The sequence below is a fragment of the Lucilia cuprina genome, chromosome 4 (genome assembly GCF_022045245.1).
Source record: "Lucilia cuprina isolate Lc7/37 chromosome 4, ASM2204524v1, whole genome shotgun sequence".
Classification (NCBI taxonomy): Eukaryota; Metazoa; Arthropoda; class Insecta; order Diptera; family Calliphoridae; genus Lucilia; species Lucilia cuprina.
The window spans coordinates 14,107,621-14,179,709 of NC_060952.1; the positions used below are offsets into that span (position 1 = coordinate 14,107,621).

At 25.7% G+C, this 72,089-nt stretch overlaps 1 protein-coding gene across 2 annotated transcripts; it reads left to right on the forward strand.

Moving 5' to 3' along the window:
- Positions 1-5,427: 5,427 nt before the first annotated feature.
- On the forward strand, positions 5,428-34,372 carry LOC111681557 (protein obstructor-E). 2 transcript variants are annotated; one of them, XM_023443404.2, is made up of 5 exons: positions 5,428-5,623; positions 22,468-22,677; positions 22,744-22,932; positions 22,998-23,208; positions 34,054-34,372. In XM_023443404.2, the coding sequence occupies exons 1-5, from the start codon at positions 5,581-5,583 to the stop codon at positions 34,106-34,108; spliced, it is 708 nt and encodes a 235-aa protein (XP_023299172.1). In that variant the 5' UTR covers positions 5,428-5,580; the 3' UTR covers positions 34,109-34,372. The 2 variants fall into 2 exon arrangements, with proteins under 2 accessions (XP_023299172.1, XP_023299171.1); XM_023443403.2 differs by lacking the exon at positions 34,054-34,372 and adding an exon at positions 23,535-23,744 and having other exon boundaries at positions 5,430-5,623.
- Positions 34,373-72,089: the final 37,717 nt, after the last annotated feature.

The window sequence follows — 72,089 nt, forward strand, 5'->3', positions numbered from 1 at the left end:
AAAAAAAAACTAAGTGTCATACTCGTTGTTGTAGTAATCTCCAACAACTACGCTCTTGTACAAGCAGCCTCAAATTATAAACCAAAATATACACTCAAAACGAATGAACGTCCGAGAAACTGAAAGTCATTCAGATATCATACAGACACACCAGTATACATGCCAAACAAACAGTACTATGCACCAAACAAACAATGAATACAATTTTGTTGCAAGACCCACAGACAAATGAATAAAAAAGGAGTAAAAATACAACAGCATTTTGAGTGAAAAATAAAAGCTGAAAACTACAACGTTAAGAGTATAAGAAGAAAAAATCGTAATTTACCATCACCCAGTAAAAATTCCAAGCCAAAACGATAACAACTGAGAATGAACAAAAAAAAAACATTTTTTTAATAAAATAATAATAACAATAAGACTAGTACGAGTACCAACCATGCCACAATTTCTGTCTACATATATACAGCAAAATAATAAATAAACAATAGCGACAGCCATATGTACATACTTATGCCCCATACAACGATTTTCTGACCATACAAAAGAAAAAAATGGTCAACATTGGGTTGGGTATTTAAAGACAAAATTACTTATTCTAAAATAAAACTGAACAAAAAACACTCTGAACTAAACTCAACACATCATGCTGGCATAATAATACTGGTCAATAACAATTTTTGTCTACCGAACTGCTTGTTAACGATTCATATTATTGAACACAAAAACAAACTCATAGATATTTGTACTAACATATACTCGATATACATATGCACAACGATTGTGTGTCTGTTGATTTTAAATACAAAACAATAAGAAGAAAATTAAAAAAAAATAAATCACTAGCTCCCATATAATCTGTAAAACTTTAAAAATATTTATGTATACTGGAATTCAATACTCTTCCTGCATTCCGAAACCTTGAATCATATTTAATATAAAACTGGCTATTTTCTTGCTACCCTCTACAAGCAGCAAACTACATGTATAACACAGCAGCAGCCACTGCAACAATCAACAAACAAGAACTACAAAAACAACGAACGTAATTTAATCAGTATGATTTTGCACCTTTTTCGCCCATGTTATTGTTTTTGTTGTTGTATTTTGTTTTTCGTGTTCCAGATTATATTTCAATTTAAACAAAAAGTACAAATAAAAGAAAAAAACAAATTCATGTTGCAATTACTTACCTGTAACATAAGAACTCCTTTATTTTCGATTAACAAACAATAACAACAAGAACTGTAATGGCTACAACATCATCAAGTAATAATAAAAACATCGACAGCCGTAAAACTGACCTTTATAGTAGGTCGATTATAAAAACAATTTACTAAAGGTTGTACTTGAAATAATTTGCATAAGTTGCACGACATTTTATGGTTTAGATCAAAGTTGCTATGTTGTTAGTATTCGTTATGCTTCGGTACTAAATTTCTAACGATTTCATATTTTTGAGACTTAATATCCCAGCAAAAACGTTTGTTACCAGGTAAGTGTTTAAAATGCTAAAATTTACTTACACAATAGCTTTTTAATCATTATTTTAACACGATGATGCAAATGAACATCGTGTTAAAAAACGTATATAGGTGACTAATGGAAGTTAGAAAGTATTTATTAAAGTACTTCTTTGTAATCAGAACGAAATATAGTAGATATTGAAAAGTATATGGGATTAAGCGAAATATTAAGCCTTTGTTTTAGATATGTTGTACTTATGCTAAGTTGAATTCTAATTTAAGACACTAAGAAACATAATTATACTAACCAGATTTGGAGATATAATGGAAATTAGTTAATATGTTCAATGAAGCGTTCAAGAATATTTCCTGATGAGTGAAAAATGTATTTGATACCATATATACATACATGTATATAAAACACGTGTATGTTAAACTCTAGATTTTATTTCAGTTACCCAACAAAAACTTACATTGAAACATAATTAAATTACTTTTAAGTATTTGTACATTAGCATTTTAACTCATTATTTTAAAACGATGATGGTATTGGCGACAAGTAGTTAAAACGGTTGCTTACAAAAAAGAACATTGAATACTGTCATAATACAAAAATTATTCGTTTGCATATGAAAAATTTAAAAAAAAATAAATTGGAAAAAACTTTAATTTTGGATTATACCAGTTCCGTAGTAAATGAGCTGTGACCAGCAAACACTTACATTGATATGTAAGGGTTTTAAACTTAAAATTTGCATACACAATAGTATAGTTTAGTCAAGTACTTATCACACTCGCTTACAAATAAGAAGTAAGGAAAACATTTTCTTTGATTGCCTGCAAAGTTTTCGTTGTCTATACATTTTGACATAAAAAAAAATTGTTTTCCATGTTTAAAAAAATTCGAAAGCATTATTCAAGGCTAAAAAATTTGTATTTACCTAAAATATTATTTATAAGTCATTACTAGATTATTTCAAAGTAATACAGACTGTCATTGAAAAGTTGCTAAGTTCGGGTTCTCATAAATAGGACCTTAAAACGTATATTTTTTTAAAGCACAAAATAAATTTGTCTCCTTACCATCTAACCTAACATTTTATTATTGGACTAATCATAAAATCAACTGGTAAATGAACTTTAATATATTAAAAAACAAAACTGTTAACACCATATTTTGCACTTCAGGTTTTCTACATTATTACCATTTAGAAAAACTACTTGAAGGACACACTTTATGTTGCATATTGTGACAATTGGTTTGATCTTTTAAAAAAAGGTTAAATAAAAATACATACATGGACACGAAATATATGTACATAGACGTACATATGTAGGTATGTATATGTTTAAATTTTTTATTTTTTAACTTACATTCTGTAAATATGCAAAACAATCAGCAGCATCATGTTAAAAAGAGAACTGACAACAACTATATCAAGTCATTTATCTTTGCTTCAACTTTTATCTTGTTAACCATCACTTTGAGTAGTAGTCATTGACTTGTTCCTCTCGTTTATTTGCCTCACTTGCAACAAATATACGGAACTTGTTATATTATCGACTTAAGTCTTTATAAGTTTCAAACATTGAAATATCATTAATTTTGCAACTGTCATTTGAAGTATTATACATTCCACATTTTTTGTTATTGTTATTTTCTCATCATTCTTCTGGGCCAGCCAATAGTCATTCATTGTGCAATTATGAAATGTTTATGATGCCCCATCCATGGTTGTAATTACTTTATTGTTATTTATTATTGCCGATCATTACTCTTATCATGGTCAATATTATTATTGTTTAATTGTTATTATTTCTTTTTATTTCAAATTATTTTTCCATAAGTTATAATTTATAAAAGAAAATTAATTACATTGGCACGCAATTATCACAAATATGAGCATTACTAAATACTAAGGGTACTCATTTAAACGAAAAAAAATATATATAAAAATTTCTATGAATATTCCAATTTGCAGACAAACTTTCCATTCTGTGTATGCAAGAAAAATGATTTAATTAAGCATTAAAAATTTTAAAAAATTCCAAAGCAATATTTTTACAAAAATATGCACAATAAATCGTTTGCAAGTTCTTTAAATACTGAATTTATCGTTTATTTTAGGGTTATTAAGACTATTTTCCAAACAAAGTCATCAACAACTATGTATGTTAAGTATTTATGATTATGGGGTAATACTAAGTAGAAGCACATAATAGAAAATTAATTTACTCTTTATATTCATATTATTTAAAATTTTATTATTATTTGTGGCCAAACTAGATAGCCTCATAAATCTTTAAACATCACAATGCAGTTATGAATGTTTGTCTCAATGCATCAAAATGAAAAATATAAAACTAATATACCAAAAAAATTACCTCCAAACAGAAATCAATTTCTACCCCCACCTCAAAATAACAAGAAAATATAAATAAATAATTTAGTAAATACCGCTAATATTAGCAAACAAAATACATACATATACTAGATACAATATTTATTATATTCATTTGTATTTCTACTACATAACTATTTTGAGTATTTGTGTTTGTGGGTATAAATGTGTATTGAAATGAGCCGACAAAACAGAGCAGAGAATAATAGTAGTAGAAATGGTAGACAACGTTAACTGAAAAGTTTATGACGCATGCGCAACTTGCATACAAAATTATTATATGTGCTCGTATACAAGAAACAACCAGAAACTTGGCATTTTTTCGTTGTTGTAGTTTTTTTTTTTAATTTTCGTTAAATACATTAAACTCTAATACAAACAGTTGAAAAAAAAATAAATTGTTTTTTTTATTTTTAATTACAAAAACAAAATAAAAGAAACGAAAAATTTAAAGAAACAACAACTATAAATACTGTTGCTACTGCTCTACAACTAACTTCTACTTAACATCAACTACGATGACTGACTTAACAAAACGACAAACAGCTTTAAAAACATTAAGTTTAAAATATCTATAGATACTACCTATATGGCAGTGGTTCTCAAATATGTTGCAGAGTCTTAGGAACTTTTTAACGTGTATGTTACAGAATATACTAAATTTTGAAAACCAATTAGAGTGATAGATTCGGTTATCCAGAATTTTAAATACCCCTACATTATACGGGAGAATTTGACCTATTATAAAACGATTATCAGAGTTGTTATGGTAATGGAATATGTTCGTTTACGATGGTCACGGAATTGGGTCTTGTAAGATCTATTTTGAGAAAACAACTCAAGAATTTGAAAAAATATATCTGAATATCTTACACATAACTTTTAACGTTGTGAACGGACCCAAAATATGTTTACTTTTGTGGATCTATGACCAAATTTTTAATGTGTTACAAACGGAATGACAAAATCAGTATACCACCCATCTCTTTTGGTGGTGGGTATAAAAACTTTTCAGGACAATGATAAAGTTCATTTGTCTTTTGTTTGTGAAACCCTGCTTTATACTAATAATAAATATATACATGCATATGTATATAAGTATTTAAACTTTTGATTTTTGAGTAAAGCTGACAAAAGTTGGTTTTAACCATAATCTCACATTGAGTTTATGCAAAGTCTTTTTAACTTTATTTCTCACTTTCCTGAGTTCATTTTCATTTTGGAGTGTTGTTCGTTTTTCTTCGATTTCTTTTGTTTTTCTTCTAAAGCTACATTAACTAAATTTTAAATTTGAGGGTATTTTCATTGCGTTTTTTTCTTAACTTTTTTTTATAGTTTCATTACTATTTTCTTTTGACTATTTTTCTGCAGTAGCTAAGATTGTTTTTACAGCAAAAGTAATAACAACAACAACAATGAGCAGCACTAAAAGGTAACGAAGAAAAAAAATAAATAAAAAAGCACACAAAAATAATCACAATTCAACGCGAGCGACATTTTTTACAGCTCATGCACGCGTGCGCACATTCGCAGCGGTATAAAAAGCGAATGTAAGACCGCCAACCACACACAGTCGGTACAAGTATTTCGTTGTCGCAAGTAATTTTCAGGCGATCTTTAATACTTTTTTTTAGTTAATAATAAAAAACACACGAATAATATTTTATTTGGATTATAAAAAATATAAACATTTTTATTAAAAATCACACAAAATGAAGAAGTTTATGATTGTATTTGTTGCACTTTTTGGAGCCGGTATGTATTGAAAAATGAAAAAAACACTATATGGAGAAAAAACTAATGTTAAATCACATGCAAGTGTCAAGAATAAAGTGTTTACTAGAATAAAGGATTTAAAAACTTTTAAGACAATTTTATAAAAAAAACAAAATGGCCTAAAAAGGCTTTAAAATTCAAAATTACTATACAAAGTGTTGAAAATAAAATCAAAAAACTGTGAATATTTAAAGAAAAAAATTAAAAATTCTTTCTCACAGGATACTAAAATATTTTATAAACAATATTTAAAAATCAAAATATGTTGTGAAGTTTTGAAAAACTTAAATAACTTTTTCTAAGAATCAAAGACTGAAACAAAAACTAATTTCAATTTCCAAGAATTTGACAATTTAGTGGTTTTATTGCAAAGGAATTTATTAACTTTGTGAAATAAAAAAACAAAATGTGCTTAACTGATTTTATTTTAATAACTAAAAAAGGATTTGCATAAGAGTTTAAAATATATTTATGGGTTTAAAAAATTAATTTTAACTGAAAAATATGTGTTTAAAATCATAAACAAAAGTGAAGTTATTTACACATAAATGAAGTAAAAATAAACTCAAAATATAAGATAACAAATTATGATTTTGAAAGTAATTTGTTAAAGTTTATTTAAAAATAACTTAAAATAAATCAACTCGAGTGCAGATATACTTTTTTTTAAGTTACAAAATGTTAAGTCCTTTTAGAGCATAATTTTGTGAAATATTTCATAAAATCAAAGTAAATTTCAATTTATATGCAATATCAAAGACTATTTAAAAAAAATTATTATTGAGTTACATTCATTTACCAACTATGGCAAGCCCAAATTTCTCACATCAAACTAGTTTGAACTTTCAAATGTCATTCACATTATTCCACTCAAATCAGACATGCATGAATAATAAGTAATATTTTTAACAACTTATTACTTTTAAATAATTTTCAATGCACATTATTAGAAAAAATAAATATTAATTTGAAAGTATAACTAGTATATTTAACCTAAAAATGTTCTACTTCAAAAACTTGATTTTAATCAATTTTATTCCATTCCACCTCTCTCTCTCTCTGAGAGTTTAAAATTGCAACTAACTGTACGTTTGTGACAACTTTCAATAAAATTTGTATTGAATTTTTTTTTAATAAATAATTATTAAATTCTAGTTGACATACATTTACGTTTAAATATTCTGATTTTTTCTTTCAATCCAAACCAACTTGTTTTAACAGTTAAAGATAAAAGTAATTGTACTTCTTAATATATTTATCTTACAATCACAACAGTTATTTGAAGGAATTACTTTTTGTTTACATTAACATTTATATGATTAGATTTTTAAACACTTTACAAATTATATTTTACTATTATAAAAATATTTTAAAAGTTTTTTTTTAAAATAAGTAGAAAAAGAGAATAGTTTTTTTTAATTTATAGTTTTTACATTAATTTGTAGTGTTTCCATTATACTTATTCCCTACAAATTGTAATGAATAAAAATTAAGTTGTTTAGAAGTTGTTGTGAGAATAAATCTATGGAGAATATATTTAGGTTTAAAATTTGTTACTTGACAATCGAATTTAAAATGTAATTATTTATAGAGATTACTTTTTGTCTTTTTTTTACCACACAAATAAGTACAACTTAAAGTGCACTTCTTCCACACTTATTTTGTATGTAAACATTAAGTATGAAATACTAGTTTTTTATAAACATTGCAATCATCTCTTAGCAACATGTTTCTAAGTAAAAGTGGTTAAAGGAAATTTTGTTTTTTATACGATTCCTGTTAAAAATATCAAATCAATACACTTTTAAACAGAAACATGTTTTTCGAGCAACAAAATATAAATATGTTGCTAGCAACATATTATTTTTATTTGATATAATGTTTATAAATATTGGTCTCAAAATTTGTGTAACAAAAGAATTGTTTAAAATTCTTGCGGGACAGAGATTTTTTAAATTCCGAAATTGGGAAAAATTTTCTATGTTATTTTAAATAAAACATAATTTTAAAAAATGTTGCCAGCAACAATGTTGCTGAGTAATTTTAAATATTAAATTTAAAGTGGAGTAAAAATAAAACTAAGTTAAAATTTTCTTAGTTTAAAGCACTTTTATGATTATAAATTAAAATCAACTTTATCAACATTGAATTCTTAGCAACATGTTGGGAAACAAATATCATGGCGCAAATTTCGTTCTAACACTCACGTGTGAACAATTAAAGCTTTTCTAAAGCTTTCAAAATCAAATGTATGGTACAATTAATGCGGCGTAAACCTACAAGTTTTAATTTTGTTTACTTGTCACTAAAAGTATTTTTTTTTATAAAAATGTTGTTACTTCATCAAAGAAAAACTTAAAAGAGTTAGATTTAAACCAAAAGAGTGAATGAGATATGAAAGAAAAACAAACACAAACTAGTGCAGTTAGATTGCGAAAAAAAGTTAAAAGCAAAACTAATGTTATAAGTAATTTTATGTTACACGCCTTAAAATAAAAGTTTATCTTAAAAAGTTGATATTTTGCAATGAATATTTTTAATACAATTTCATGCTTGTCGTTTTTTCTTTTATAAACAATCCAAAAATAATGTTTTGCCAAAAGATAATAATAATAATGAAACTTAGTAGTTTAAAAATTTACAAACGTATTCATAAAGATATTAATGGTTTATTAAATACTTATCAATAAAAAATTCTATATAAACAATTATTAAACTTGTTAGATGTTTATGAATACTAAGGTTAGTTTTTTAAGTAGTATGTAAAATGATATTTAGTAAAAGTTTGTTAATTTTGTTGAAATTTTAAGTAATTTGTTGCTGAAAAAGAGCTGTTGCTTTTTTTGTTATTACATGTTGCTTATTGCCTTTTGAAATGAATCAAATATGGTAATGTTACTTATAACACACATATAACTAAACTAAAAGTTATCTAATATTTAAAAAAATAATTTTGCAAGTAATGCAAAATTATTTTATTTTTGTTGTAAAGAAATAAGTAGTTTTTCTTTCAGTGTTTTAATAATATTAATTATCCATTAGCAATTTGTTATGGCTTTATTTGTTTTAATTCCGATTAATTTGCAATAAGAACTTCAATATTCACCTACTTTAAGCGTGGGTTGCTTGACAAGTTTTCTTGTCACACTTTAGTAGGTGCTATTGTATATCAATTTTGTGGTGTAAAGAACATACAGATATTTTGTGTTATTTATGTCTAAATCGTGACAGTAAATTGGCTGTCAGGGTCATATTTAAAATGGTAATATTGGGCTGTCAATGTCAAATATTATAATCAAATGAAACCTTAAAAATGTAACACTATAAACAAGCAAAAAATTCATTAATAATTACTTTTGATATGATTACAAGAAATACTCATAGAGTATACATATAATAATACCTCTTTAAGAATTATCTTTTTTTTAATATTTTTAATATTTGTTTAATTATTTTGCTAACCATTTTTATTTTATACATACATATAATTTCTACTCTTAACTTACAATTAACCTAAATAACAAATTATAGTCAATATGAAAATATATATATAATTTTTTTAAACTTCAATTAAACCAATTTCAATCAGCGATTGCAAATCATATGAAAAAATATTTCCAATTTTTGAAAAGGGTTTTAAAAATTCTGTAATTTTGTACTTATTGTGGAAAAATTACTGTAAATTTTGCTTAGAACGCGAGATAAAATCTTTTGAAAGGGGCCTTAGTTCTTAACATCGATTGAAATGAAAAAATTTCTGGTGTTTACTAGAAAATTAATGTTAAAGTTTCACAGGCATATTATTTTTGCCGAAATATGTGTCAACATTATTGTAATTTTTAGCTTATTTTAGAATTTACATATGTATATGCCACCTATACTTCACTATAGTGTCGTTCTGTGAACAAGAAATACCATAAAAGGAATTTTTGAGACACATTTCGAAAACAAAAAAATCGGTCCATGGGACACCCTAATGTATATATGAATAATAGAGAAAAATTTACATAACAATAAATTTCAAATCCAAAAATGTAACATTTGAAAAAAAAACATGATAATAATCTAAAGTTCATTGAAAATTTTATGGTCAATGTTGCCATAAAATGATATTTGAAAAAATAACATTAAATAAAAAAAATTAACACATAAAGACTAATTAAGACTCAATAATGATTTGCTGTAATTAAATTGTTCATTAAAACTAAAAAAAACTAGAAAAGATTAAAAAAATTAAGTCTTACTTAAGCGAAGCTAGAAAAAAATATAATTTTTTTTTTCTCGAGTATATTTTTTATATTTAATTAAAGTTTAATTATTATAAAATGAAAGTTAATAAATAAATAAATATAAAAAAATTATGTTTAAAACATATGTTTAAAGTCCAATGACTCTTGACATTATAAATACATATAAAAATTTATGTTTAACATTTATCTACTCATACTCAAAAAAAAAGAAAAAACGTTAAAAAAATATATTAATTTTAAATGAAAGTATTGTAATGCATATTAAATTAATTTTCAATTAAATGAACAATTTCCACTTATGAATGAATGAATGTTTATTTGTATTTATATGGTTGTCTGTGAATGTGTAAAACAATACAAATAACAACATGTATACATATATATACAATTTCAGCACTTTCATATGTTATAATATATAAAATACCACTATGTTTGAAACCCATTATACAGGGATTTTTGCTAGGGAACTAAAACACTGCTACATGTATTATAATCATATTTTTTTTAGTTCTGCAAACAGTTTGATCAAACTCATTTCTTTTGAAATAAATAAAAAGTTTTAACTTCAGTTTTTTTAGATATTTACCTTAAATTTGTTTATTGGGTAGTTAGTTGTAAAAAAATGTGGCAACACATTTAAATACATTTACATTTATATACAATACTTACTATTCAAGCATGTTATATTTGTATGATATTAAATCAAGCATAACAAATGTTATAAACAATATTAATTTAACTCAATTAATTGCATGTAAATTATAAATATACAATAAAACAAATAATAATAAATGCCTTATAATTTGTTTTAATAAAGTAAAAACTATTATTGTGTATACATTCATTAAACAAATATGTAAATATAAATAAATAGCAATACATACACACATGAAATGTGTAAAACATAATATATGGTAATACTAGTTTAAAACAATTAACTTTTATTTATAATTTACGAGCCTGTATACACAATGTGAAGTAAATGTACTCATTTTCTAAATTAATTAATTTTTATTTAATATGAAAACTACATACCTTTACACAACTGTTTTTTTTTTTTTTTGTATATATTAACACTTTTCTTTTTTTATTTGTTTTAATTACATTTATAGCATTATTTGTTACTTTTTGTAATTCATAGACAATTACTTAAACAAGTGGTCTCTTAGTATTTGTTTAATTTAATACCAATGCATTTTATAACAATGGTTTAAAACCATACAATCTTGCCGGTTTTTTACATTTTATTGTAAATTTTTTATTATTGAAAACCAGTTGACATTGAATACGTGCTAATAGTATTTGCAATTGTTGAATAAAAAAAATCAAAGACTACTCTGTAACAGTCACATTATTTGCTGTGGCAAGCCTTTGCGGTATGTCATCTTGGCATTTAGCTTTAGGTTGTTTTAATACTGGTAACAATTTCCTGTTTTACCAAAGTTTTTTTTTAAATAAAACTGAGTTAATTATAACCTAGTATTAATAGTAGTTGTGGTTTTAGTTATTATTACGTTTTTCTTTTTTGTCTAATTAAAGAAAATTCAATTAAAAAACATAAGTATTAATAGATTTGTTTAGTTATTTAGTTTGAAAGGAGGATGTATTTGCATCAAATCTGATTAAATACACCTAGACCTCTATCAGGTCTGTAGTGCGATCCTTACCAATACCTCACGTGGGAATAGAACCCACCAAGTCTACCAAGGTAATGAACTGAGGAAGTGTTGAGTACATTAATGTGTGTCGATTTAGAGGTATTCCTACATAAAATTCTTAGAACTGTTGTTCTTCGCCACATTTTTTTGAACATTTATATATATTCGAAAAAAATATATAAAGCAAAACATGAACATGATTACTCAAAGTGAAAAATTAAAAAAAAAAAATAGCAAATCAAAAACTACCTAAAAAGACATTATATAAAGAATTTTTTTACAAATTTCTTCTTAATGTAATAACATTTTACACCACTGTAATTTCCTATTATTTATATAATTTTACATAAATCCAATTTTAATAGTTCTAAAGTTTTATTTCAATACAATATTAAAGTTTTTCTTTTGATATCAGATTAAAATATTACAATTTTAAACTTTTAATTACATATAAAGCAATTTTGTAATTAAGTAATATTTTTACAATAAACAATGTTTAAACAAACCACATTTATTAATATGCATTCGAAAAATATTAATTAATTTTATATTATTCAAAAACTTGTGTACACACCTTCAAACTATAAACAAGAAATGTATAATTTTAATTAAAAATTATTTATTAATTTTAAAAGATTCCTAAACTATAATGTTTAAAAGTGATAAATACAATAATAACTATTGTATCATTATTATATATTTTGATATTTGCAACAACAAATATGTATGTACATAGGTATTTCCCCATTTCGTGGTATAACTGCAAATCTATTGTTATATGCTTTATATCAATATCAATAGCTGACTACAGTAAAGTAACTATAAAATATCATTTTTACCTTGCAACTAGTTTGCTTTGCAACATCTTGTATTAAAATCCAATAAAAATTTTGCAAATAATTGTATGTTTACTGACATTTTAACGCTTATTTTTTTTGCATTGCTACAATGAGTACGAGCACTATTGTATATATTTACTACACTTTATAATATCGTATTTTTATTTTTGTGGTTTTGAGTCTTGAAATTTCTATAAGTATGTGTGTATGTCTGACAAATGTTATTTAAATATTTGTAAAACTCTTCAAAATGTCACAAATGTATACTTTAGTTTTATGTTATTTATTTTTCAGTACTGTTTGTTATTTTTTCCTTAATACTATTATATGTCAAATATTTTTTTTTAATTTTCACTTATTTCATGGAAATTGTAAAGAAAAATCACAGCTTTTATTATTTTTTAATAATAAACTACATATATATATATATACTTATTGGTAAAGTGTTATGTAAAATGCTTTTCCTGGCTTTTTATATGACAAGAAAATGAAAATTTATGACAATTTCACAATATGAACACCTGAGTAAAACCTTTAAGTAAGGTTTGAAAACTCGCTAAAAAATGTTGAATAGGTGGCATGTTAAAACTTTACAATTTTAAATACACTTATACATTGTTTTAATTCTTTTTGGATTAGCCATTTTGTTTTAATTGTTTACTTCTAAAACGATATAAAAATTCTTTATTATAAAGCAAATAATTCCATAAATGTATGTTAATGCGATTTAAGGCTTACTGATGAGTTGCTTAGACCAGTTTTAATATTAAGTTTTGTAACTTTAATTTACGTTTTATTAAATTATGGAAAAATAATTTTCAATTTCAAGTTATTGGTGCGAAGCCTTTTTAATTTAATTTATATTGAAATTTGACTAAACAAAGTATATACACATTGACAGCAAAAACGTGTTCTACAAACAGGACAGCAATACAAATGTTAAAAAATTTTACAAATCTGTAAAAATTATTGGTTTATTTGTCTTCATCTAGATAAACAAGTAACACTTGTTAATGTTTTGATCAGCGTCCATATTCTTGTCAATTTTATATTAATTTTTTTGTCATAAACAAAAACTAGTTTATTTAAATGTCATTTAAATGACTTTTATGGTTAGAAAAAAAAAAAACACGCAAATATTTGAAACCATATTATTTAAGAAAATATTGGTCAATATAAATGATGACGTTTTGTTTTTTGAGACGTTTTGGAAATAGTTCTTTTTTGTTTGGCAAGTTTATAAAACTTGTTTTAAATATTTCCGTATAATGATTTCTTATTATATTTCTATGAAACTTTAGTTTCCTTTGAAGTTTCTTTTATCAACTGGACAAGCAGGGAAATTGATATTGTGAAATTTTAAATACAAAAAAATTTAGTTGAATTAGCATTTAAATGTGTATTTTTGGAATAATATAATTTTATTGATATTTTATTTAAGCAGAAAAATCGTATTTTAATTAACTAATTAGCAGTATTAATCAAACATGTTTTAAAACAAGATTCTCAGAAAACAAATTCACTGTCCATAGAAGTACTAATGGAATAAGTAATATGGTTTATATTAATATTGAAAATTGTTGTATTCTTAGAAACACAATTGGAGTCGCAATGTAAATATATGTAATTGTATTTAGAATTTGTAAACTTATGTAATTTTTACTATTTAAATATTTCCAGCAAGAAATTATGACCTTAAAATACGAAAAAGACCATTACAAGATAAAACTTGGGACAACTATAAGAAAGATAAATTAGATTTAACAACATAGGGCCAATTATCAACATTTAAATACCCAATCCATCATTGTGTACAATTTAGAAATTACCCAATAACTCTATTAATTTCTCAATGTAATTGTATAATAATTTACCACATACATACATAAATATGTTACTTCATATAAGTAAAAACTACACAAATATTTGCCAAAAAAGGGAAACAAAAACAACAAATTAAATAAAATTATACAATTTGCCACATAAATCATATGTACATATCTGCATGGAAACTAAGGCATATGTATAAACAGCTTGTATAAATGTTTAATGAATTGCACGTATAATTGAATTATTTTTTTTTAATAAATTTGAGAAACAGCTAGATTTACAAAAAGAAAAGATAGATAAGTAAAAATGTTCAAAACGAAAACAAGTTTAAAAACAATTTTTTGCCAAGTCAAGTGTAGATAGAGGAGACTTGAAGCCACAAAATAATGGTAATTAATCCAATGATTTGTTTACACTTCAAAAAAAAGAAAAATAACAGTATGAGAAATGAGAACAAAAATTAACACCCATTAAGAGTAAGCGAAGTAAAAAAAAATCAAAGTTAATGACATAATATTTAAAAAAAAGCATATTAAATCTTATAAATAGCTAAAAGAGAGCAAGTGCTTACTTTTATTTCTCTCTTTTCTATGCTGTAAACAGCAGTCTTAGCCACAAATAATAATAATTTATCATGTGTCATTTAAAAATAAAACATGCGTTTACACACTACATGCTTGCATTACCCGGCTACATACACTTTGGCTTAAACTCAGACTCAGTCCACTATGGTTCACCGCATGTCTGAATACCACAACAATGTCCATTAAAAAATGTGTATGTAACTACTATTTCTCTTTCTATCTTTCTTCTTTTCTTCATGTTGTTGTACATGCATGCATGCATACATACATATGAATATTTTAGTATAAAGGTGTCGTGATGTTTTTGACCATTTTCTAGGTTAGTAAGCCGTAATGTTAACGAACTGGTTTGTCTGTGTTTTGATTATTTTTGTGGATTTCAGCTCGTGTGTATTTTCTTTTAAGTTTTACTCTGCAAACCGTTCAAATGTCTTGTTTACATTTATAATTATTATTTATCTCAGTTGATTTTTTTTTATAATTTTGAAAGCTTTCGTTTTCATTAGAATAAATATTAAGTAAATTCAAAATATAAATATATTAACAAATAAATAAACCTAAAAGAAAATTATGCAATGTCTGCAAAGTAACACAATTTTATAATATTTACTCCATGCTAATGAAAAAACATGACTGAAACCCAGCCAAGTTTTTGCTACCACACCCATATTGAAATTTCATTCAGCCGTTTATATCTTTTGCACCTTTTTTTTGCCTTTTTAATTTTTTATTTTTTTAATTTCTCCATTTTCTTCATCACTTTGCTTGTTGTCAGCTTCTTCTTTAGGTGCAACGTATTTACTGTGGCTTTTAGCTTCTTATTTTCTTTTTGCTGCCATATGCTGTCTGGTCAACGACTGTTGGCTGCTTGGCAAAATAGCAACAAATTGTGTATTTAAGTTTAATCTCTACAAATAAATTATTTAAGTTGTGGTAAAGTTATTTGAGGAGTTATACTTAGATGGATAAAATTTCAAATTTAAATGAACTTAGTTAGGTTCATGATTGATATACAACAATTTGTAATATTTTTACTCATAAGTCTACCTTTTGGCCTCTATACTATGGTCCGTTTCTGTATTGAATACAGCATTTTTGAAACTGAAACTGGTTTCCGAGTCGCTACTTTAAGATTGCATCTAAATATATAAAAATGATAAAGAAAAGTTTGCATACTGTATAATACATCCATAAACGCACAAAATGTCAAAGGTTTTTTCATTTCTAATCGTTAAACTTCAACAGAAAATCTTCTTCAATTTTAATAACCAGTTACCAAAACAATATTGTTTAATTATTTTTAACTAAATGTTAAACAAAATAAAAATTTTCTTACAAAAAGAAAACGTTTAAATTAAAACCTAAATTTAAAAATACAACTGCAACATATTCCTTTTTGTTGCACTAACATAAACACAGTTATTTACTTAGTTGTTTATTTAAACCAGTATTTGCTTAATTTGACCTAAAAAACAAAGCCAAAGATATTATGTAACAACCACATACCACATTATTTAAAGATGAAACTGGTACTACAAAGATGAAACTGAAAAAACAAAACTTGCAACATAAAGATTCAACTCCTTTTTTGTTTAAAAACTGCAACAAAGACCAAGAGAAAAAAAACTGTAAATGAAGCTTGTGATATGTGACACACTTTAAACACTACAGCAAGGTAGAGTGTATAGTAAGGTAGTAACAACAACAACACCACATATGTGTAGTTTTTTTGGGGCATGTTGTATGCCATTCAAATGTACAAGTATTGCGTGTAATTACTACATGCCAATTTGCATGAATTTTTTTTCTTTTTTTTTTTGTAAAAAATTGGAAAAAATTACAGAAATTTTATTTAAAAATTCAAATAACCTTGAGTATATTGAAGCATCTTCTTTTCACCTTTTTCTGTACTATTTTTTACTGACTCTGGTTTTGAAAGGATGAATATGTACCTGTTATTTCAGATGAAATAACATGAAAAATAATGTATTTTTTAATATGTTTCTGTCTTCTTTTTACCCTTTTACTTTTTGTCTTTTTCATAAAACTTAATTGTTATTTGATTGTGAGTACATAATGAAAAATGAAAGGAGTTAAGTTGACCCTGAGCTTTTTTTAACATGACATGATGACGTTGTTATATGCATATACATGTGTATGTACGTAGGTACATTTGCTTTAGTGTTATAACGTTTTCTAATAATTAACAACAATTACCATCACTTTTTCCATTTGTTTAATAAATTGTTCATATATATGCTGCTTCACGTTTTTATTGCATGTACACAGTTTTCAAAAAATGTTTATTTCAAGAAAATTCGTAACATCATGTTAAAGTTTATTTTGTTGTGTTTAATAGTTTATATGGGTACTTTGTCGTGTTTGTAACACTTTCTAGGAAATGTCATACCTTTAGTATGATTTTTACAGGAAATTTATGTTTTTGGAACTAAATCTTTTAAGGCTTTTTATATTAAAAAAATAATAGAATTGATATTGATGCAATTACCAAATCGATAATTTCTCTAAACAAATTAGAAAAAATAGAACCGATGCTTCTTTATAAACCCTAGAAGTGTGTTTAAAAGTCTTTGAGATCCATTAGTTTATAATAACCTTTGTTATTTAATTGCTTTTTAATAAGTTCTTGATACTTTTATATATGTATGTATAAGATTTATTACTACTTTTAATAATGAATACATACATCTTCACTCGCTCTGATATAAAACTTTTCAAATAATTAAGAGAAACTGTCATGACAATCCTCGCAAAAAAATCACAATTTGCCATTAATATGAATAAATATTGACATCTTGTTGGATTTTATGTATGTATGAATAAACTTAAATAAAGTTAATTAAAATGTCCTATTAAAAAAAAATTTATAGTTAATAACGAAGAGGCAATTATTAACGCTCATAATCATTTTCAAGTGTCAATATTGACTCAACCCAGCAAACACAAAGAGTTTATTTAAAATTAAGAATAATTTTTAATGAAGATCTTTCTTACATTGGTCAACTGATATTGAATGAAAATGGCTAATTCAAAACATTATTTCATAAAATATCGAAATATAATATCAAACAAAAATATAAAAACTTTTTAAACGAAAGAGTTTGTGTTAGTTGGGTTAAATATTTTTCAACTAATACATTCTCACGACTTAGGTTTTTGACAGCAGACTTAGGTTATGTCATACTCAGTTTCAGTTCTATGTATACCTTTTCTATGCCTTTACCTTTAGGCAATTTTTTTACTTTAATCTATTACGTTTAATTATAATGTGACATTTATTTTTGTATGTCTACTTAAGTTATTATCATTGAAGTTTACCAAAAAAAAGTGAACAAAAATGTTTAAATAATATCAAAAATTGTATCATTTCATCAATAGCAGCAATTGACTTTCACTTTTGTTATTTGTTGCTGCTATTTTAGCAGTTTGTTGTTTTGTATGATTTTAAATGTTGTAAGTGGAGCACGTTTAAATAGATTGCAATTGCTGTCGTATTTTCAATTATTGCCACACATACAACTATTATTCACAACATCAGTTTAACTACAGTGTCATTTACATAATATTGAAATATACCTTAACAATAAAATGTATACATGTATGTGTGAGGATGTTTGTATCGATGTGTGTATTTGATGTTAGATACAAAAGAAAATAAATTGAAATTGTACAAAATGTTTGAGATAAGATTGATAAATTTATTTTTTTATTTAAAACGTTCACTTTTGGGAAATGCAAATATTCAGAAGATTTGTTATACCCTGAGGTTTAAGAAATATTTAAATTGAAATTTCATATTGATAATTAAGATTTTATCGGTTAAGAATTTTATTTGTTTTTTTTTTTCTTAATTTCTAATAAATCAAATTCTGAATCACTGAAATAGCAACCATAAACATTATGTTATTTTTGAAAGTATTTAGTTTGGGAATATCATTTGTAATTTGAAAGTGAAGGTAGCCTTAATGGTTTAGGCAAACAATCAAACTGTTTGTCTTAATCATTTAGAGCGGATTTTTTTCTAATTGTTTACATCAAAATGTGTAATGACTTTTAAAATTAAATAAACAATTTTATAAACTTAAACAGTTGATATACTATTAGGCTGTCCATCAGTTTTGTTTAGAAAGGTTTTGCTTTAAAAATAAGATTTTCAAAAGAGTAATTGCAAACAATAATTTATGATGCCATCTCAAATTTTATTTTAAATGGAAATAATAATTTATTGCTAAAATATTAAAAAAGTATATAAAAAATTAAATTGAAAATATTATTTAACTTACTTTGATTTTATTTACAAATTATTTCAAATATTTGAAATATTTACAGTATTTTTAACTACTCAACTTCATGGCTAGTTAGACGCCTTTAACAGTTTTAAAGTTTTATTGCCCTGAAAATATACTTAAAATACAACTTTAATTTTTTTAACAATTTCATGGTTCACCTAACAACAACAGACAGCTGTGTTGCTATTGCAAACAAAACAAATTTCTCTAAACTTAAAATGTAATAAAATCTTATTTATTTACTTTCAAATTGCTATAATTAAAACGTTTAACAAAGTCATTAAACAATTTTGTAGTTATTAAAATTTAAAAAAACATACTTTTTTCTAATTAATATTTAATTTAAAATATACATATAACTAAACAATAAACTTTTAAAAGAAAACGAAATTAAACAAAAAACATTTTGCTGCAGTTAATAGACGTCTACATGTTCAATGTCTTTTTTAACATTATTGCTAAGCTTTAAATCAATTTATTTTTGTTTTCTTTTGTTTAACTAAGACTCATTTGTATAACATTGGCCGTTTATAATTATAAAAATAACGGTCATTGGCATTTGCACTTGCCACATTATGGTATTTAGTGCAGCAGATATATATCTACAAATAAATACATATATGTATGCATGTATATGTATGCATGTAATAACACGTAAACTACTTGAACTCGTTTAGACTAGTGTTTGGTATTACAATATTTAAAAATTTTATTTATAGTGCCAATGTTGTTTATCGCAAAAAAAAAACACTCAACTGTGTACAATTTTGAAAAACTATCAATTTTTCATAGATCAGTTTTTGTTGTTTTATTTTCAATTTGCTATAAGTTTTAGCTAATTTGCATTTATTTTTACACAACACATTTTAGTAATTATTTGTGATTTTTGTTGCTGTTGTTGTTTTATTTTAATTCCAGCAATGAGTGTAACAACAACAAATTTAGCATAATTCATTTTTCATGATGTAATTTTCAAATTGTTTTCAAATAAATTTTATTAAAGGTGTAACTAAATTGATTTAATTTGTTTGTGGTTGTTTGCTGTTTTATTTATTGCAGAAAAAAAATATTGTAAAACAAAATGTAATTGCAAAAAATGAGAGCATTTATCAAGGACTTTAACAAACTGTATTTACAATTTAAGTATGTTTTAGTAACTGTTTTGTTTTTGTTGATTTTTGTTTTTATTTAGCACTAACAAAATTGAAAAATTTCCCATTAAGGAGATTTGTTTGTACTACAGTGTTTACCTCATTTTTGTGGTTGTGCAATTAGATTATCACACAGTTTTTTCCAAAAATTTTATTCAATGTTTTTTGTTAGATATTTTTCACTAAAATTATACAGTTAAGCATAAAAACGAAAGTTCTTTTTTATATAACAAAATAGATAAACTTTAAAGAGTTAAAAGCTAAAAATAACTAAAAACTTTTAAACTTAAGCTCAAAAATTTTCTTTTTCATTCCTTTTGTTCTCATTAAGTTTATAATATTTTGCTCTTACTTTATTTTAATGTTGTTCTACTCCGTTTATTAAGTTTTGGCATAAAGTGTTTAAAATTTAAAGCATATTTTAAGCTGTTATTTAATTCATCTATTTTTATATGCATATGATGCACATGCAAGTGTTGACAACACCAAAGTATTTTTTAGTTTGCTTTATATTGAACTACATATAGTTTATATAGTTTCCAAATTTTGTGGTTTATTGTAGTTGCTGCTACCTTTACTTGGGTTTTTTATGATTTGTTTATACTAAAAGTTATTAAATATTATACAAACGATTTTTTTGTTTGACTTGTGCTAGTACTTTTTTGTGGTTTATTTGAAAGAGTTTTTGCTGTTTTTGTTTATTTTTATAAATATTTTTCTATATATACAATTTATTAAATATATCTGCTACAGCAAAACCATTTTTTATATATATATATATATATATATTTTTGTTTTAATTTTTAATAGCTTTTTTAAAATTTTTTGAAACAAACTAAATTCTGTAATTATTTTCTTTTGACTTCAATGCATATTTTTTTGTTTAATTATTTTATATATCCATATAAGTATGTTATGTTTTATTTAATATAGCATAATTTTAGGTATACATTTGTTCATTGTTAAGAAGTCCTTTTTACAAATTTTAAATTAATAATAATAAATTTTAGTATATTATATTTTAATAAAATATTTATATAAAAAAGTAAAAATATAAATATTTCTAAATTTTTTCATATAAAATTAATATCAAAAAATTCCAACAAATATTCACTATTTCCAGCAATATGTAAAATTCTGTAATATCATAACTACAAAATTTTACACATTTTTAATTTTAATAATTTACCATAAAATGTACTTACACACATACATTCGTACATATGTCAAATCAAGCTACAGTTTAATTAATTTAATTCATTATATCAAAATCAGAGACAATATTATAAAATACCAAAACTAAATGACTTTTTTAAAGAATATTGGCACTTATAAGCATAGCAATATTTTATTAAAACAGTTATGGAAAATTTAAATATGTATAACGAATACATATAGAAGTATAAAATATGAGTCTCTTTTATAATCATTATTAGCTGTTAGATTTGTTTGGTATTGTATTTGTAGAATTTTTGTCATGATACGTAACGTGATATTTTATATTGTAAATGTTGGCTACTTAAATACCCAGTGCCACAATGTTGTTGATAAAACATCAATATCGCCAATTTAAAATGTACATACATTCATAAATATGTATGTAATTATGCATTATATATTTATTGAATACAGTGTTTTATTCATTTGTAAATATTTTGTCTATATATTGCTGTTAGAGTTGACAGTTACTATTGGTTTCTATCCTTCCTTTAACATGTTCATATTAATGTTATATATATTGTAAAGTGTTATTGAAAGAGTAAGAGTATTAAATAGGTACAACTATTTGTTACACAAACAAGTAATTAGTTGAGATTTAATACAGATAAAATAGAATTTAAAATTGTTAAACATAACATAAAGGATAATTATGCCCGCTATTATGAAAAATATTGCCTGTATTTAGGCTTTTATAATACGTATTTATTTCTAACACATGTAGTGTTTTAATATTTTTGTGTTTGCCGTTTTAGTAGTTAGTTATACATAATATTTTTTATTATATGCCTGTTTTATTACTGTGAGCTGTTAATTAATTGTATGCTGTTTTCACATTTTATATTATAATTTTTAATTAGTTTTGACACATGTGTTGGTTTTAACAGTTTTTTTTCTCTTTTTGCTTTATGATTTAATTTGTTGTTATTTATTTGTTCGCAATTAATATTTATTAATAATTATTATTTTTTTAAATTTTTTAGCTGTTGCCCAGGACTCATTCAAATGTCCCGATGATTTTGGTTTCTATCCACATGATATATCCTGTGATAAATACTGGAAATGTGACAACAATGTTGCTGAATTAAAGACCTGCGGTAATGGTTTGGCTTTCGATGCTTCTGATCCAAAATATTTAACTGAAAACTGTGACTACTTGCACAATGTTGATTGTGGCGAACGTACACAATTGGGTAAGTTAAAGGAAAAAATATATTATTTGTAAAATTATTAATTTTTCTTTTATTTTGTCACTTTAGAACCTCCAATTTCCACACCCCACTGCTCTCGTTTGTATGGTATTTTCCCCGATGAGAACAAATGTGATGTCTTCTGGAACTGTTGGAACGGTGAACCCTCTAGATATCAATGCTCTCCCGGTTTAGCTTACGATCGTGATGCTCGTGTCTGTATGTGGGCCGATCAAGTACCCGAATGTAAAAACGAAGGTAATTTCAAACTACTAAAATATTTAAAAGCCATAGCTAAAATTTTACTGTTACTAAACTTACAGAAGTTGCCAATGGTTTCTCTTGTCCCGCTGCCGGTGAATTGGCCAATGCTGGTTCTTTCTCCAGACATGCCCACCCTGAAGATTGCCGTAAATACTACATTTGCTTGGAAGGTGTTGCCCGTGAATATGGTTGCCCCATTGGTACTGTATTCAAGATTGGTGATAGTGATGGTACTGGTAACTGTGAAGATCCCGAAGATGTTCCCGGCTGGTAAGTTTTATCCCATAATTTTCTTCTCATATTTATTATGGTGTTGGTAGCTTTAAAGCAAGTTTTATAATTTAGGCATATAGTCACAAACTTTTCCAGCAATTTTAAGTTTCTATACATATACATATGTACATGCATATATCAGCTGCTTGTTATTTTTTTATTTTCCAAATGCTTGTGTTATTGAATACCTAAACCCACCTTGTTTGCCTTTTTATGTTAAGAAATCACCTTTGAACTAAAAACTAAAAATAAGCAAAAGATAGAAAATATATCCTTACATATCCTTAACCGCTCACATATATAAAAATCCCTTTACATTACAGCGAAGACTACTACGGCGATTTGGATTTGAAGAGCATCCGTAAAAGTGAACTTTTAGCTGGTCTGAATAGTGAAGGTCGCAACAAGAGCAAAGCCAAAGCTGTCCCCTCCTCCTCATAAACTCATTCATCATAACTCTACTACATAAACAAACAAACAAAACAAACCAATACAAAAACACAACAACATATACATACAAACATCCACAATACTTTCTCTCAATGTACACGTACCACCAACACACTACTCTCAATACAAATTTACAAATTTACGTGTATTTTTTAAAGTAACCATCAAAAACTTTATACACTTTTGTACTAAAACAAAAACAACTACAAAAAAAAATACTCTCCTTATAAAATACTCCAGTAAAACAAAAATATTGAAATTTTTCCAAAAGAAAATCAAAAATGTTTGTGTAGGTTCTTCTAATTGAAGAAAAATAATATTTTATTTAAAAATTTTGTTGTTTTACTTCTCTGTATGAGCGTTATTTTTGTTTAATTTATATAATTTTTTTTGTTTTGTTTTTTTTAATATTTCAAAATTCTATATTATTTTGTTTGTTTATCTAAAGTTAAGCCATCAGAGAGAAAACTAAAAAAAAACTATATATTTTTTTTTTTATATTCAATCAGTTGAGTGAAGAACAATTGAGTAAATTTATCAAAATTTTTTTATATTAAAATGTCGTAAATACTTACTTTTAGACATTTCTTTAAATTTAAGTGATTTTTGATTTTAAGTTTATAATTTTATTAAAGAAAAAAAAAATAAAAAATAATTACGAAAAAAATATAAAAAATAATTTAAAAAATACAAAAAAAATAGTTTGATTTTTTTCTACTCTAACCCTTTACTAATTTTCAGATATTTCGATACAATTAATAAAAACATTAAAGACTTTCATTATACATTGATCATATAATAACATACATACAAACATATCCTTAACATCCTTTTTGATTGCTGATTAAGGATTTGAGGTTTAGGTGAGGTTCAATAATTATGATAATTTGGTGTTCCACATTTTAAATTATTTAATAATATTATTCTGACAATATTATTAATTAAATGAATAAATTCTTCCCTCTGCTGAAAAAAATATTCTTGTGTTAAAATAATTTTCTACTGTATCGTGTTTTAAATCGTAAGCTATGTGATATTTGTGGTAATTGTTATATGTATAGACCACTGTTAAGTGAAATTTTTGTTTTTAATTTCATACATACTTGGTTATTTCAGTATGTATTCTGAATCTTTATAAAATTTAAAACAATCTATACATACCAGATCGTCGGCATGTGTGTCTGTTTATCTATCTGTCATTAACCCTAAATAGCCAAAATATTTCCAACATCTTACCAAGATTGGTTTGTAAATTAACATATCATATACAAAATGTTTAATGAACGCTGAAAATAATTTTAAATTATTTGTTAGTAAATTATACAGAATTCGGTCTATAAATGACCCCACCAAAGGCTGTTTATCATGGTTCAGTTAATATCAAATAAATAAAAAGTCGTGGTTATAAGTTCAAAAGCTCATTTAAATTTAAGCAAATATTTTTACCAACTTTATTTTGTTATAACTGTTTGAGTAAAGAACTTCAGGGTTATATATATTTAATAATATTTACATAAATATACATATATACATACATACATACATACATATGCATATGTATACAAAATGAAACTATGCCACTAAAGATCTCTCTAAAATACATATAAATAAAAACAAACTGAAGTAACTCTTTAAGAACTCAAGAATTTTCTTATGTAAAGCAAAAGTTTATTTCTTATGAAATGCGGGTCCTTGGTGGTTTCAAGTTAATAGTTTCACAGTGACTCTTGTATTTATATTATAAAACACAACTACAATTATATAAACATACATACAACAGTATACTTTTTCTCTTTTTTATTTTTTTGTAAGTACACGAATACATAGAAATAAATACCCGTACTTTAGTTGTCATTAAAATGATGACTTTTTTCTTACTTTCCTTATTTATAACTGTAAGGATGTCTGGGTATATGTGTTGATGTATTTTTGTATGGCATTGACTATGTATATGTTTTATTTGTGTAAATGTATTTGTCTATTGCTGTGAGTAAAGAAGTATTATACAACAAGGAAATGGAATAAAATAAGCTTATCCAATTAAAACTTGTTTGAATTAAATAAACACATCTTTAGAGATCTTAACATGAAAAAGATGGAAAAAAAAGAATATATAAAGTTTTATTTTATATTTATATATTATTTTATAAAACTAAACAACTTCGCATTTTATATTCTCTACTTTTATTCTTTCATATTTAATTATAGAACAAAAAAATATGAAAAACAAATTATAAATCTTGAAATTAACCCATTAAGGAGTATGGAATTATGCCTCAGTAATAACTTTATTATTAGTGCTTAAGAAACTTATTTAATGAGGACAATTAATAACAATTTTTAAAGGGTCTGTAAGTAATCCTTGAACAGTAATTATAATGGCAGAGCAGTAGTACTTACTAATGGGAATATGCCATAAATTTTCTCTAATACATATGTTCTTATCGAAATATTGATGGCAAATCTACAAACAATTTCAGCGTATTTTACAAATTGTTGAAGAATTTTTTATATTTTAAATATGCTTGTACTGTTATAATGTCTGTTTAGTAATGATGTACAAGTCAGTATATGATATGTAGTCTAACTAAAGAAAGTAACAGCCATTACTGAATGAAACATTTTCTGAGGGTTAAAATACATTTCAGCTTCATAAAATAAACTCAAATAAAAGTAATTAATAAATATATATATTTAACCGCTTAATATAATAAGACTATGACAAATATACCAGTTGTAGTGTTTTGGAAATAATATCCTTAACTAAACACTATAAATAGAAATACATACATATATCCCAAGCTTAGTAAATATTTGTTTAATACCCAGCAGTTTGGCAAATTCTATCCATGTATCCTATATAACCTCGAAATGAAACTTTTTTGGGCATTTAACTATTATGTATTTGATACAATGCAAAAAGTTAAGTGAAATCATCTCAAATTACATGGATTTAATGATTTTTGTGTGTCTTAGAGTGTTCCCAGAAACAGTCTTTTTTGAGTTGATTATGGGAAAAATATTTTAGCGTCTACAAAATTACATTTGATGGATTTGAGAGAAATTTTGTTATCAGTTTTTATTGAAATAGGTGTTCAATTTTTTCTTAATTTGTAGCTTATGCAGAAAAAAACTGAAAGAATGTTTGGGTATGTGTTTTGATCATAGACCAAATTCGTCCGTCTGTCTATCTGTTGAAAGCACGATAAGGTAGAAAGGAAAGGGTTCAAATTTCACAATAATATTCCCTTTATGTAAGGTTTGGTTGTTATTGGAAATGGACAATATCGGTATACATTTTCGCACAGCCTTCGTATAAGTGACCGTAAAACCCAAGATGTTTCTACCACATTTTTTGAAAATCGATACAAAATATATTTTCTAAATTTTATGAGGATCGGCCTTTTATTTTAATTGGCCTGGAACGTTAAATTTTTGCATTATTCATAAAGAAAATGCTAAAAAAGGTATTGTAAAGATTATGAGGAATAAATTAAGTATTTAGAATTGTAGCTAATTTAAATGTAAAAAATTCCTATCAAAAACTTACGTTTATCCCTCATATTTTCAAGATTTTTTTCGTAGAATGTATAAATAGAAATGAAAAATATTAACTATGAGGGATAAACACAAGTTCACGAATAAAATGTCAATAATATTTTCGAATTTTATTGTTTTTTATAGTTTTTAATTCGAAAGAGACCGTTTAAGCTATTAAAAGCAAAATTTTAAACACACTATGAATACCAGATATTAATATTGTGAACTGAGGTTCTTTTATATACTTTTTTAAAAAAATTATGTGGATCGTTTATAAGGTATTCCTACAAAAAATTAGTACAAGGGACATCCTATTATATACAAGTTTACATCAGTTTTATAATTGTATTGTTAGATAGCTATGGAAAACAAAATATTTTTATGTAACAAGATGACGGTTCACAGTTTTATCTTAATTATTTTCCAACAAATCCTACATACTCACAAATATAGCCAAAACATAAATAAACATGGGTGTCCTTTTTTCTACATACACATTCACCTCGATTTACAGCATACTGATATAAACTATTCCGTTATAACATGATTTGAATAGTAGACGAATGATTAATAGAAATTTCGAGCGATAGTAACAAACTGAGGAAACTTTTAAAAAATTTGTTTTGAGACTTATGCCTATATTAAATTCACAAAAAAAAAGTTATTCCCCAGGACAAACAAATCTGATTTCGATGTATTTATGGTAATAAAATTTATCAATTGAGGTTTTGTTAGTTGAGGGTTAGGTGCATTTGGTTCTTCTTGTGTTTTTTCTTTTACAACATCTTATTAATTTGTTTTGCAGCACCTAAGCCACAAAAATATAATCCTTTTTGCTATTTTGACTTTAATTAATTTTAATGACGATAAGCGCTAAAAGAATTAAAAGACATTATTATATAAAAACATATGCAACGTATTAAGCCAGCCCATATACAAACAAAAATTATAAAAAAAAAACACTTTCTTATTTGTTATATTAAAAAACTAGAAAATAAAACAATTGTTCCTAATTCGTTAGGCTTGTGTTAAACTATTGTATAATATTACTATTACAAAATGAATTTATTTCTAAAGCCCGCCTAATACAGATTATTTATGCCCATATGTGTGTATGTGTTTGTTTACACAATAAAAAGAAAGACTTAATAAACCAACAAAAACAATAAAAATAAAATACGAATGAAAAGAAACAAACTTAAGTACTTACATATAATAATATGAAGCATTAAAAAGTATATAATAAGATTACTAAACAAAACAAAAATTAAAAGAAAATAGAATTTCATTTATATAAGAAATAAGCTTAGGACATAGTCTGACAACTTGCAACCACAAGCGTAAGAACACACATCAACACAAAACTACTAACAAGGTAAATTGTTTACATTAAAAATTAAAACAATTGATGCAGGTGTGTGTGTGTGAATAAATATTTAAGGAGTTCCAGATATAGGCTTAAAATTTTTTTTAAATTAATTTCATAGAATGACTTAATTGGGTTAAATAAGTTAACTGTTTAAATAATCATTACATGATATTCCATAATTTTATGATCACGAATACAACTTCGGTCTGATACTGTGGTGTAAATAGTTCCACTACGATATTTTAAGAAATCATGCAATCTTACATTGAACAAAAGATTTACAACCCATGTACAGAAGACAAATAACGGTTTTAATTTATACACGCTTGATACCAAGTTGGCACCAAAACGTTCATAATTTGTCAATATCATCCTTTTTTTAATGCAAATACAGATAGTTAACAAATCATCAACAAAAAAAAACACAACGTTTTATTAAATTGAAAAATGTATAGAAATAAAACATGACGTTGTCAAATCATCTACGCAGTTTCCATCTACGACTGGTAGCGGCTAATTACGAAAATTATTTTTATTTTATAAGATTTATTAATCATTTTAACAACACAACTTTCTATTTGACAACGTTGCCTGTTACTTCGATAACAAATCGTTTTAACTTCAAAAATAAAACAAATAAAATTAATATTGGTTTTATTTTTTGAGTTAAAACGATTTGTTATCGATGTAACAAGCAACGTTATCAAATAGAAAGTTGTGTTGTTGAAATAACACAAGGCATAATCATGCGTTATCAAAATAACAACGGTGGTTATTGTCTAAATTGTTTAAATGCTAACAAACGTGGTAAGCTCTTTTTTGACAACGAATTTCTGTCTTTTGGATCACCCTAATATATGCAAACAAATTATAAATATAATTTTATTTAATTCTAATAATATTATTGATATGGAGATTAAATCTATGTCATAGGAAAAATGACCTTGGTGAAATGAAATATTTCTCATACACCATGTATAAATACATACATGTGTATAATAGCCAGAGGTAATATATATGATAATAAATCAAAAAACGAGCTTTAAATAACATATAACATTTTGTGAAAAAGTGGAAGTAAAGTTAGTAACACCCAAAAGTAATAGTCCTACGCCCACATAAAAGTCCTATGCCTAAATCGGCTCAGAATTACTTTTTGAGTCGAACTAGTTATTAAATTTAGCACATTCTCTTCTTTTCATTCAAGGGCGAAGCCTTTTTAAAATGGTTGAAATATGTTCATTATTTCACATAGATCCCATACTACTTATGGTATGGATTAAAAAAAGTTCATGATGAATGCGATTATAATTTGACTTTAGTATCTTTTTTCGGAAATCAGCTTATTCAAATAATTTTACAAAGTATCTGTCCATATTGAACTACGTTATTAGTCTTATGCCCGAAAATTTAATAAATAGGTAGGCCCCGTTATCTTATTATGTAAGCTAATATATATTCGAAATCAGTAGCTATGGATTAAAACTACCAAATATTTTGACACCAAAAGCAACTATGCATTGATATTATCAATTTAACAAATAAATATTTATCAATTTGATAGATACTTATAAAAATCAATTTGATAGATATTATTTGGTACAATTATTGAAATATGTTTTGCTAGAGGTGTGTGACATTAACATCTTTGTTTGCTATTTATTATCTAAATATTTTTCTAAAACAACATAATCAAAAGCAAATTGAAGTGATATGCATAAGTGGTCTTTTGAGTTATACATACATATATATGTAATGTTTAATTCTGTAGTTTTCTTTTTTCAAATAATAAAGACATAATGGAAAGTACTAATTGAAAGCTAAAATTAAATTAGTTCATTCTTACCACAATAAAATAAGATGAATTAAATTTAACAATGTTGTATAACAAAATAAAATATGACACAAGGCTAAGACATACAATTGTATCTTTCTATACACATGAGTTTATATACATAAATATTTATTTGTATACATACATATAATGTGTACACATTAGAGTGTCCCGAGAAACAGTCTTTTTAAGAATTTTATGTATATCTCTTAATCGATGCGCATTAATGTTGTAAAGATGAGAAAAAAAAATATTTTTGTTTTCGAATGGTTCTCAGCTCTACATTTCTACAAAAAAAGTGGTCTACAAGACATCCTAATGTACATACAATACATATCTACGTATCTAAACATGGAATGCAAAATACAAAGATTATTAACTGTAATATTAAAAGACAGGATTGTCGAAGTTAGTCATAATGTAAATGAAATGGGAATATCTTCAAAGTAACATTAAATATAAAATATGTTTAAATTAAAAGAAAATTTCAGAACACCAGACTCAATAATAATGTTTACGATTTTGTATAAATGAATTTTATATATTTGACATTTGTTACAAAATCTTTTTAAACACACAATATTAAATTTTGCTTACAATTTTGAAATTTTTATAAGCCTGGTCTATTCTATAAAATTTATTGGGAATAATAAACTTAATTATTTGGCAATAACAAAGAACATATTTTTAACTGAAACCCTTAGAGTATACTATAGAAAACAAACCCATACAAGACAATACAAAAGACTGCAAGAACAAATCAACACAAAGGACCAGAACAATAAAAGCAACAGGAGATAATAAACACTTTTTTTAACATTTTTATATATTTTTTTAAATGTGTTAAAAAATAAAAATAGAATATGTTGCTAAATAATAAAGGATATAAAAAAGAACTAAAATACTTCAAAATAACAACATATAAATTGTGTAGAAAAAAATTAAATCAAATAAAAACCACAAATAAAGATGGTCAGACATATTCATCTATGTAGCAACCTACACCAGTTGGCGAAAAATTTAAAATGATTTTTGGTAAGTGTATATATACATACATATGAAGCATGGATGCGAATTAGGGCGTAAAGACCACCTTTTCAAAATCGCGTTTTTTCGCATAATTATATTAAACTAACCTTTTTACATCTATTCATAAAAAAATAAATTGAAAAATATAAATTTTTCGCTAAAACAGATAGTTTTAAAAGCACAATTTTTAAATACTATTTATTTTTTTGGGTAAAAATATTAGTAATTTAATGTATTTTTCTGTAAAAAAATCGTATAAATTTTAATTCTAATTGCACCAAATTTGCAGAATGGTTGGAAAACATTTCAAATTTATTAATTTTTTAATTATATTGCAAAAAAAGATTATTATTGAATGAATTATTTAAGTATAAAAGTGTGGACAAGAAGAAGGGCGTATATACATAACTATAGTTATATTTTAAAAAATTATTATATCTTGTTATTATTTTAATTAAAGAGGTCCTATCCAATTTGGTAATGAACTAAGATAATAATGTGGTTCGCTGATTTTGACAATAACGCAATAATGTGCGATTTAAAGATTTTTCTAAGAAAGATTTTTCTAAGTATGTATAAAAATACTAAGAAATATATTTTTTTGGTCTTTGTTTTAATTACTTATAAGGATAATGAAGGATGTCCTTGAAACTTTAGCAAATAATGCTCTAGACTGTTATGTTGAGGCTGTCCAAGTTTTATATAATAAAATAATTAAGAAGTATATAAAAATAACATTTATTTATATATACTTTCAACTAAAATATATGGATATATGCCCTTATTCCATTTTAGCAAAATTTCAAGTATTAATTTTGGGAAGTTGTGACTCGAATTTTTTACTGAGTTTTAGCACAGGGATAGACGTGAGTTATATTTATGCATATATGTGAAAAAAGTAGGAAAAAATGCCGATTTTAAAGTTTTACGATGTTTTTATCGTCTCCTGTAAAATTTCCCAAATGGTTTATACGCCCTTATTCGGCTCCGTGCTTAATATGAAAAGTCTTGTGTTAATATGTAAAATTTTTTTTTTGGTTTTTGGAATAGAAATTTATTTATGCCAAATTGGACTATAATTTATAACTAAAGCTTTAATTTGTACTTCAGAACATGTCATATAATGAAAAAAGGGTTAAGAATTTTATTTAACTTGAAAGCCGATACTCTAAAGAACTTCATATATCTCAGTGCTTTATCGGCTAGGAGCAAATATTATAAAAAGCAGAACAAATCTATAATACTCTTGTTCAGTGATGTTGTAGGGTATAATTTTTAAGCAAAAGAAAACATGTTTATTATGACAACAAATTACAGTAAACAATACTTTTATGAAGCACTTGTTTCCAACAATAAAATATATTATAACTCTTTGAGGGCACACACTAAAAAGCTATATTATTTCTACAAGCGTGTAGAATAAATTTATTGTTCCTGACACGAATCTTCAATTTAATTAACTTAAACAATACAAAATAGGGATGTGAAATCTGGTTAATTGGAAAGTTACCTTAAAATGTGTGTATGCTGGCAACCTTCGCTTTTAAATGTTTGTAAAAAGTTTTCAAAAGAAAAATTAACCTTAACTATTAATTTTATAATTTTAAATAAATAAAAATTAACTTAAATTAAAAACTAATTCTACCTATTCTATTGTTTTAGTTATAATTAAGATAATAATATTTACATTAGTGTACATATAATACTTTCAGAAAGTGACTTTAACTACATAAACAAGACAATAAATCTTTATTTAATTTTATATGTATTGGTACTTAATTGACCCTACCTCTCATATAAGGTCCCCTTCAGAAACTGGCTTTAACGCTCATTACTAGCTTAAAAGTGCCAGTACAGCGATGAATTTCGACATTAACATGTTTCGTATGAGCCAGAGGATCAGCCTAAGAATTACCCTACCCCCCAATAAGGTCCCCGATATAAATTTCTAGCTCTATCGGTCAAGAATTGCTAGAGTTAGAGAGGTGACAAAGTTTACATTTTGTGTCATACATAGCTTTTTCAAATAAATGCTACTTTTCACATATTGGGCCTGCCAAAAGGGAGTTTTGATATACATTTCTTCACTGGTTACAAAAGAAAAACATAATAATTTTTATATATAACGGCAATTTCCTGTCAGCTCATGTTTTTTTATATAGTTAAGTTACACAATATTTTTTTTATAGATTTCACACTCGCATCCTATTAAGCAACTATGAAGCCCTAAAGGAAATTGTATAAGCTTTCTTTTGGGCAAGAAAAAATTTTTTGCAAAGTCCAATAGATGAAAAGTTACTCACATATTAAAAAAATTCGTGTGCGACTTTTTAACACAGACAGTTCTTGACCGATAGTGTGGAAAATGTATGCTTGGCCTACTATCCAAAAATGCAAACCTTGGTGCAAATTCCATCCAAATCAATTTATTGAGTTAGGTCACTTGAAACGAAGATGTCATAATATGTATACAAAAATATCAAATTACTGTTTAATATAAAGATATTTTTATAAAACATAATAACGTTTATATTTACACAATATTTATTATCTAATAGCCATTTATATTTCATTTTTCTTACTTAATATTTTTCAAAAATTTTCTTTACCCTATTTTTAGCGAGGATTACTATGGTGATGTAGATCTAAAAGCTTTAAAAAAATTGGGCTATTAAACACGACACCTATAGTCATCAACTAACCTAAAGAAAAACAACCATATTTTGGAATTTGTAAAAACGAAACAAGTGTAAGCAGCGTACAGAAAATTAGTTTATTATCATTTTTTGTAGCTAGAAAGACTGAAATAAATAATTTACATCAAAAAGAAAACAAATAGATAGACATTTTCATGTTTATTTTGGATTAAACTAAATTCTGTTTATACTTAAGAAAAAAAGTCGTTTATTTTTCAAACCAAATAAATAAATTTCAGAATATTTTTTTTTTTTATTGTATAGCAGAGAGTAAAAAATAATATTTAAATTAATTTTAATTGTTCAATAATAAATATAAAAATAAAAATATGCATACCTACCGTAAGAAATAAATATATAAACAATATTTAAATAAACATATTTATTTTAAAACAAATAATAAAACAAGCTCTTACACAAACACTTTTTTAAATTCACATCTACACTTAACTAAAGATACAAATTTTTTATTTCCTATGTATGTGATACACAATACTTTCATTCATATCTATATACATATACTTACATATATTTTAATTTTTATTTTTGTTATATGAACATATGTTTTTCTTTTTTATTCTGTTTAAATTTTTATGAAAATTGCATTTTTAAATCCTCGTATTATATTCTATTTCAATACGTTTATGTAAATATACGAAATTTTGTAATAAAAAGAAAACGTCTATGAATCTAATAAATATTTTTTAAGTTTATAATACTACACTATTTATACTGTTATGCTTTCTTTATAGCTTTTTAATCAGGATATTACTAATACCAGAAATGTATACAAATGTACTTTCAAATTAAACATTGACAATTTAAATACTTACAATGTTGTGAATAAGGAAATAAAGATAGTTTAAAACATTTTAATTTTATTAATAAAATATTGATTAATATTATTAAAGTTATTATCACTCACGATGAGCCCAGAAAAATTTACATTAAAAAGTAAAGACATCAGATGTTAATAAAACCACTTATATATTGGCATTTTATTTCGAGACAGGTACTTACCATGCTCTCTTACAAATATGCACTTAAGTAAGTCAATACAAATATTGAATTGATTAGGGAGTCATACTTAAAACTCCACTGCCAAGTTAATTAATTTTTCATCAAATGATCATTTTTATACAGAATTATTATTTTCATTATGGGTGTAAAATTAATTAAGTAAAAAAATATGTATATCAAATGGTTAAACTCAATATAAGTATTTTCATATACGGTATTATATGTAAGTCACTAATAGTGCACTTAAAAGTAGTGTAGAAGGTAGTAGTCATTAACAGCGACGATTTATAAAACACTTATGGTAGAGGGTATAAAAGATTCAGCTAAAATAGTCTGACATCGACTTTACAATATTACTGATTGCAAATTGGAAATAACACAAATAAAAATATTCTTTATATTCAGATGTCTCCGAATGTGTTACAAATTTCTAGTTTCTTTTCTAAATAATATTTTTTTGTTATATAACAAGTCAAAATAATTTATTAGTATATGTAAATACTTTTAAAACCAATACACTTTTACATACATATACACACATTAAATAAACAGTAAAATATTTTATATTGGGTTTTTCATTAAGAACGATGAATTTTGTCTTTAAAATTAAATTTTTGCTGAATTTAGAATTAAATATATACAAAAAGAGCAAAGTTTTAGTTTTAAACACTAGTTTTATAAAACATTAAAAATGGAATCATATTCTCACGAGTATGCAAAATCCTGAAACCATCAGCTCTTTAATATCTAAAATGTATCGTTTTTTCGTTTCGAATTATCAGAAATTTCGATTTCAATGTTGTTGAATATTTCAATGTTAAAAAATTGAGTTTTCTGGATGTATATCCTGAGAATTTTCAATCAGTGTTAATAGGGAATGTTTTTATCAATAATGTCTCTACGAAAAAAATTGGATCTAATTTTAACAAAGACCTGACAGTGGATTCTCTCGCTAATATTTTGAATTTAAGTTAACTATCTATATCTCCCTTTTCTTTAAAAGCTCATATATTCGCCCTTTCCTGTGTGGCTTGGTATCCATATGATGTAAAACTTACCTCTGGAAAAGTAATCAGTTAAAATTTTTATACAATCCAATAAGGTTAGATTTAACTTTAAACACTTGCCTTCTGGCATTATTAGATACATCCGTGTAGCAATAAATTCCTACTGAACCATTACTATTCAATAAATATGAAAAACAAAAGGCATTGCTTCCATGAAAAACCCTTTGTTATTAGACAAATTGTTCATTTGCCAATATAAAGTAGTAAGTCAAAAAATTTCTTTCATAGAAAATTAATTTAAATTTTTCCCAATATTTTGCAGAAATCCAAATCAATATTATTATAATAATTTTAAAATACCTATAATAACAAAAAAATATTTGACTAAATTGTTAAGCGAAAATAATTTAAAGGATTAATGATAATTTTTTGTAATTCGCAATTGTGAACTTAAAACTTTTTTGCTTATGCTCTATGTTTATGCTTCTAAATTTTAGTTTGTGTATGTAATTATTTATATATGTATGTTTTTTATAGATTAAGCTAAGGTATTAAATTTAATCTAATTGAATTAAAAATATAAATTATCAAATAAATGTATTGCTTATATAAATATAGAGTTGTTTGTTTTTTCATTGATCCTTTCTCTCTCCCTCTTTGTCTCTTTTTTACTCCAGCATTGAATTTCAATTGAATTTTGTTTCTGCAGACATTTAAAAATTGACCAAAAACTAATGAAAAAGGTTTGTATTGAATTTAATATGAATTACAAACTAATGGTTATAAATAACAAATTTCTATGGTCAACCAAAGGGATTTTTGTTAACTAAATAAAAACAAGTTAAATTATATTATTCAAATAGAGACACATTGTAGGCATAGTTTATTATGTATAGAATAAAAGTTTTCGAAACCTATAAAATTGAATGAACTTTTTAAATGTTGTAAGATAATTAAAATTGTTTTGTAATTGTTACGTTTCGTAAAGGTTTATTTAAGAGTTTTCAGGTGAAATTTTCTATTTAAATAGAATTAAGAAGTTGCAGTTAAGCTTGTCCGGCCATATGAAATACTACACCTGTTATAAGAAAAAATGTGATTTATTTTTCATAATAAACCATTGAATTGTTCCCTGCCTTTTATGTATTTAGGCAATTAATTTGTGGATAATTATTTTCTGAAAAAGGTGAAAAATATGTCCGGAAATATGGATTTGGAAAATGTTGTGGATCAATTTACGTATATACATATCTATGTGTTGTATTCAAATGAAGCTTGACCATTATAAAGCTATAAAAGCTTAAAAATCCTTTTCAGCGTCTAAGTACAATAAAAGAATGATGATATACCGAATATAATTGAATTATTTTAAAAATTGCTATATGTATATTGATTACGTTGAAGTGGCTATAGAACAAATAGTAGTGTGTTATAAAAATAACAAACATAATAACCCTCCCTAAAGTAGTTGACGGTTTATTTGTACGGAATAAAAATGAATTTAAGCATTTTAACCCCTTACCTTGCAATTGAAGTTTTTTCTATGATGTTATGCATTTTAGAATCATTTCGTGAGTCTCTGCGTTCGTTCATGTAATCAAAGCACACGTGAAAACCATGATAATTCGAAGAAGTTTGGTACATTAGATTATTAAAAACTTTCATTATATTTTATTAAATTAATTAACCAATAAATTCATACTAACATTTAATGAGGTATTTAATCGATAAAATAATTTTATAATAATACTCAATATAAAAAATAATTATTTTAAAAATAATATTCACATTCTCTATTGACAGACAAATGGACGGAACATAGCAAGATCATAGAAAATAATAAGGACACAGTATACCCATGTGAGTCTCACACCATTATTTCGATATGATACAAACGGAAAGACGAAATCAATGTACCCCCATGTTTTTTGATGGTCAGTATAAAACAACTGAAATCAACAACATTTTTCAATCGTATCGGAATAATGTTTTCTTGCTATTGTTAGCAATTTAAACTTTTTAAAGAATTCTCTCTGATTGAAAACGAAGGGGGTATAAAAACAAATCAATGTATTCAGGCTTTGTACATATTCTGTATAAGTTTTTAGAAGAAATCCTCAATCCAATGGTACATTTATAACGAAATCGTATACTACAGTATGTAAAATATTTTCAATAGACTTTGTAATTCAAAGATTAAAATTTGCTTTCAGCTAATAGTTCTATAGAAAATTCGAAAAAAATACACACAGAATTACAACAGAGAAAAAGAGAACAATTTGAAATCTTTATGCAGCACAATTAATAAACACAGACAATATGCACAGAAATGTTTGCTAACATGTAAGGGAAGTGGCTTTTATATTTTGTTGACAATTTTTGTTGCACAATTTCAAACCAGTAGCTGCAAGCAAGGATAATAGTAGCACATGCACAAACAAATAAATGTAAAGTATATGTATGTAAACTAATATGGAGACAAGAAGTCATAGACGCATAAAAAAGATAACAAAATGTTAATTATTGATAAAAGTAAAAAAATACTAACAATAACAAATGTTGCACATACATTCACACTGTTATTATACTTAAACAAGTAGAGAAAAATAGAACAAAAAGAAATAGTTTTAACATTCTAAAATGTGTATGTGTGTGTATTATTTTCTCCATATTTTGTCACATATATGCCTCATTTACACTCATACACAAAGAGAATGAGAACCAAAGTCTGATGGTTCGATAACCATAAAACCCCAAATAACAAGTTTCATGAATTTAAACAAATACACAAATGCAACAAACATCCATGCATATGTATGTGCATAAAGTTAAATTACATATATGTATTTGCATAGATTTGTAAGTATGTATGTAGATTAGGTTGACTCCAAAAATTTATTTAATTTCGTTAAGATACCTTAATAATTTTATCCTTTAACCCAGCTCAGAAAATAAAGACCACAGGACAAAAATTTTAAGAATACGTTATATTAGAATGAAGCTTAAACATCCAATACCTTATTTTTCCAATACAAACGGGAACACTATAACAAAAATTATGAGAATACGTTATGTTAGAATGAACCAAGCTTAAACTTCCAATACTTTATTTTTCCAATACAAACGGGGCCACTCTAACGTATATGTAAAATAAAGTATATTAGTTTTTGTTATTTTTTCGATTTAAGACTGAAAAGTTAATTTTAGAAGAAATAATAAATATTGTTGCGTTAGAAAATATAACATCTAAATTACTCATAAAAGTAAAAGCAGTAATAAACTAATCAGTTACACCTTTAATTTTGGATTTAAATATTAAACGTTGTTTTTCAAAAATTGACTTTTTCAGTTTATTGTCCATATATGTATAACAGCTAATAATCAACACTTAAAAAGTCTCACTTTGAACTCAGACATTAGGAAAATCTTTCACTTTATTTGTAAAAGCCTACTCAACCTAACCTCGTTTGTTGGATGTTTGCATACAAAATCACCATTACATTGTTCATGCATACTTTAAAATTTACATTTATACTGGCTGCTTTTGTTACAATTTACAGGGGCAAATACAAACATTCTACAACCAGTATTTAAAATTGTAAGTGAATGTTCAATGCACATCTATAAACTGTATAGAAACTTGTATTAAATATACAAATGCAACATTAGCTTATGCATTGTATTACCAAGCCATTTGCTTACAAACATGTTTGTTAATTGAAATCAATAAGTGGTCATTGTACTGAAAAAATATACAGTAGATATTCATTATATTATGATCAAGCTTTAAGTTTGCTAATCACAATTTATAATATTTCGAAAATACGGAGTTCTTTCTATACACTCTTTAAATGATATAGCTTTAACACTTAAATCTATCGGTCGGTATTAAAGGGGTAATAAAAACACAAAAGTCTAATGATCTATTTGATCTATTATATTAGATTTGAATATAATCTAATATACTCTGAAATTCCTTTCAAGTTATTAATATCTTAATTTCATGTAAATCAGTTAAGAAGTTTTTTTATATTCCAAATACAACTTTTGCGTAATATTTGTTTTACAAAACTTTATCATATTATTATATGAGCAAAATCAAAAATTTTTATGAATTGTATAAAATTGTTTTTAAAAACTTTTTTCCTCTGACAAGAACCATATTTAGTGGATGAGCAAAATCAAAAATTTTTATGAATTGTATAAAATTGTTTTCAAAAATTTTTTTCCTCTGACAAGAACCATATTTAGTCGATGGATTGGATAAAAATTGATAAAATTTAAAAAATCGTTTAAAATCTAGGTTAAGGTATTTTCAAATAAAATAAGTACCAATTAGTAACCATTTATAAGGACTATCAGTGCATTTTAAAATAGTTATCGCAAATTTCATATTTCAGAAAATACTAAAATTATCGAAAAATTGTCCTTAAATTACAATTTTTTTTCAATGAAAAATTCCACATCCTTAAAACAGTTTAATGCGCACCGTATTGGGCATAATACAATAATTTACTGCATAAAATTTAAAAAACATTTTGCATCAAGTCTTAAGTAAAAAATACAATGAAAAAGAAAATTAAATTTTGCAAAAATTAACATAAAAATGTCACATTTTTAGAAAATTTACGCCTATTATTCGCTAGTTTGTAAAAGGGCTACTCTGTCTTTAGATCTCTGGCAACAACAAGATATACCTTAAATTACGTAAAATTACTACGTCTATTATATACCGCTACTTAAATTTAATATGATTTATGCGCGCAAATGGACTATTCAAAAAACATTTATAACTACTTATATATTTGCAACTAAAAGTATTAATGAAATTATTATAAGGATTTTTAAGTGTCCGAAGCCTTGTGACTCTTATTTATAAGTAATGAACTAAGAGTACTCATTAGAAATTTATGAAAAAACTTTGGTAAATTTCAAGGCATTTTTTTAATTTTTCAAATTTTAAATGTTCTTAAAGTATTTTTGTTTATACCGAAAACATTAACTTATTTTAAAAGATTAATGCAAATACGAGGCATTTTAATTCAGTTTAATCGATTTTTCAAAATATTTGATATTGCTCATATATACAAATTTAAAATAATATTTTTAATTTATAAAATAATTTACCAAATACTTAGTAATATTTTGCTCAATTTTAATTGCTTTTTAACATTATCCTCGGTATACCACATCAGAAATACTACATAATTTGTATTTTGTTAAAAAAATGAAAATGCATTTTTGTCAAAGTGTTGTCTATGTATAATCAGATATTTTTTACTTATTCTATATTAAAAAAATGCGTAGACTTGCAGACGATTTATTAAACACTAACCATTTTATAACATAAATATCTATGTAAGGAGTACATATTTTAATAGTGGGTATGTATATACATATATGTATAAGTTCGTACGATTTACCACAACATTGAATTTAACAAACATTTTAGTTTTATCAAGTTGTCACCACTGCTGGTGCAGAACTGTTGTGGTATTTAGTCTATGTTTTGTTGTTGTTCATACATATAGCTATTTGCAGCAACTGTCAATCGGCTACATAATTTAAAAACAAAACCAAAAAATGTGAAACCGAATAAAATGGACGCCTACATATATGTATACTTCCACATACATACATTTATATAGTATTAAACAATTAAAATGCTTTTTGAATTAGTAATACTTTATTAACATAATGAAAATTTACAGTTTGTATGGTGTTTAAATCTTTAAATTGTTTCATCTCTAAATTTTATTATTAATCCTCTGATTTTATTTTAGCAATACGAATAGAATCAAATACTTTTATCACTTTTGTCACCTCAATGCGTATGTTATATATTAAATCATAATGTGGAATCATATATTACTCATACGTCAGGTGCTACAAATAATTATGTGGCAAAATTTAGTTTTAAACCTATATCTGAAACGTTTTATCATAATTTTAAAAATTAAAGTATATTAAGATAATTTTCAAAATTATCAAATTAACGATTTTAAATTACTTCAAAAATCAACATAAACCTCTAAGATTTATATTTGAGAGTATAATTTCAGGCATTTATTTTTTAATAGCTTCTGGCAACACTGTCCTATAAACAAACTACTAATAGGTTTATTGCCTTAAAGCAATCATTTGCACTCACACATATAAGTAGCATAAGGGAAAAAGAAACTGACATATAAATTTAATACCACACATGTTAAAACATTGTTGTAAGCATAATTTTCCATGTCAATATTGGTCCTATTTTTCTTTATTCTCGCACCATGCAGACGTTTGTATAAAATAAATGTAGTTGATGAAGACAATTTGATTTCAAGCTTAGATCTGGATCTGGACACGATTTTTTATTGTAATTTTCAAAATCATATGAGATTAAATAAAATTAGTAAACAAAATAATGAAAATGATGTTTCATTGTTGGCCTGTATTTTCTAAGATTATAATGAATATATGTATTTTTTTTTTTTTTTTTTTGCTAAGCTGATAAAGCCATATGCTTTAATCGATTAATCCATTCTCCAAACCAGGGGAATGTAACTTTTATAAAAGACCCCATCTTGATGTTATTGCAGTCCCGGAGAAGTGGAGTAGATATATTCTCTGATACTTATACACTATCAAGTCTATAAATTTGTATTAGGATGAATTATGATGGGTGAAAGATTTATTATACAAGTGATACCATTGGATTCCCTTCCTTGTTCAAGTATGTTCAAGGTTAACTTTTTTATGCCAGATTTATCACAGAGTAAAAACAAAGTCCTCGTCTTATTTAATGGATTCGTGATTCGGTCTTCCAAGTATGTCCCTAGATGTTATACCATTTGCGTGGTTTTAAAAGGAATTGATGGTTTTGCAATAGTTAATCAGCGGTGCAGCAATGATCAGAGATTACCTAAGCAAAGTAGATCGGCAAAACCATGTACAAAAACTGCCACTGATGGATAAAAAGCACAAAGGGGCGGTGATGTGCAGTCTAGTCAGTTCAGCTCGTGGTTAAAAAGTACCATCGTTAAATAAGGTCAACACGGCACGTATTTACGTAAAGCAAATTGTCCATTCGTCCATCAATCGGTTTCTTTACCTACCTATTTATATAGATATTCATATAAATCTGTCTGTCTATTTATATTTCAGGATATCTGTTTTAAAATCTAGCTGTACACATAAATATTTAAAAATATTAATAAGGTACACATATTCTGTAAAGCTTATAAATCTCGAAACAATATCGGTATTATCAAAACCTATATTTCGCCCAAGTTCAATAAATTAAAATTGAACTTCTTCTTATTAATTATTCAAATTTCACTATGATAATCAAAAGTTTTCATTATTTAAATTATGAAAAACATACACTCAACAAATTAAATATTAAACAAAAACACTAAAATCCTTTCTTCTTCATTGTAAATCTTCCTCCTTTTTTACTTACATTTCTAACGGTTTTTTAATGTTATATCTTCTTATCAATATTAATACCTAAATCGAAAAGCATAAAAATCTTTATTATTGCAAAAAAATAAAAAAGCAGCTGTGAAGTTCAATAAAATTTTTAATTTTTTCCTATACCAACAAACTTGAATCCCAGCAATAATGGTAAAAGTTTATGGCATACAAAAGGAAGTGAAAAAAAAACCCTTCAGTTGAAAGAATTCTATGGAAAAGAAAAAATATATAAATGAAATGAACAATCCAATGAATGCCCTAAGAAGAATATCGCAACACTACAAAACAGGTGGGAAATATGTAGTGTTTGTACATAGAATTATGGAAAAATAGAAGAAAAAAATCAAGGTGTTGTTAATGCGAATGGCAGTAGTGATGAGATTTTTCTTCCAACTTTTTATATTACTATGTCCTTTGAAAACATAATATTTTTTTAGTAGAGATTTTATTCACTTGCGTTTGAATTTAATACATTTTATTGTAACACTCACCGCTGAGCGTTCAAACAATTGTGCTACATGAATGTATATGTGATATTTGTATATATTACGTCGAAGGTCTCTGAGCTTTTGTGGTTGACCGCATTTACAGCAAAATCTGTTACCAACGCATTACTTGACCGAGTAGAGTCATAAATATCTATGCGATACTGAAATGCAATTACGTAACATAACAATGAATTGTGAACACTTCGATTGGTTATCATTTCTTATTGTTGTGGTCTTAGGAACAGTAGCTTAGAATAATTTTTTCTATGGGATAATTTTAATAAACATTTTTAATAATAAGAACTTAGTGTTAATGAGAACAATTTCTTTAAAATTTTTCCTTTAATTATTTAAAGCTTTTTTATTTCTATTTTCAAACTGAGCACGAAATGTAGCAATGGACCAGAAATATGACCTTTATTATGTTACTAACCATTCCCCAAATACCTACGCCCCTCTATATTGTAGACTTTAAGAATCAACTATTTATTTGGTTACTTGTACACAGCAGTTATTTGGTACGATTTATAAAAAATAAGACAAGGTAATAAAATATATGTGAAGTAACTGTGGGATGTTAACTTATTACAATTAATGTGTACATATATATAAAAAAAATTTCAAGACACTAATGAAAATATTTTATAATATTTTATAGAATAAAGAAACTTTTAGCCAAATCTGAATTATAAACATTTTGTGTTAAAATCAGTTAAACAGTTCGCATTCATTCCTTGCGTATTATGAATCTGTCGTTTTTAGAGTGAATTGCACTCATTTACTACAAGAATTTGTATGCATGTTGAAGTAAGTTAAATAAATATCAGGGAGTATAAACATACATTCATACTTGTTTGCACTTATAAAATAAACCATATATTGCAACTATTTCTTGTATCCGTTTGTTGTTAGCGTTTTTTTTTTCTCTGCTTTTAGTATGCTTTGTTTTCTTGGAAAAAAGGAAAGAGAAAAAATATTTATTGGTAAATTCCATGAGCTGATTATAATGAAAATAAAAAAAATCAGTACTGTGGACTAAAGTAAAATTTATGTTCACGACTTACAAAGTTCAATGGCGAATATCATAAAATAGCACCCAAATGACATACTTGCTTTCTTTCATACGCAACATATTAAAACGTACATACAGAAACAAACTCATACGTATATTTACAATCTTTTAAATGTACGTTCGGTATATGTATGTGTACATAGTTTTCATAGACAACAATATAACAACTACTCAGTAACAGGAGTAGTGGAACATAATTATTGGGAAGGGCAAGTGAAGAACAGGCCTTGACATAAGTGGAAGTAAGCATAATTGATAGAAGTCTAAAACAATCAAACTTGAATCTATATTCTTTTCGAAAAAATAAACAGAAAATTTAATTAGTTTTAAAGCGATTTTAATGAATTTTATATCATATCTAAAGAATATAAACCTCTTAAAAAAATTTAAGAAATTTGCATAAAAATAACTTAAAGCTTAGTAAAATCTGAATGTTCTTACAAGTTCCCAATTTTGTCGGTTTTTAAATAACCAAAATTTTTATTTTTACTAATCTTTGGCGCCCTCAATTATTTGTTTACCGAAAAAAATCAAACTTTACTGTTCAAATAAAATACATTTATAAAAATCACATTCATTCATTTTGCACATACTAATACACATACACATAAGTCCACTATAACAATAGTGGACTTATTTGTTCCCTCATATTTTGTAGTTATACCAGTAGTAGTACTCTCAAACTATGTATGTTTGTATTTCAAATAAAAAAAAACAAAAAAATCATAGAAAATAATAATAAAAATTGCAAGTATATAAAAAATGCAAAATAACAAAAGAAATATATGTGGAGATCTGAATGAATAGTTAGAAAATAGAAAAAAACATTGATATAAATAGAAAAGAAATGTTCTTTTTTACAAGGATAATAGTCATATTTCTATTGCTATTTTTCTTGTGTTACCCCTACTCTTACAATTGTCTTCACCCTCTTCACTTAACTTACAATGAAACAAATTCTTCCGCAAATGAACTAAAATCAACAATGGAATGTACGTTTTAGGTATGTACGAGTATGCTTTTTATACTATACACCAGTTTAGTGAATAGGGTATTACTATACGTTTATGCTAATGTTTGTAACAATTAAAATTCAAATATTTCTACATTCACCAATTTGTTCAAAATTATGTTTTGAATGAAGTCATGCCATCCGTCCATATCAAAATACAACCCATCTAAAATTTTGGAAATGAGTATTGTAGATAGTGTAGTTATTTTGTACACTACTTGGTTATCAGTTATTGTTATAAATAACTTGTTAATAAAGTATTTAATAATGGATTAGACTAATAAACATAGAACATAATTAAGTATAAAACCGATTTTAAATCTAAACTGGTTGAGTAAAAACATTTGTAATTAGTTATTTTTAGGTCATCGTCGTAAAATAAGCATTTATTTAACCAAATTATAAGTACTTACAAATTTCTCCAATATTACTTGCCTAAAAATTCTGCTAGGCTACATAATACTAATCTTAAAAAATACTTATGTTAAATTTCATAATGGAAAAAATACAAAATCGGTATTGGAACAGAATCTTTTATAAATGATTTAATAACAAAACACAAATTCATGAGAATCAATCATGATGTAAGGTATCATATAGAGTGTCATATCAGACAATATATTTATACTTGTTTTTTTATTAGTATACTCTTCTTCATGTTTAATTGCTTTCTTTTCAGTATTTGTTAGATTTTATTTCAGGTTACTTTTTTCAGTTTTATTTTATATTTTTTTTTTTTGTTAATTTGTTGGCCTTTGTTTAAGGTTGACCACCATCATACAAGTGCTTTTGGTACGAAAAGATACTGAGTTTTCATTAAAACTACTTTTTTTTTGTTTATTTGCTGTTATTTTCTACGAAATTCAGTTGATTGACAACACAATAAAAAGAAAGAACAGATTTTTTTAAAAAATTTACCTCAAAAGTTTTACAAAAATAAATGAAATGAAAGCAATTTTATTCAATGCAACTGTTTATGCTTGATTTTTAGAAAAAACATCTATTTATACTTGATTCAAGGGATTGTTTTCTATTTTGAGTAAGGTATATATAATAAAAGACATTTTAATTCGTGAAAGGAAATGTAAATTTTAAAAGAAATAACACTTTACATATTACATTTCTGGGTACTGATACATACCCAGTAAAACTTGTTAATTTCTTCAAGTTGTAACCGCTTACACTGAAAATAATCCATGCTCAACTTTACGAATAAAAATTCGTAATATTTACAAAAATTTTCTGTATGATACGAAATATTATTTAATAAAAACCTTTTCTATTTTTACGAAAGTACGAAAACCTTTCGTAATAATTTTTCTTAAATTTTAGCGAAATTAAACTTAAATCATTAAATCAGTATTTTTAGCTTTAATAAAAAAAAATATTTTATTTCTTAACCAAACCAAATTAATGAAATTTTCCATATTATTATTATTTTGTGTTAATATGCCAAACTTAAACTTAGTAATGACTTTCACTTATACAACAACAACTTACATTGCAAGGACTGCTGCATATCATCTGAATTACTTCGATGAATTTATCATATATTTAAGCACTAATTTTGAGTTTTGCCATTCAATTAACTCCTTTTAATTACTTCATTCGTCTTTGTGACGAGTGAAGTAATTGAATGTACATATTATGGGATATATTGATCTTGTTATTCCGTTTATATCACATCGAAATATTATTCGAAGACTTAAAAGAGTATAATATTCTAGGTCCTTTTTAAATTATAAAACTATCTAGTTATATCCGACTGTTTCTTAAAACCTTGATGGGGACAACACGGAAGTAGCCAGTTGATAAACCTTCCAATGTAAAGGTTTCTTCTTAAGTTCTAAAACGATCTAGTCTATTGAAATCACGAGTGGGAGCTAGCCAGTCGAAATTGTTTGGTAATGGTACTAAACAATTTTTATAAAACCAAAAACCATTTTCTAAATTGTTAAAGGATCGGTTCATAAAGGTTCTCCGCAGAAAATATCTTAACCGATATAAAATTGATTTAATAACTGCAGAATAGCTACGTAAGTCATCATAAACAAGTTTTATAAGAACAAAAATCAATACAGTCAAACTCATGTATAAGGAATTCCGCGGGAGCAGTCAAAGTTGTTCGTTATAAGCGATGTTCGTAATAAGACAGGTAAAGTTTATGTAGTTCCAAAAGTAAAATGTCATTTTATGAAATTTTAAGAATATGATTTATAAATTAATTTAATATTCTTTATAAAAAACACCATTGTTGATATTTTTCTTAACTAATTCAAGTTCTTTCTTTTCAACAAAGCTAAATATATTCTTATGATTTCAACACATAATTTTTAAGTTCATTATAAAAAATAAAAATTGTATGAATTTGTAATTGAGTGGCTGAGAAAGAAGTTCATTTTATACGAGGATTCGTAAAAACTGAGTTCGTTTGTATGAAAATAGTTCCCAAAAAGTTGGTCTTGAAAACTTGTTCGTAACAACCGAGAATTAGTTATAACAGAGTTCGTTAAAAGCGAGCTTGATTGTATAAAAAATGTTACTATTATCGCTTCATAATTGACCTATTTCTAAAGGGTCACTTTATTTTTTATTACTAGTTTAAAAATATTAATACATCTATGAAAATCGAATAGGAAATTAATACTTCATTACGTATGAGGATTGATCTAAAATAAAACCTAGTCCCTATTTAGCGTTATACGCATTTAGGAAAGAATTATCCATATTTAAAATACAAGTGTTCCTTATTTGAGTATGAGTCTTTACAAAGCAGTAGGATATTTTTTCATAAAAGGTTATATTCAAAAAAATACTTTAACACTCTTGATTGAATTAAAAATTAAATTCGAAAAAAATATTATACTAACCGAAATTTTATGAATATCGATCCATACCCTAACTTCTATATAAACTCTCTCACAGAAAACCATTGGTTATAAAAATTACACACATATATATATTTCTTAAAATTAATATTTTTTTAACCCTTTTTTTCATTTTCATTAGAATGTATCTATTATGAAAAATGAGCACGGTAAGTACATGCCTCCAATGCCAATATTGCAAAAAGTGTGTGTTTTTTACCGATGCACTTACTTCGATATATTTTGAAAATTTTTGATAAAATATTTTTTTTTTTTAATTCTTGGTCATAACAATTTGTTGTAGCTATGAACACAAAATTACTACGCTCTATGTTAAAAACAAAATTATAAAAATTCTTGGAACACTGGTGTCCCATATAAGTACATACATACTTACATAAAAGAGTTGAGTTATTATTTTCTGATAAAATTTATTAAATTCTATATGTTAAACAAATCCATGATTATTATTAAAATTTTTAGCTAACTGTACAAATCAGGTAATATAAAAATATGTAGTATAATTTTTATTTTATTTTTTTTTTTTTTTTGGTCTTGCTTTACTAATCCCAGTTTTGTATGTATGTAAATATCCAACATACTTATATAAATATATATCTACTTATTTTATATCCTTTTATATTATATTATTTTCTGTGCCTGAGATTTTCTCTATCCTTTTATTTTCAAATATTTTTCCACTACAATAAAAATAAATTGTTTTTTGATACATATTTGTGAATTTGTTAAACAAAACGTTTGTAATGATTTCTTTACTTCATTTGTACTTTAGCTGGAAGGCATAAAAGAACACAATACAATATTTTGTATGTTTTAGTAATATAATAAATAAGTATTATTTTGCCTAAATCTGTTTGGTTGTATGTCTGCATGTGTATTTAAGTTAAATAGAAAACAATCTTTAGAAGTATGTTAGAACACCCAGATGTCGAATGACAAGCTAGAATAGTTATAAGATATTTCATTTGCAACATAATTAAAAGAATAAAATTTTTCATAACTAATAGTCAAAAGTTTTTTTGTCCAAAAACGTATCATCATTAAAAGAAAGATGTTCCCATATTTGTTTTCCTAAAACCTGTATGCACAAGGGATAAGTGTACATGTATTTCTTTCTATTTAAGTACGTATAAGTTGTTTATATGATTTAAACAAAATATGAAATAAGTCTAGTAAGGGATCATAACAAAAGTCAACTTGATTAGCATTGCTTCAGTGCACATTTATTAAAAAACAATTCTATGTGTATGAGTAAAAACATACATTTAAGTACAACACACATATATGGTAGATATCACCCTGCAGTTTAAGAAGACTGTCAAAAATATGACTGTCAGAAAACTGTCAAAACTGACTTTATTATTTCAAAAAAAAACACAAAAATTCAAGTCTACAAAGTCTAATAGATATACACTGACTCCTCGTAAACTGTTGGGTATATACACAATTTAAATACACTTACATTAAATACATGTTGTATGTATGTTAAGTATGAAATGTACTTGTAAATAGCCTTAAATAGCCAAGTAGCCAGCGGAAATAGAAGACCTGTAATACAACTACTTAATTTTTACGCATGACTTTACTTTTTTCGACAAAACAACAATCAAAAAAACTTCTTAGCTTGCAATCAATTTTCTTTGGAAATGAAAAAATCAAATTAGGTAAATAGTATGGCTGAAGTATTTAAAAACAATTACAAGCTAAATTATGATAGAAATACTGAACGAATATATGTATTAAGATTTAAGTAATATCTGTTAAATATGTCATAATATATTAATTGTATGAATTAATGAATTTTACGATTTAATGTACATATTTATATAAAAAATGATATTAATTTCATTAATTTCTTTGAGAATATTCCAATCTAATAGCAGAAAAGTACATTAGTAGAACATTCTTTGATTTTTTGGACATGTCCTATCTTTAAGGGTTACAATGAAGAAATTTGTTAAAAGTTCGGCAACACAAAGTAAAACATATATATATATTTAGATCAACACTTTTAGCATGCGTTAAAGTTTTCGATATTTACACCTAACTAAACTATAAAAACTCGGATATTTTCGATATAAGAAAGTGTCACAGAGAAAACCTAAATGATTCCTTACCATAACTGTACTGACTACCTCGTATTGACAAGGCCTATTTTTGGATATCTAATTATGGGCCGATCCTTATAAAATTTGACAATGTTATTGAAGTTCCTATGGCCGGTATGGTCAATTAAGTTCCGATCTTAAAAAAATACAAAGGGATTTAGGTTCATATAAAACATATTTGTGCATATACACATATGCTTCTTTTAGTCATTTATGAAGAATTTTCTGAAAGGGGTCTTATCTAGGCTAAGTTCAAAATTTCTCTCTAGCTATTTCCGTTTGGACTCTATCGTGTTTTTAACAGACAGGTAGATGGACGTACGGACACGGTCTGATCGTCTTAAAATAGTCTTTAAATCTTATAAGAACCCAGAATATATGTATACTTTTATGGGTCTAAGTCGAATATTTCGATGTGGTGGGTTTCAAAATTGTGTTATTAAATAGTTGGAAGAATTCAGTTAGATTTAATCTCTGAAAAATAATAGAAAGTGTGAGAAATTGAATTTAGTATAAAAGTTATCTTTAAATTCAATGAAATATAGTGATTGAGCAAATACATAACTGTAGAGGTTATAGTCAATAGTGGTTCCACATTTATGAAAATCGCCGGGATTATTTTGATTTAATAATAATATTTAAGAAAGTTATGAACTTTAAAGCCACATTCTATGGGTCATGCTGTAAGGGAGCTCAATGAAATAGTAGACTGATTTCAATTAAAATCAATATCAAATTTATATTTGTCATCGTCCTCGTACACCACTGTCGTGGGAGGGTATTATGCGTTTGTGCTGATGCTTGTAACACCAAAAATATTCCACACCCTAAAATATACTAATCACCTCAGAATCACTTTCTGAGTCGAATTAGCTATGTCTGTCTGTACGTCTGTGTGTCTATGCAATGCTTGTGCTTTTCGACCCAACGATGAATGCTATTGAAAACGGTTGAAATCGGTCGATTATTTCGCCAAGCTACCTTTCAACAGTACCTCCTGAATAGGGCTTTTAAACTCATAATTGTGTTAAATGTTTTAGCATGTCAACAAAAATTTGCAAAATTTAGTTAAATAGTAGTTTAAATGACAATGCCGATTTTAATAACGATGGGAACTGATTTGACCCTAGCATCCATATAAACTAGACTTGAAGGCCAAAATTCACTTATTTGCATTTATATAACAGTATCAAATTCTCATAAACAACCTTTCTTTGTCATAATAAGTAAACAAATTTCCGGAACTGATGTAAAAATCATATTAAATGCTTTATTATTTAAGAAAAAATACCCAGTTTTAACATTGTCACTGGTGTAGGATATCATATGGTCGGCTATTCTCGGCTATACATTCATACTTTTTTTAAAATTTTTAAAATTTGAAAAAATATAAATTTTAAGTGAAAGTTTTACTGAAGCTTTTTTTGTCTATGTTGAAATTAATTGCATCTTAAAGCTTAATAAGTATAATGTCTAATTATACTTATAAAAAAAAACAAATATTCTTAAAATTCTTTTGAATAATATTTTAAATAAACCGCAATTTTTTGTCTAATAGGTATAGCCATTAATGTCTCATCAATAATAAATAAATTCAAAAATGTAAAAAAAAACATCACACTGCTAAATACTTGAACACATAACCATTATAAATATTTACCCTATATTTCAAGGCTGTTTACTTTATATGAAATTTTGCTTTATAATAAGAGAAAATATCCTTTTTTGCTGAATTTGAAATATCCTTACAAAACTCTTATATTATAAGAGAATATTCCAAGAAACACACAGAAAATGTCTATAAGAGAAAAAAACCCTTAATAAAAGTAAAAGAGAAGAGCATAATTCCGCACATCAAAAGTAAAGAGTTTTAAAAGGATGTAATAGCTCTTTAATTGAAACATAAATAATTTTTACTGGTATTTAGAAAAACATTAACGAGAAATCATTTCACTAATAAAATCGCCAACAAAATGATATGTGCAGTGATGGGAAAAATTATGGAAACATACACATTTTTTATGAAAAATTTATTTTATTTATTTCTTATAATTAAAGTAGCATCTCCGACTCTGGCAATAATGAGTTAAAGAAAATAACTTCAATGTAAAATTATCCATAATTAAATTTATGATGAAATATTTACATCACTGTCACAGTGTCAAGTCATAAGTCGTCACAGCAAATTTTTCAACGTATATTTTTAGAAAATGTTTAGAAAGTAGTTTTATTATTTTTTCAGTTACTATTAATACATTGAAGCGGAATACAATTATGTGGGTTATTTCGTGTCAAGAGACCCAACTTTTAAACTCGATATCTTTCGATTTGCATTAAGGTTAGTACTATTGGATAGTAGGTTATATACAAATTTTCAGCTCTATTTACACATTTTAGACATACAGGTGTTCTTTGAATGAGTTTATCTTTTCACCTATTGGTCTTAGCAAAAATTTAGATAGCTATTACTTTAATTATTCCAAATAATTTTTATCTTTATTTAATTTTAAAATTTTAATATTTTTATATCCCAATCGACTTGATATTCCGTGAAATTCCTTTTAGGTAGCGGAGTCACATAAGCTATGGCGTCTGTTTGTCTCAAAATAAAAAATTATAGAATGAAATGTTTGATATTTTTTGTTCTTCAAATGGTAATTTTTTTAATATTAATCTTAGAAACAGAATTAAATACGCAATGCATTAATTGTTATTACTGGCTGCTTTTGTTAATAAGAATTTGGTTTGTAAAATTAACCAATATTTTTATCTAGTTTGAGTAAAAATTTTTGATTATGTAAATGTATGTGGATAATGATAAGAATAGATTTCCTACGGAAATCTTACAATATACATATGTAAATTAATATGATTTTTTATAGCCGTCACAAAATTCAAAAAGAAACTAGATCCGCGAGCAGCTTGAATATGTCATAGCCATATGTATGTGTGTATAGGATATGGCGACATACCAAATTTTGTACGACTTTCAAAACACCACAATTTTGACAAACATTTTGACAGTCTTGTAGTAAATAAAATAAAGAAGCCGGTGCCGCTTCATCAATATGTAAACAGTACTTTAAAAAGTGTTTTCATTCAAATAAAGAAATGGCTTTTTCATTGAGATTTTAGCATTTAATTAAATCAAAATAAAGACTTGAATTTTTCTTCGAGTTTTTAGCAATTTATTTAATGGATATCTCCTACATACTTTAGTTTCCTTTGATTTGTAAATAATATTCTTTAATGTCATTAACGTGTTAAAATAACTCGTAAAAATGTTAACAAAAATTCGAAAGGAAAAATATGTACGTATATTTCAACAAATGTAAGAAAAAATAACCCTTCAATGACCATATATGCTACTTGCAGAAAATAGATTTTTTTGCTCTGTAGTGTTTATTTAACAACAGTACTCAAATCACCAATTCCATGCATTTGAAAAGGTAATTTTAGTTCGACATTTTTCATGGACTCTGCATTTCTCTACTTAGTTGATAAATAAAAAAAGCGCTATTTTAAATTTTTTCTTTTCAAACAATTTCAGGCGACCATAATGGAAAGGAACGCATAAATACATATGCATATGATAAGTTTATAACAGTTTGTCTCTTTTATACGTCTATTCGACCAAATTTTAAAATGTGAAAATTCATTAAAAATCTAATGAAAAGCAAATATTGTAATTTTTGTATTAATTTATTAACAAATTCTATATGGTATAAATTTAATGGGTTTTTAAGATTATGGAGAAATTTCAAAGAATGAATATATGAATTTCAACGGTGTGTATTCAAATTATTTCAATGGCGCGATAAGTGTTGTCGACCAAAATTATTTAAATTCTTTTAAAATTAAAATGTTTATATATTATTCATTTACAAAAAAATAATTATAGAATTTTATAAAACTCTAAAAAACATATTTTTTATCAAAACCTAAATTACGTGAAATTTTCTCCCTCTTCTTTGTAAATCATCAGATATTGGCACGTGTTAACGATATACAATCTTCCCAATATTATGTGAGAAAGGTTTCTCAAATAAATCTAACTAACAACACTAAAGGGAGATAATTCACAAATTTCCATTTTAATCATGATTATTAATAAAATGTAATATCATTATGCCACTTAGAGCAAAAAAATGAAATTTTAATAAATTCCTTTGAATAACTGAATAAAAACGTACACAATCGTTACATTTTACATAAAGCACCCGTACATAATGTATGACTCTATAAGAGGTATTGAATAAAATGATTTCCGTTTGAAGTTTTTGCGAGAAAAGCCGGGAAATTTTCGCACGGAAATTTGTTATTGACGATACCAATTGCAATTTTTTAATGAAATTGTTGGTGATGATGTCAACCCTATTTCCGGTGCTTTTGTTCCCATGTTGCTTTTGCTATAGTTATTGTTCAGTTTGTTGTCTGTCTTTCATAAAATATTTTATTTGTGTACTTTTTTCATGAAACATACATATTATTTGGAAATTGTTAAAAGTGTTTATAAAATTTTTATTTTGTGTAACGAATATTTTTGTTTTTGGGATACTTTTATTAGGAGGCAAAAGGAGAATTGTTGATGTGTTTTCAAAACGAGTATGGATGTGGGGTTATAAGTGTTAGTGTGTAGACATGTGACTTGCCTAAATAGACATAAATACATGTAAGCATGTTTAGCATGTTGTTGTATTACATATTCCAATTTTTCACGACATGTTTGTTGAATAGGATTTTTTATGCACACACATATGTACGTATATTTCACTGTTTTTTGCTTAAGTGTGACTAAATTAGTGAGTTTATGTGTGTATTGGTTTGTTGTTTTCGTCGGAAGTGCTTTGATGCGTAAGTATGTGTATGATATAGATATGTATATATATTTTAGTTAAAGTGGTAATACTAATGATATATTTTTTGTTAGCATTTTTTTTTTTCATTTACCCTACTTTTTGTAATTGATACATACAAACAATTTACTTCTATTGTGGTTTTTGTTCAAAATCATGTGTTTGTATGTATAGTATATTTTAGAAGACTATGTGCATATCGATTTGGGCACATGTACTTGTAATAGTGTGTGCTGTCTAATGTTTTTTTAGTCATTTTCAATGGAGTTTTTAACGGGGATTTGCATACGTTAATTTGTTCTATTTGCTGGTAATCGTGTTAGTTTTTTTGCTGCTTTCTCTCTTGTTATTTTTGGTTTATTGTTTTTGTTTTTGCTTGAGCTTAATGATTTAATTACTCTAATGTTGTTTAACTACATTTTAGCTATGGATTTTGTTGTTTGTTATTTCATCATTATTTTACATTCAGTGTTATATGAAAATTAAGTAGAATAAGATAAACTGTATAAAATCTATCAATTAGGCATTATATACATATGTATGTAAGTAGATAGTATACATACAAAACATTTTCAAATATTGTAATGTTCTATTTGGGAAAGCATATAAAAACAAAATAACGAAGTGTTAAAATATGGTAAGTTGCAAAGCATTAAATTTTAATATTGTTGTGATTATCTTTAGAAATTTAAATCAGATTTTGATAGCATTATATATGCCAATATGTGTGTACGCTATTTATTGTATACTGTAACATTACACATTTGTAAAAGTAAAATCAAATATGGTTAACAAAGTGGTAGCAGAGTTTCACTCTCTCTGCACGCTCTTCAATTTTGCTTGTCTAACTTGGTTTAGCTGCTCCTTTAATCCTATGTATCCACTCAGAATACGTACCATCATACTAACCTCAGACCTGCTCATTTTGATGTGATTTCTCGTTTTACTCTCATTATGGTCGCCCCATATGATCTTTGTGATTCTAACCACCGTACCATTATCTAAGATGCTTAAAGTGATTCTTCAATACTTACAATTGGTTACAAAAGTGCTCAGCTGACTATCCCGGTTTTAAACTTAGTAATACTAGTCTATATTATAGACTAATAATATTGCTCTATTAACGAGTTATATTTTATAATATTAAAAAGATTTTTAAATAGAAGCATACATTAAGTAAAAACTATATTTTTATATTTATATTTCACAACGTCCTCAAGGAAAATGAGTTAGTTTTTGTTAAGCAAAAAAGGTCCCAATTTAAAAAAAGCATAATATTTTAAAAATTAAAAATAAAAAAATAATTTTTTTTTTTTAAGTTCATAGGGCAATTTCTGCTAGTAACTAAAGGTGAAAAGTTACACTCTACACCCTGTATAACAATAATTTCGAACTTTGATTCACTCTTACTCTGACTGATAGAGGTGAACATTTTGAGTGTCCTACTATCCATTAGTACTAACATCGGTGCACTTAAAATGAAAATGTCTATATATATGCTGATTTATTACATAATAAAGCAAGTAAAAATGTTTAAGTATGTATGAAATTTTGTTTTTGCTGCAACCCTCGTATGATAAACCTTTATTGTCGTTTAAAAATCGTTTACTTCAAAATTTTAATTGACATTAAATTTTTTTCTCAACCACAAATCTAACGTATCAAAAGCTACAAATCCTAACCTTTGTGCACATACATAGTTAATTGAAGCACTTTAATCAATGCCTCAAAATAACGCATAATATTTACAGAAAAAAACTTTTTTCATCCTTTGCTTTCTTAGAGTCATGGTAGAATGCATGTCACAAATGTAACTTTGTAAATTACTATAACCTTCAAATACATATAAGAGGTTTCTTTTCATATATTTTTGTTTTATTTTACAAATTGAAATTTTATTATGTATGCGCCAATATAGTATTGTATGCGAATATAACTGTGAGTATATTATACATAGTATAAATACAATTGTAAAAAAATTATAATAAAAGAATGAAAGAAATTTTCAAACAAGGCTGTCACTTAAACCCAGTACTAGAAAAAATTCAGAGAAAGAATGAAATACAACCGCAAACATTTTATTTTTTTACACTTTTGCAAACACCATTATACTTTCACTTTAGCCACACAAACAAAGAACAGTATAAATAAACACACGTACATATGTACATATTTACAGTTGTGTTTAAAATAATAGAATACAATAAAAGATTAGAAAGAATTCAGTACAAACTATAGCTGTCTAATTAGTAAACAATTTAAGAAGTTTATATATAAATGTCCGTTGTAGATTCTAATCGCTTTTATTAAATCTATTAACGCTTATAGCAGTTCAACCATATTTTCTATAACAAATATGTTTAGACACATTTTATAACTGCATTAAGTTTTCATTTAATGACTTTTAAAATTACTGCAATTTCTATGTGTACTTCTTTTTTCCCCACAGTTTTTGCTTATTGAATAAAAAATATGAAATTATACGTAGTTTTATGTAGGTGGAGGTGGCAATAATAAAAAAGATGAAATACAAGCACCTGAATGTGTGTGTGAGTTTTAAGAACGGTAATGTATAAAATAGTGCAGAAATATAGAAAAACTTTTTAAGCAAAAAAGTAAAAATTAGGTTAATTGCTTTTACCGGGTACTTATGTAGTTAGTTTATCTATGTTTATTTGTCTGTATTACTTACATCACTTTCATACATACCAACTTAGGTACAGTCTTAAATATATGTTAGTAATACGTATGCATGTATGTAGTTACTACAGTAATGGGCATTATTGTGTAAATTATTTCAGATAAGTGCAAAGAATTTTGGTTATTAATAATAACATCACTTAGAAAATCTTTAATTAACATAGAACTTTATTTTCTTTATTGTATTAATATTCGAAGGTATTTATCTAAAAATATATATTTGTAAGTATAGTAATCTCCTCATATAATTTTTAACAAAACCTTTACTTTATATTTTTATATACATATTTTAATAAACCTTCGGTTGTCACTGTAAAGTCATTCAAATATATTTATATATACATAAATACATATGTATATGTATTTTCTTTCTTTTGTACGTTGATGAAACCACAGAAATTTCTAATTGGTTTTCATGAATTCATACTCTGTATATGCTGAGCGGTAATTATAATTAACTTGGATGTGTTAGGAAACGAACCGGCATAAATGTGTTTGCATATGTATGCATCAATTATAGTAGTATACTTGTAGGCAACGTAAAAATTTTCAATAAAGTAAAATTTTATATTCGGCCATTCCGAATCTTATATACCCATCCTCGTGAACTCAAAGTTAATGTTGAATGATGATCCTATATACATACAGATATATGTTGGTAAATATGTATGTATGAGTAATAAATTTTATAAATAAAACTATTTATAGCCTTTATTCTAATATTTTAATTGATTTATTAAAATAAACAATTTTTTTAAAGAGGGGCTATGTGTGGGATTGGTCAAATGTAGCCGAATGGTAGTGAATTTACTGCAAGGATGGTATAATCTAAAATTCGGGTATTTTGATCAATGTTTTTGCAAAAATTAAAAATAATAAAATGTCCTTTACAATTTAAACCGCTTTTTAATTTTGAAATGACTAAAAAAGCGATATATACTTCAATGAAACTGCTATCAATATTTTGATGTGTAACAAACGGAACGACAAAATTATTATAACCTTTACATAAAAAGCAAAAGAATAATTATAATGTTAAATTGATTGTTGTATGTCTATGTGTGAATTTAAGTATATGTATATGTGACTATCATGATTGTTGCTGTAACATTTGACTATCAGCTTGATTGTACTACATATACTACTTTTCACATTGAATTTTAGGGTTTATCGCAAAAATATTTCAGTTTTGCACATCAGACAATGCAAAATAGCTTAGATGTATGTACATTAGGGGGGCCACCGAATATTAATACTTAGTTCTTTGTAAGATACAATTTCTCAAAAATTTTCCTTGGAGTGAATATATGATGAGCTTGTCCAATTATTTTATTTTAAATTATTACGCAAATAAATGATATGAAATTTTGACAAAATATCAAAATATAGCCAGCAAAAACCCGGTAATGTCTTGTAATTGCATAACCGCTTCCTTTGAAATGGCTACCAACTACAGTCAATGTTACTTTTAAGTACTTTTATACTGACTTGCATATAATGAGATACTTACGTAAGTACTTTATTTTGAGATCTGCTATTTTATTTGCATATTTTATGGAATTTAACTTCTTATTTGTAAGTACTTATTTAAGTAGTGATTTGTAAACGCGCGTGCTAAGTATTTTCCCCGAATGTCATTATAGTGTTAGAATACATAATAATTTAAAATGCTAATGAAGAAGTACCGAAAATATTTTTTTACACATTACTATTCAATGCCAGTTTTTGCTGGGATAATCTCAACATATCAAAAAATTTTAAATTTTTGAATTTTTTATAGCTTTATTTAACACCATTAACTGAAATTATTATAATATATATTAATTTCAATAAAATGTAACTATTGTGAATGTTATAAACCTCATTAAATTTTATTGAAAAGATTTTTTCATTTTTCGAAATTCAATCTAGATTATGCACCAAATATGTTGATGGAAACATCAGGGGCCACAATAATGTTCATATGTATATTCACAAACTTAGCTTTGTATATGAGGTATTATCAACATTTAAAACATTTTTATAGTGATATATTCTGTACCATCGAATTCAATTCGAGGCAGCGCATTTCTTTTGTCAGTTCCAAATTTTTTTCAGATTGTATCCCTTTCTTCTACTATCTTTACATTGACTTATCTCTTATATAGCTATTTTATTTTTGAAGTAATATATCATGAGATCCATATGTCGTATTCACTTTAAGTTTGGGGAATAGAATAATATTTTCTACACTGGTGATTAAAATGACGAAAGCAGTTATCAGACAAAAAGTAAGTTTCATTATAAATTTTGAGTTTTTTTACTTTAATAAATATCCTATGAAAAAAGGGAAACTAAACAAACAAAATCTGGGAACTCACATCAATTTCAAAACATTTGCAATTTTTTGGTAATATGTCATATCTATATCAATGCAATGACTACGGTGATGGCATGGTATTCTCATTTTTGTCACCACTATGGTATATTCCAAAATACCTTTCACATTTGACATGACATAAAAAAAGAAAATGCTAAAAATTGAATATCAAAAAAAACTAGTTTTCAAACCGCAATAGCAATCGAAAATCATAGGAAAAATGACATTGTTTAAAAACTCATCACATGCATTTTGAGCGTAAATACGTTCACACATACCATGTATGAATGGCTACAACGAAAGTTCTTGTGTCATTTCGAACTTCAGTCATTCATACTTCAACACATTCCATCAAAGGTTTTTGGTTTATGTTTTTTTAACAGTGGAAAGTTAGCTTATTAGGAAAATTCCTAAGGAAACTACGTATCTGCTGTTGAAGGCTTTTCACATTCATGCATACGTATGCTCGTATATGTGTACATTCATGTATATGTGTGGCTTTTGAATTTTGTAACAATTTTTGGTATTGTTCTAAAAATATTGCACAAGTTTTATTCCCCCATACTTACATATATGGATGAATTTAAGTTGTGGTTGTTTTTAGGAAGAGTATGAGCTTTGGAATTTTTATGGTTGCACATTCCAATAGTTGAAATTGACAAATTACTTTAGACAAACTGTGGTTTTAAATAACATTTTAATTAGTTCTGCTTCCAAAACTCAATATTAAAACTTATTTATAAATATGCATTTATTTGCATATTTTTTAAAGGGTGACCAAAGGGACAAACGTTATTAAATGTTTATAAGCTAAGATTTGTTATTAAATTTCACTAAAAGTTTGGTTTGACCATACAACTTTTTTCAATGAATTAAATTAGCAAAGTTTAAGTAATTGTTTATATTTCATAAAATCATCCATAAATTATGTCATTATTTTATAACAGTAAAACAACAATAAAAAATACGAACAAAAATTTAATATATACCCTTAAGAACACCTAAACAAGCATTTAGCTTAAAGTTCAATTTCACAATAAATTCAAATCATTAACAATTATAGTGCAACATATTCATCAATAAATACTAAAGGAAAATCATAAAAGTACATTGACAAAAGAAGAACAATAGAATATCCGCCCTCTTAAAGTTATGATAACACCTAATAAAGCTCTTATAAGTAGTACAGAAAAAATCAAATTAATGACCATTATAGACACCCATATAAACTTGATTGATTATTGAACACTCACTCACCCAGACAATTCTTTTACATTTCATTTTGAACATTTCTATTTTGTTTTTTAATAAATACCATCATAGTCATCATTATTATAAGAAAACAAGCACGAAACAAACGGCCGTAGTATTTTTTATTATTATTTTTTATTATTTAAGGAAGAAAATAAAATAGTGAACTAAATTTCACGTTGTTACTCCTCCTAGTAGATCATCATCTTAATCATGACAATCAAGAAATGAAAAGCAGACAACACCATCAATACAAAAAATACAGCAATGATAACAACAATAAACAAGCCCATGGATATAGAAACAACAAAAAGTGTTTGGACACAAATGATGACGAATTTGATTTTACGTTTCTTTATTCTTCCTTTCTAAATTGCTGTAGTTGTTACTGCTACTGTTGTTGCTGTTCATTTCAACTTTGTTTTGCTTCCTTCATCAATTTGTATGTGTCTAATGTGATGTATGTCAACCAATAGAATGTTATCTGTCAGTGAATATGAAGAGTTCACAGCTTCTGCTCTAAATCCAATTGAGTGTGGAATTCTACTACTACTACTACTACTACAATTATTATTGCTTATAAATATCTATGTAAGTATTTGTGTATATGTAGGTGTATAAGTAATGGATGATTTCATAAAACATGGTAAAAACGTTGAGATATTCCTAACGTTCATTTAGTTTACTTAAGCTTAAATCTCTCATACAAGCTTTGCCGCCTACAAGAAACAAAGCAGAACAAATTATCAAAATGATGGCTCTATAAGTAAAATGAAAACAAATCCAGAATGTAGCTTTCAAAACCGATTGAATATGTACATATGTATATAGAGGAGCAGTCTAGTACCAAATGCTTTGCTGTCTACCAGCATTAGGAATAGATTAGTTAACATATTACAGTCAATTAAAAGACTTGTTTCCTTAATGGATGCTATACATAATTTATATTAATATTCAAGCAGACATTTTTAAGCAACTTCAGCAGATTTTTTTAAGTGTTCGATAGAAAATTGGAATATGTTGAATAAGGCTTGTTATAATTGTTATATCAAGCGTTAGGAGACATATAACGATGGCTTTGCGCTGTTATAACGTCTCCAAAGAGCCATAAATAATATTTTCAAATTTCAGGGCATGATATCTCGAATCTCGGTATATATTAAAAATGTATTACCATTCACTTGAAGATCGAGAATGTTCCCTTAATGCACAGACTTATAATCGTTATCAATCTATGTTTTTTTATAGGAAAATTAAAAATTTAGTTAATTATATAACTAAATATTTTCAGGCATCGTAGTTTTATCCAGACCTTTTTATTTTATAAATCGTTTTCAGTTAGTTGAACCTCTGAAATATACACGTATGTATAGTACGCATACACATTTACACTCTACGTAAACCTAAGGCAATTTCGTTTATTTGCTTGACTGTTTGCCGCTTCTCAGCCTAAGTTAGCAATTTATTGTATATTCAACCTGACTGTGAGCCGGACTCACTGCCATCCTGTTAACTTAAACTGCATGCTGAGTGTCATTATTAATTTGAAGGCATCAACTTTGTGTCATTTTCAAAAAATCTTTTGTTGTCAAAGATTTGTATGTTTCCTAAAGTTTTGCGTGTGATAGTGTAAAGAATGAAGGAATATGTGACGGTCTGTTTGCTTTCATTTTTTTCTATTTTTACGTCTTTTGTCCAAGATGATGCTTCACAGTCAAATTGTACAGTGATTGATGATTATCAGTGATGATGATTTACTAGGACCAGTTTGAATGTTTCTGTTTTCTGTGTGTGTGTGTTATAAGTTGTGTTGTATGTTATTTTATGTATGTGTGGATTTACTCAAGAAGATTTTAAAAATGAAATAGGTGTGTCCCTTATACGACTAGATATTAAGTTGGTTTGTGTGGTTTGTCTTTTAGGTCTGTAAATGAAAAGATTTGCTTGAGTTTGATTTAAGAATAATTAGGTTAAATTTACAAACAGTGGGTGGACTAGTTTTTTATGTACTAAGTATAAGAAAGTGACTTCAATTTTAAGAAATTTACTTATACAAGACTTTAAAAAAAATCAAAATAGATTTCATATTTGAGCTTTGCTCAAATGGTGTGTATTTCATTGAGATGATGTGTATTTCATTTTGTTTTGAAAACTACACATAAAAATCTAATTAAAATTAGTATTAATTTTAATATTATTTTTTAATTCTCTACACATACCTCCCCAGATATAGATTTTAACATGAAATCTGCCATCGCATTATACATAACGAAATACCTTTAGAATAAAATATTTCCATACAACAAAAACTGAATAATTTCAGCTCGTTTATAAACAATACAATGATAAATGTGATAAGTTTTTCAAAAATATGAATGAAGCATGTATATGCAGCCACTGCACTTTAATTTCAGTAATGTTGTTTTTACAATTCGGTTTTTTCTTTTGCCCGTATAATTTTTTTCTTCAGCAAGCATACCCTAAAGGAATTTAATCAAACACATGTATTCATATATGTACATACATCTACATAAACACTGTGTGTATTTTTTATAAAGAATGATGAAGAAAAACGAATGAACTGAATGAATAAAGTAATAAAAAGTAAAAAAGAAATAGTTAAGGAAAATATCTTGGCAAAGAAATCATTAGAAAATGCGTGCATCTGTTTGCACTTTTTTCTCAATATTCCATAAGATATAAAATCATGTGTATGTATGATCAAATAAGGATTTATTTTTTAAAATTTTAATATACCCTACTAAATATGAAATTATTTGTGAAGATTTAAGCCATGGTAAAGACTTTTTATACTCACGATAGCAACTAAGCTATTTGTCTCAGTACATGATAAAAGAGAAATGCAACAAATGCTGTAGAACCAAAAGTCATAAAAAAATTCAGATATGGTTGCAGCTAAATACCTAAATCAATTTTGGATATTTAGTTATAGAAAATGTATTGCTATATTGACAAATAAATTACTAGTCTCTTTTGTTAGTATTAAACTATCAAATTTACAGACAAATACAAATGATAAAATACTAATACCGACAGATATCACTAATATAAAGTACATATAAAAGCATAATCATAATGACCAACCAGTTAATTTAAGCACTCCTTTAAGATTGTATGTAGGCATGAGGATGAGTTTCTTTATTTGTTTTAGTTTAGCGTTGGCAATTGTGTATATTTTTCATTTTCTTGTAAGTTTGTGTACATTTCCTGCAATTTCTATACAAATTTTTTCTCCTCATTTTTTGTACGAAAACCGCTTTTGCGTTCTGTTAATATTTACACAGTTGTGTATTCCGTTGCGAGTAAGTTTCTACATACACATGAGTAACTAGTGAATGTGTGTTGGCAAACACCAAAAGGAAATGAAATTTCTTAAGAAGCTTTTATGATGAATAGTAAATGTTAAGTTTATTTCGAATTTATATACATATTTATTTTATCACATTCTTACCAAATATTCTGTTGCAGTGCAATGAGAATATTTATTATATATTTAATACATTTTATAGATAAGCTAGTTATGTTAAAAAATTAGTTTATTAATTTTATTATTTATGTTTAGAACTATCTTTTAAACTACACTATAAATAATGCTATTGAAATAAAATATTTATTTTGATATAAATCATTATTTTTAATCCGTTTATTACCTATTGTTAAAAGATTAAATTAAAAACTATAGTATTTCGCTCTTAACAGTATGTTTGATAATAATTATGTTCAATTTTATATATACCAAGCGTATGAGTGTGATTAGATCAAAAATACTTACTTATAGTACGTAAACGTCTATGTGTTTATTTATTAAGGGTCTTATCAGATTTTACTTAAATTAAATACAGATAAAAAATCTATTGAAATCATTTTTAAAACTGCATACGAATTCAAATGTTATTTTCGTTTAAATTTCCATGAAAAATTTTAAGTCGGTTATTAATAATAATATTGCAAAAATTAATGATTATTTAATTTTTTTAATATTATATTATTATTATTAAAACGAAATAAATTGTAATAGAATTTATGTATAAATGCAGTATCCTTTTTGAGTGTGAGTATTATTACATTTTTAAATTCGTGTTTAAATATTATTTAAGAACTTAAATATATAGCTTAAGTTGGATAAACATACATAACTATAAATACACCTAGGTACGTAAATATGTATGTATATATTTTCCTATTTTTGTATGGGGGTGTTTACTTCTACACATCTGTGTATGTGTGACTTTTACATGCAACATTTACCAACTAAGTCAAGCGTGCTTTATTACAAATATGTTTCAATGTATGGGAATATATTTGTATGATGCCATATTTGCTGCTGTTATTCAGCTCAGGTATTTTTTCTTGTAGTTGGCATGTACTGTCATCAGCTTTGTTTTATTCTAATGCTTGTTGTTTTCGTTATTGTAGTTGTCGTTGTTGCTGCCGGTTGTATTGCAAGCAATAGTAGTACTGGTATTAGTATTAGTAGCAGTTTCTAATATTTAGTATTATACATACCCTATAAACTTACTTATTATTATAGTTCTCGTCATCATCATTATAATCAACATTCTTATAGTGTGTTTTCGTTCTTCCCTTTACTTTTTTCTTTTCATTTCATTTTGTTTAGATTTTTTTTCATTATAGTTCATTGTCCATTTCAGTGCAAGTATGTATATGTATTGGTGTTTGTTTATAGTGGTAGTTGTATATCCTTTCATTATTTCATCTTTTGTTAGTTGTTGTTGTTGGGGATCTGGATCGTTTTCTTTTGTTAATATTTCTTGATAATAATGCTGTATTATGTTATTGTTGTTATTCTTCTTTAAGTTATTCCATGTATATTTTTTTATATATTTTTTTATTAATTTCTGTAAATAACATGTTAGATTTTTATATGTCCTGAATTCTTGTGTACTATGTATATATACATTTAAACATGTTTAAATGTTTATATATTGATACCCATAATGCTTTTACTTAATAACTAAAAGTAAAATTACACATATCACACGCCAAAATATTAACACATGTATAAATTCTTTTGTATAAAGTTATTGAAAATTCTTTAATGGCATTTTATTTAAGCTACTTTTTCATCTATTATATTTTTAAATATACTTTGACTCTTTTTATTTTACGTGCAATATCTCAAGGAATCAGTTTTATAAAAACTTAAATCTATATTGCTTAAACTTAATGTTTTATATTTAAGTGATTTTGTTTAACCTAAAAGGTTTTTTTGAAACCAAAAAGTTTGCGTTATAGAAACAACAAAATTTATTTGTTTAAACTAGTAACAATGTTATATTATGCTGAATCTCATATGCCGTAAAGATAAACCGCCATATTCATAAGCATAATTTTAATTTTAAACAAGTATGAAAGTACAAGTATGAAAGCCGACCATATCAATCTTACATCATGAGTATATTTTAAAAATTATTAATTTTTCATAAAGAAAATTTCCTGTTGAATTTTATTATAAAAAACTAATTTTTTCAAAAATGCTTTATAAAGGAGTTAGGGTCAAACATGGGAAGATCGTCACTAAATTTAGGGAAAAGATGTATTTTATATAAAAGTAATTTTTGGAAGTTTAAGAAATTTTTTAATGGTGGTTCGTATAGGGGACTTATTATTTTAAAGAAGATAGTAGTAATTATAACATTAAAAAGCTAAATCGGAAAGTTTGCTTATAATGAACCAATTTCAACTCTTTTTTATAGGCTTCGTCCTTGTACCAAAAACATGTTTGTTACAAATTTTATCAAAATATAGGACGAATATTTTGGTGCATTACAAACATCAGCACGAATGTATAATATCTTAACCACTATAGTAATGTAGGGTATAAAAGGAATTATGAAATTAAATTTTCATACAAAATAAGTTTTATTATCCATATATAAAATAAAGTTTTGTTTATGAACAAGGCGTAAAGTAAATTCTAGATGGCGACCTCCAATGGGAGATTTGCTTTGTTATTGTCCTAGCTCTTCCAAACTAAAAAAAATATTTATAGTTTTTCGTTATGGCGCAATATTCTATTCATACGTTAAATACCAATCCTCATAAAATCAGGTTACTTTTTAACACACAACTTTACCAGTACAAGGAGTAAACATCATTTGCTAAAGATGGTTAAAAAATTGAATTGCATTGGAAAGAGTGTCATTTTATACGGTTTAATAATAGGTTTTCTTAAGGACTTAGTCGAAAAAATTGGAAAATATAAAAAACGTTTATGTCAAATTTCGTTACTATTCTGTCGTTTTAGTTACTAAATAATTTTCCTATAGGCTTTTTAATAATAACAGCAATTACTTAAGTAAACAAGTAACAAAATAAATATATTTTTGGGTTACCATATTAAGGTGCATTATGTTTAAATTAATAACATATATGTATAACTATAACTATTTCAAATAAATAAATGACCCATACATGAAATACATGTGGTTGATACATTTCGAAATACTGTATCCAATTCGTGTAGACACAGTTAATGTTGCCAATAATTTACTACTTTAATAAAGAAAATACATTTGCAAATAAAGCAGGCAGTAAGTATGCAAGGAGACAGTGAAAACAATTATGGAAGATTAAAATTTCAAAAAGTTCTCTCGATTATTACTAGTTTATATATTTTGCTAACATGGACGATGAAGTTTTATGTGCCCTACTTTCTTTTTTTCAGAAATGCAATTTTAAATATTCATGTCCTAAAGGCAACCGATTTGCCATTTTGTATAAGAGGTAACATTGTAAGGATCAAGGGTGGACGCTTGATAAAACCCAGTTACAACAATTAATTATTCATATCGAGCCCTTTGCGACTTGATTTTCGATTTTCGTTTTTTCGATAATTTAGGTTTATTAGCATCATTTCTGAAAATTTCATAGCAATAGATCCAATGGTTTCAACTTTACAAGAAAAAGAAAAAGACTTAAGTACACATTTATTTTCTGTTTATGAATTTTGTAACAGCAAGGTGTCGGTTACGTCTAAATTTTCTATTAAAATATATTAAATTGATAGAAAAATTTTAACAAATTGACGTATTAAATTTGTTTGTGAATGAAATGCCACATATCTGAGTATAATTGTAATAAATTCATGTAATATTCACTATGCCATTACAATTTATGTGCTAAATTTTATTATTTTCTATAACTTTTTATGAATTTAATTCATTATAATTACATTACATTTACGTTATTTCCATTTAAACATCTCCTATATTTGATTTTAAATTTGTGAATTTCGGAAGTCGGACCTGTATATGGATTCTTAATGAATCAATAGTCCCAAAATTTACTTATTTATTCGAAATAAGGCGAAATTGCACTGCAATGTATGGATGTTAATGTGTTCTTCAGAATGGTCTTTAATGAGTCATAGTTTCAAAAACAAATGTTTTTTTGTAGAATTTCATCATAATTTTTGAAAGATTTATTAACTGTAAACTTATTTTCTGTATGGAAAAAATCATTGTCTTATAGGATCCATATATGGAGGCTAGGTCAAATATTGCTTAATATATGTAATACTTCCCAACATAATTTACAGGTATATATAACCGACTTTTGCAAAATTTTATAGCGATTGCAACATAAACAGCATATTTATTAATGTTTTGACTATTTCCCGGGAGGCACTTGTATTGAGGCTAAGTGAAATCATTAACCGTTTTTGCCCATTATTAACACAAAACAATATTTGTCATCAATAAGCATCTTTAGAAAACTCTAGCTCATAATGTTTGCAACCTATCCGGTTTTCAACAAAAAGACTGACTTACAGACATCGCTAGATGATCTTAAAATCTTATAAAAAAGTATTTATAATACTATTGAATTTCATTCAGATTTATACAAATTAAATAAATATATATACAAAAAATATTTTTTTAAACAGAGAATTTAGACGTAACCGCCTCAACATTGTTTATATCACAAAAAATTTGTCTCGACAAAAAAGACGTAAGCAACAAAAAAATCGGATATAGCGTCAATATAAAATCGAAAGAAACTGCATCCTATATTTTAGATGTAATAGTATTTATTAACGGAGTTTTGGAGTAATGCTTTGTCATACTTCGAAGATAATTAAAAAAATGCTCTCCTGTAAAATTTTGTTTTTGTCGGTAACGTCTTTTGTGTGAAAAGGGCTCGATATTAAATACTGTGACCATTTGTATTAAATGGCACTTTTCTCAAACGTTTTCGAACGAGAGATATTAAAATTTTTACAAAATCGAAATCTAGGCAAATTTTGAAAAATGAAAGCAGTTACAGGCTTGTAAACGTCAGAATCTCCCTTAAATTGTACCCACTGTTTGGCAAATATATTTTTATTAACTATACATAAATATCTGTAATAATATGTTTGTATGTATGCGTTTTTTGTTTGCACTCCGTTACTGTTATTTTGAGGTTTTTATTTTCAGGGTCCATTTAAAACGGAGCAACAAAACCTATTAATAAAGTCATAATACAAACCAAGTAACCAGCCGAGCAAAGTGGTTGTCTACGCATAAACATTAACTGTAATGTAATGCACATATACATATAAATAGTGAAACATAAAAATATATTATACATATACAAATACTGTTAATTTGTTGAAATTTAGCTGTTTTTTTAAAGCATTCACCCAACTATTAAATATAATGAAAACTTAAGAGTGACATGATTGACTTGAGCTGAACCTGAAACTTTAAAATACTTAGTTTAAATTTTAGTCTGAAATATTTTTAATTTGTGTGAACTCTCCTAATATGTTGTATACAATTATAGTTATAATACAGCAACTAGTATTAACTTCATACACAGACATAAGTGTTATTATTTGTCGTTTTGTTTGACTGTCCTTATGTACATTCGTATATATGGTTAAATCCAGAAAAATTTTAAAATTTTGGTGTTTGAAAAATTTGTGAATTTTATTTTTGATGTCTTCTTTTCAAGAAGATAAGTCAATGTTAACGCTTAGTAATTTAAATAGTATAATTAATTGTACATAATTTCAGATGGTCATTTTTACTATTACTTTAAAAATGTTTTAAATATTAGAATTCATTTATGGCACATACATCAAGTATACAAAACTTTTATTAATACTAGGTCACGGCGAAAAAAAAATAAAAACTAAAAAATTTGTAAAAGATTGTTTCGTCACAAAAACATCATTTCAAAAATTTTAAAATTGTTATTTGAACTAATTATTTTATTTTATTTTATTTTATTTTATTTTATTTTATTTTATTTTATTTTATTTTATCAAAAAATATTTTTATATATAAATCAGTTTCATTGAGTTAAAAATTTTTCTGGACTTAACCATATGCATACGAACGAGTATGAAATGCTTTTATTTTAATTGTATTTAATGTATAATTTATTGTTTAATACCAAAATGTTATTGTATTTAAGTTAAACATAAATACATACATGTGAACATGTGTATATTAAAATATACAATTATTGCCTGTAAAGGATGTCTGCGTTTAATAAAACAATATTATAATTTGGTAATATAATGATTAATAAGTAATTATAAATACAACAAAGTATATTTCTTACATACAGTTGTTTCCCTTATTTACTACAAGACTAGCATAACTTAAAATATATAATTTTGAGAAAAACAGCTTGCACTGTTATATATCATTAACTATATTTATATTCAATTCAAATCAATATATTTTGGATGGGTTATGCTAT

Coding starts and splice junctions, on each gene's coding strand:
- LOC111681557 (XM_023443403.2), top strand. CDS start 5,581: ATGAAGAAGTTTATGATTGTATTTGTTGCACTTTTTGGAGCCG. Junction 22,678..22,743: donor TGGCGAACGTACACAATTGG/GTAAGTTAAAGG, acceptor TTGTCACTTTAG/AACCTCCAATTTCCACACCC. Junction 22,933..22,997: donor ACCCGAATGTAAAAACGAAG/GTAATTTCAAAC, acceptor CTAAACTTACAG/AAGTTGCCAATGGTTTCTCT.